Raw genomic sequence first — 72,089 nt, forward strand, 5'->3', positions numbered from 1 at the left:
TTGATGAAGAATGAGAACAATGTAAAAATTATGACAGAGTTCATCAGGGTACAAGTAAAACTGTACACATTGACCATCCAAGGTAGCAAACTCACCAAGGGGTGCCGAAAGTTGAACGTTGAACACAATCACGTCAATGATTATGAGCACTGTCTGGGGGGCTTACAAAGAGTTGACCCCTACCACAATGCCTAATACGCAAAAAAAAAAAACACCAGGTCAGTCACATTGTACTGAAAAATTAGTGCCGAGTTGGCAAGACGGTAATATGCAACTGATACCTTAACAAACAGACGCCATACTTCGGGAGGTTTGCCGCTACCCCCACAATAAACTAGTCGTATGATATAACTGAGGGCATATAACCGTTGTTCATGTTTGCGTTTGACACCTGGGACGATCCTTCATGGAGCAGAGACGTTTCGTCATCAATACGATATTGTGCGAATCGCAGTTTGAGAATGCGAATACAATGTAAATTGATATATTCAACAATCATTTATTTATTTATTATCAATATATTCAGCCATCGTTCATATTCATTTGTTTCCCATGAAAAAGTTTTCCAGAAAATAAAATGTCATAATATGATTTACACACACACGCACACGCACACGCACACGCGCGCGCGCTCGCGCACGCACACGCCCCAACACACGCACACACACACACACACGCACACGCGCACACACACACACACACACACACACACATTTTATTCTCTGAAAACGTTTTCCCATTTTCTGAAAACTTTTTCTCATTTTCTGGAAACTTTTTTTCACGTTTATTCTCCTCGCACATTTATTCTTCCCACACACTGACACACACACACACACACACACACTCGCGCATACAATCATTTTTTATAGTTACTTGTATGACACATTTTATTTTCTGGAAAAGTTTTTTCATATTGAACGAAAGTAGTATAGCTACGAGAGTTCTACACACAGATTCCTGTTACCGAAACTTAACGACGTTCTCCCCAGACTCGAAACCTCTTCCTCGAAGACGTCACAGTCTGTCGTACCGACTTGAGGTCGAAACCGTGCAACCTTACCGACAGTAGTATCGGTCGACGGTGAAAATCGCACTGCTTTACCAACAATTCTTATCGGTCAAAGGTCGAAATCGTGCTGTTTTACTGATAATTTTACCGACCGAAGGTCAAAGTCTTTATGTAGTGCTCGTCTGCCAACGGTAAAGGGTGCAGCGGGGGCTAGAACTTTTACACGGTCCCGCATTCTTTTTTCACGATAGGACTGCTGATGTGTAACATTAACCACTCCAAATTCCTTTCCCACGGTGGGACTGCTCATGTGTAACATCAACCACCCCCACATTCTTTTCCTACGTTGTCAACCACGTAACATTCCGGAATTAGTAGTTCCAAGAATTGCTTTTTATCCACTCGGATATCGCTGATGTGTGACATCGACCACTTCACATTCCTTTCCCACGTTATCAACCACACGACATTCCAAAATTATTGGTTCTGATGATTGTTTTTAACTTACTCAGATGCCGGTTTGATATCAACCACGTGACACTCTTTTTGGCTTGTGACTGTCATGTGAACTCAACAATGAATTTTGAACGGGTTCAGTCAAGACCAGAGTGCAAGGTCAACCGATAGTTGCGGTACATTCAGAGCCATGGATCTGCGGTGTTTAGTTACTATCGCTCTAGGAATGCAAAACATAACTCGGTTTGAGTACAGCTCGGTCAACGATGGAGAGCAAGGTTGAAACTTACATGAGATTTGTATTGAAAAAAATTCTCTCTCTCAAGAGCTAAGTTCAAGGTGTGGAATTGATTCATAAATATTCTTTGGAAAACAGTTTTATTGAGTACAATTTTTAGGGTACAGTTGACAATGACTTCACAACGATAGTACGATAATTCTATTCAACAGTATCATAACCAGGATGATATATTTGCCAGGAATGCGGGGCCGTTCTTGTAGACGCTTCTGCGCAGTAACACAAATCGTACACCCTCGCTATGCGAACAGTATGATGATTTTGTAGCCAATTTTAAAGTAACAAAACGTTTTGTGCTGCACAGATTGCGTTGGGTATCGTATGAACGTCGCATCTTAGAGACACAGCTGAAGTTTTTTGCAAGGTTTGAAGCGACGGACAGTCAGAGTCCAGCATATCAATGATTTGAACTTTCGGGACAATTTTGAGCAAACTATCTCGTTTTTCTTCTCCTTTCACGTACACGGTTTTAGCTTTGCACAGCCTGTCTTCAATGGTTCATTCAACTTCCTCAAACGGTATGGTTCCACCGCTCCAAGGTAAACCGTGAAAATCGCGTTCTAACCAAGAATTTTGGCTTTTGTATTTGACGTCCAGTAAATCCCATTCGTAAGGTGGCTTGAAGAACAACATTGATGGAGATGCTTCCCAGTAGATTGGAATTATAGCCGATTATTTCAATGTGAAGGTATTGTTGAAAGGTCTACGAAAGCCTTGTATGTCATCGATAAGCTTTATCTTTCAACGGTGCGAGATAGTAGGAACGGGTCAGCTTTTATACCAACTTTTTCACTCCAACACTGAGCGGGTTGTATCCGACGATACGATTGTGAATAATCAAACAGTACGCCGATGTTTCAGCGGGAAAGTTGGCTTCAGCTTCGAATTCAAGACGGATGTCGACAGGCCCGTACTTCAAAGATTCGTTTTGTTTTGGACGGTCGATAACGAATAAGGGGACGTCTCGAAGGAATTCACTCTCATTCAGCAACGGCTCGGGGTTCTTGTCGTAGTAGGTAGCTTGAAAGTTTGCGTACATCTCGTACACGAGGGCGTACAGATTACGACTCATGTTGAGGTTCAGGTTACCGTACGGATGAGATTGAGAGTTTCAAAATAGCTTGACGTCCGTGATATTGCAATGATCAAAATGACTTGCGTTCTTGCCGGTCTTGTTCTGTCTACTTGTTTGGGAACTCAAAATGACGGACCAAGGTTTTTCAAGCTTAGTGGGAGTTTTCACAGTCCAAACGTGTTTCGATGTTGTGGGAAGTAAGGGATAATCGTACAATCCCCAACTGCGGAAGCTCATCCAAATAGGCGGATCTCTCTGACTGAAATTTAGTGGGTCAACTTTTTTCTGATCCGCGAGTTTCAAATACGGTATTAGCCATTTCACTGCATTGATCGTGATTTTGATTTCCTCCTCTTGAGTCTGCATGATAGCGTTGACGTCAGTTTTTGATCTCGTCAAAATTAACTCATGTTTAGCGTTGACAACGATCTTGCGGTAGTCTTCAGTGAAACCCAGTATTATGCTGAGCGGTATCGGTACGTCAAAGTTACCCTCGGCATCGGTTAATTTTTTCTTGTCTTTTACATCAAGCCATCCAACGTTCTCCATCAGCCAAGTTCGACTTGGGTGCAGGGAAGCGTAACCCTTCATGAGACTTGTCAAGCCATTGTCCCTGCTCCTATCAATCTCAACTGCAATAATTTCGTAGCAAATTTCTTCAAACAGATGACAGATCGCGCTGTTCACGAGCTGTGTGTTCACAATAGCTGTATCATCAGGTTTAAGGAGTCGTCCATGGATACGTACCGAACTCTTCCTGGGTGATATGCATAGATCCTGATGCTGAACGGTGATTTGAAGTTCATTACTTGGAAGTTGGAAGTTGACGAGGCGTAAGGCTTGTAAGCGTGAATCTCGTCATGCCCAACGAATTCGTCAAAGACGACTGGTGTTTGAATGTTGAGGATTTCTTCCTTCATGGTACGTAGCAGATGATAAAACAGCAGAATCGGATTTTCAGTTGTCGGAAATTCCTCTCCCAGAAGTGGTCAGTTTTAGACCCAGAGCTATCACGAACTCCACGTTCGAGGTGTTAACGGTTCGAGAATCGATCGATGACTGACTTGATCGGGGCATGCCGACTTACTGATATACCTACTCTTTGGCGGTCTGTTATATACAATTCCCATCGTTTATTGCGATTTGACATGTAGTCTTACAGTAATAACTTCTGCACGAAAATTAACCAGGTCTCCGTATTGATCCACTACCCGGAGCTTGACGTGATCTATGGACCTGACGGTGGGCGGAAGGCGAATGACGTCTGACGATACTGTCAGGATCTTGTATCCTAGTGGAACAGTTGTGAAAAACTCGTGAATACTGTATACTTTGTGTCCATTGACTTAGGCGCCCGTTGTAATGCTGCACTCGACTCGCAACGCTTTGACCTTGAGTATAGTTACAGGCACGTCCGATTCGTTAGTTTTATCTACTTTCAATACACGTGGTGTGACTTCCGAAAGTTGAGCAATGGAATCATTCGGCTCGAAGTTGATCGTGTGGTTGCATGTGATTTCGCTGCGTAATGTATTATTGTTGGGTTTGATGGCGAGCCTGATATCTGTATTTCTTAGCACGTTTCGGAGGTACTTCTCTATGTCCTCGATCTCGTAGCTGCCGTTAGGTATGGTGATCACCTTATCAGCTACGTAAATTTTATTGTGACAAACATGAACCTTGGAAATCGAATTAAAGGTCAACAATTCTACCAAGCCAAGTCCATAACTTTTATCACGAGCAAGTTCGATCAGCGGGAAATATTGTGTCACGAAAATCGAAGAGATTCCCAAAACCGTTAACGTTAAGGAATTATCCATGACTGACTTTGATGAATCATGCACCATGATTAGATAGCTCACAACTTAGAAATTTCAGACACAAGTGTCCGCATCCAAATGTATCATAATCCTGGTACCTTTCATGATTGTATTTAATACTACAAACACCGAGGTATTTTATGAGGTCTGAGGGTGGTTGAAGGTTGCCGAAACTGTCAAAGTAATCGATATTATTTTCGCGTTTCTTGTATGCAACCCTGTGTGTTTCCGGACCGTCTTAGTCAACAAGGTTGATTACAGCTGACTTGTTTTTTCGTGAACCGATTTCGGGCATTTCGTTTCGCATGGAAACACCGCGGAAATGTGAAACCTCCAAGATTCTTGCATATTCCAACAAGTCCCAATCAGTAGACGCTTGACGTGGTAGCATCGCATATAGTTTTTTGGAAGATGGAGACCAAGACCTGTTTTGTACCGTTCCATATGAAGCCCTTTGCCCAATGCGATAGATTCCATAGTTTTGTTGTGTCGCTTGCTCTTTCCGAGTTCTCGTCTAGCAGCACTCGCATCGTTCATAGCTTCTTCTATATCTGCGACACTACCGGCTAACGCGCCTCTAGCACCAAGTAGAGCGAAAATAGGAGTCACAAACGGTAGAAATCCACCGATTTTCGAAGGTACTGGTAGGACGTAAGATGTTTGCACTTTACATTTACCACCCGCTTTTTTAACGGCGTTCTCAGCTCCCTTCAGCGCAGATTCGATAGCTACTTTTGCATCGTTCCTTGGAACCATATAACGTTTTGCAGTATTTATAATTATTCTCAGGTCACATTTTTTGACTTCCGAATTTCCATTCCGAGTTCTGATCTTACTTTCATTGTACTATCTATTTCCCAAGCGGCTGCCTTCTCACCCAAATTTGCGTTTCTTGCGAGAACCGGTTTCCAAGCTTTCTCAGCCAACACCCTATCAGCCTCGTTTCTAATTTCAAGATTTTCACGATTCTGCGAGTAAGCAATGTCGTGGTCCTTGCAAGCTGCGTCGAGAAGATTGATTCCCGGATCACCCCGCGCGAGTCTCTTTGCCTATTTTGTACGAGGCCTACAGTACTGATAACCAGGTACATGCAATTCGACTGGAAGGCTGTTCATGATTTTATACACCAGACCCTTGCCACGATGTTGCCGCCTGCTGCTTCGTTTACCTCCGTACATGATCATGTTCGTGCGTTGACTGAAGACAAGTGCTTTAAAACGGGGTATTTATAGCAAATCCGATTGGTCATGTCCGAGATGCGGTTTGAGAATTAACCTACTAAGCTTCCCGTGATGAATTTTGACAAACTTTCGGAGCAAAATGTTGGAAGGCACAAACGGCAGGTTGAATCACTCCCGAATAGTGTACGAGCAATATTCTGTGTACCGTCGTATTGTGGTAAAACTAATGCGTTGCTCACACTTATAACCCATTCCAACGGACTTAGATTTGAAAATATCAACTTCTACCTGAAATTGCTCAACCAACCTAGATACCAATTGTTGAAGCAATTGTTGGATCATGTTAAGAATACAGAGTATTTTGCGTTTACCGAGCGTGAGCAAGTGATTACACCAGATGAAACACGGCCGAACTCAATGATCTCATTTCACGATGTAGCGTGCGAGAAGCAGGACAATATTGGAGCCTAGTTTTGCATAGATGGACATCACGACGTTTACTGTTTCTGTCTCTTTCAGACGTACGCGCGTATTCCTAAACGTCTCGTGCGTGATAACGTAAACTTACTCGTGTTATTCAAACAAGACGATATGAACCTGAGACACGTATACAACGACAATGTGAACACCCATACGTCTCACACAGAGTTCAAAAGTGTACGCTCGGCATGCTGGAACGGTGAGAACTACGGGTATATGGTGATCGAAAAAGACAGTGAGCTCAACGAAGGACGATACAGGAGGGGATTCGATCCTTTTGTTAGCCTGGGAAAGAAATAAAATCAAGCGTCTTTCAGCGAGTGACGCAGTAGCGTTGCAGACTCAGTTGCGTCAACATGCAGAGCTCTGAAATTTCCAAGCAATAAGATGTCCTACATCAGATCGCTCAAGCAAGTACTGCGATCCGTCGAAAACACAGATTGCTCAAGTCGGGCAAGAAATCTACGACTCAGAAATTGTCTGACGTTTTCAAACCAGTAGTGACTCCGTTGCAAGAACTGGTAAATGTTACAAAAGATACTCAACCTGTACAAGAAGAGGTGAAAGAAATTAGAGAAGAAATAGAGCAGATGAAAAATGAAACGAAAAATGAAACTGTTTGTGAAATGGACGATTCCTTTGCTTCGGCAGGAGATGAAACAATCGTAGAAACACCGGTCGAGAAAATTGAGGATGAGTATTTTGCACTGATGAGAGATGCGAAGACAAGAGGTGAATTGGACAACGTGCACGGTGTATGCAACCTTTCAAACGAACTGATAATTGGTGACCCGTTGATATCTCACCCGGAAACGAAGGGTTTGCTGAAATTTTTGTGCAAAAAAAAAAAGCCCGACGGTTCTTTTGCGAGCGCCGGAGATCAGGAAAATTTTGAACACATAATCCTTGCAACGAACGCGCATGAAAAGTATTACACATTCGATGGGGCTGTTCGGAACGATACCAGTTACAAATTCAAAAATGTGATTGCCGAATTGATGGATTATTCCCCAACACCTCGCCGAAAGGGTGAAGGTCTACTTCCACAAGCTATGATCACTCGACAAGGTGTTGGAACGGAATACGTTTTCTGAGATGATCCAAACGAGTTAGTGGAGCATCTTTGTTTACGAGTAAGAATTTCTTCTCTGCATGCACGATGTAAGGAGACTGTAGTGCGTAGATGTTATGTTTACCCTTTCAATCCTTTGCTTCCGATGAGAAGCCCGTAAGACGGCAATGCCGTCTAATAAATGAGATGCGGTTGTGCAACAGAGTCAGGGCGGCTAGGTGGTCTAGTGGAGTAAGTCTCCGGTAAAGCATCTCTAGATACCAGGTTCGATTCCTGGCTCCGTCGTTAATTTTTCAAATTCACCAGTTGTTCAAATTTACATATTTTCAACAAAATTCTCTGGAAGATTAATGATTTGCACACCCGCATCTCATTTATTAGACGGCATTGCCGTCTTACGGGCTTCTCATCGGAAGCAAAGGATTGAAAGGGTAAACATAACATCTACACACTACAGTCTCCTTACATCGTGCATGCAGAGAAGAAATTCTCACTCACACAAGTCGGGCACATGAAAACAAATTCAAACTCGCTGGTTATGAGAGAAAATAACGACAACAGAATCAGGGCGGCTAGGTGGTCTAGTGAAGTAAGTCTCCGGTAAAGCATCTCTAGATACCAGGTTCGATTCCTGGCTCCGTCGTTAATTTTTCGAATTCACCAGTTGTTCAAATTTACATATTTTCAACATCTTTGTTTACTCCTGACACCTAAGGCAGCAGGAAATCCGAGTCGCAATAACAAAATAATCTCCATTATCGAAGAGCTACGCGAAGCAGGAATCATTTATTAAGCAGCTCCCATCGTTTTTGCATTCATTACCGCGATAAGCGTCGACGTGTTTGGACGGCATCTGGATAAAAATACGGCCGCATGCACTCGCGGTCCTCCGAGTGTCGGATTTCAAATAACAGCGGACGGGCATTACGATATACGGAACAAAAGACTGTGCAATGTGCAATCCCGCAAAGCCGAAAAATGCTGTAACGTTGAAAATCTTGAGACAAAAATTCAACGTGCTGCAAAAACAAATCGACAACCTCGATCAAATGATCAAAGATTCAGAGCTCACCACGGAGAAAGCCTTGGATACCTTTTACACAGACTTTAAAACAGGCGTCGATTCCTGCCGATTCGAAACCTGTCGATTCGAAACGCTGATAACATTTGTCGATTGGACAACTGACTAAGAGCGTTGGAATATGAACGAGGAAAAGCAAGCACTGGTGACGGTACTGCATGAGCCTGCACGCCGGAAACACCCGCGTCGACGTGAAGACGTGCGCGGCATCGACGAGACCTGGCAGGCGGATCTTGTTGATATGACGTCATACGCTGGACAAAACAATGGCTACAAGTACATGCTCACGGTCGTTTATATTTTTTCAAAGTATGCGTGGGTTGTACCAATGAAGACGAAGTCTGGAGATGATGTTACGAAGGCAATGGCATCTGTGCTTGCCCGAGGACGGGTTCCGAAAAATTCACACGTCGACAGAGGAACGGAATTTTACAACTCGGAATTCGAATCGCTTATTACACGTTACGGAATCAAACTTTATTACACGTACAGTAATTTGGAGGCTTCGATCTGTGAACGTTTCAAGCGCATGCTAAAAGGTGAAATGTGGATACGGTTCAGCATGTAAGGAAGCTACAAGTGGCTCGATATCTTATCTGATTAGGTTTCGGCTCACAACAAAGCCGAACACCGAAATATAAGAATGAAACCGTCGGATGTCACCGTTGCAAACGAGAGTCTGTTATTACGTCAGGCGTACGGCGGGTTCCGAGCGATACCTACCATATCGGCTAAATTCAAATCCGGCGACAAAGTTCGAATCAGCAAATTCAAAAATGTCTTCGTGAAGGGTTACACTCCCAATTGGACGACTGAAATATTCAGGATAAGTCGAGTCAAAAATACTCATCCTGTGACGTACAAGCTCAAAGACTACCGAGATCAACCCATCGCTGGTGGTTTCTACGAACAAGAGCTCCTCAAGGTTGAACATCCGGATATCTATCTGGTGAAGAAGGTGCTCAAGAAGCGAGGAAGAAAAATATATGTTGAAGGGTTAGGTTTCGACAATACATACAACAGTTTGATGAACGAATCAGATATGTAGCATTTGAATAAATGATTTTTTTTTGTAGAAAATGTATGTGTCTCTCTATTTTATATCCGACACATAACAAGTATGCATCTTGATTTTTCAGACAATCGACAGACATATGCATCGTTGTACAATTTTTTAAATCTAGGAGCGTTTTCATTCACCATCCTCCATAATAATATTTTATACAGCACGATACAGTTATATATTACAAAGCTACGGTGCAGGCTTGTAGCCCCACGGAAGCGTATCGGTTATGTTCTGAAACACGATCCGCTTGTCGTCATTTTAGCTCAGTGCCACTCTCTGCTGTTCTACGGTGTATACCTCGTGCTTTCGACTTAATATCGAATGCTGATTTGTAGACAAACTTTTACGGTTCAAAACACATTCCAAATAATCGTTGAAAGTTATTTTTCCCAATGCTGATCCTTTGACACGTTTGGCACGTTTATTCTCTTTCTCATTTCTCAAGACTCGGAATTTGTACAATTTAGCTCTCAATCCTATAAATTCCAGCATTATTTTTCCGTTATTCTCATCTTTCATCAAGCCGAGAACTTTTTTTTTTGCTAGAGGCATTCCATAAACATTATCGAGCGGATAATCAGACGTATCAAATTTCTGCTAGTTCTCCTTCATATGTTTGCATATGTCGGGGACGGTAAAATTGTAAATCAAACTGTCGGTATCCGTATACATCAATTTCGCTCGGTTCCCAAATTTCTGCCTAATATAATTATAATGAAAATCGTAAGTAAATGTTTTAGCCAGATGTATGATAGAGAAACCTGCATACAATGGATCATTTAACTTGACTTTCGTCTCACTCATTTCGACGATAATTATATCCTTGTCGAAAACGTTGCAGCTGTAAAAATTGGGTTTGGCTATAGTAGCTCTAGCACCGTATTTTCCATCCCATTTCGTGATCAGCCTGACATCTTCATACTTCCTAACATTTTCCATTGTTTCGCCAAAAACTGCGTTGTTCATGAGTTTGTGGAAATTTTTCTTAAATTTGTTGTGAGATTTTTTGCGCAAATCAGTATTCAAATCTAAGTGATTTTTGTGCCACAGGGTTTATCTGAATTTGAGAACTCTGCGAAATTTAGGTGATTTTAAGCCCAATTGTAAGCATTGTTTCAAAACGCTATAGTAAACAACGTAGTTTTTCTTGGAAAGTAGCGTGGGCCTCAATTTCAGTTGCTTACTATTCGAGATCGGAGGTATATAGTGCTCCGGACACAGTGGTGAATCCCTATGAATTTCATGCAGTTCCTCAGGATATTCCAAATCCACCTCCAGTATGTAACCAAACTCCGTATTGTTCGAGATGGTGAGAACGTCGCATTGTCCGTAGTCTGATACCCATCTGAAGGAACTGTATGGCAGAGCAAAGCTCATAGCAGCAACGTACAAATTATTAACGTCAAAGTACATCAGATAAGATTCTTCGCCCTCAGGGTCCAATGCCTCCCCTATGTACCTGTTGTTAGCCCTTGCGTATCTGTTCGAGCACTGTGACACACCACCACGAATACGTTTTTCGATAAACATAACCATATCTATGTCGATGAGAAGCTCGAGCTCGATGTCTGTACACTTCGACATCGCATCAAACGACAGACCGGGCGCGGTGTAATAATGTAACGGGTCCAGGTTGTACGTTGTCCAACAGCTCTGTCGAAAGTTTTGAAGAACGTCGGCTAGTGAAAACACGTCCATCTGTAAATACAAGTCCGAATACTCTTCCGAAGTTTGAACGTTAAAAGTATGGCAAACTTCACATGCATGTGCGTAGTCGTCGTCTGATGTATCCCGATCATTTAATTTTGAGTAAAATTGTTGTTTGGATGGTAGCCGTCTGTCCTCGAGCTTCTCCCAACTTTTCTGGTCAATAACTGAAATTTATGTGAGCTACGATAAAATTCTGGTTTGATTGATTTCTGATCATCACCGAGATACGTTGCTAATTTCTCAAGATTACTGTGCATGAAACTGTACGAATCTACGAATCTAAACTTTGTATCTGTCCCCTCGACATATTTTGTAACAGAAATGTACTTTTCTTTGTTCACGGGTAGAAGCTCAATTGTGCCCTCGAGCGATGTAGCCAGTGCTGTGATCATAAAATGTGAATCGTAACCCGACAGATTGTGGAATATCACTGGGATAGTGTGCGAATTTTGGTAATTTAGATTGCAACCTCGATGAGCAGCACCACGGTACTTTCCTGTGAAATGGCAGTGATCACGATGTTTGACGTCTGTGAGTGTGAACGGTTTTTCACAAACGTGACACACTGTTTTTAAATGAAATTCGTTGATTTGATTGAAATTGAGCGGTTCCGTCGGTACAACAGTTTTGAAATGAACTTCCAACGAATGTGCCAATTCCAATCACTCATTCACAAACCATTGAATGCAAGTCTCGCCACGATTATTTTAAATTTCGAAATTGAATCGTCAAACGCACAATGTAGATAGTAAGTTATACCATATGGAAGATGCTTCTGATAAATTGTTTTTGTACCCATCTTCTTGAGCGTAGGTTCCAGTAAACATTCGAGATTCGCGTGAATACAGAATGGAACGGTTTCTTTGTGCTTGAAATTTTCGAATTCCAGTATCTTCTCCTCATCTATAGGCAGAATAACTTTGGTTCTGTTTACACTCATATGATCTACATTGTGCATTGATGAACATCTTTCAGAATGAAAGTAGGTCAAACATCTATCGCACAACCAAGTACGACCATTACGTTTAGAAACTTGAGAACTCGTTGATCGAGACAAATTTCGAATACAAGTAAAATGAAAGATTCTATTTTTTTCGTGATTTTCCACATCAACATCATCATCGTCATCGTCAGTGATTCCAGTTTCTATCGCTAGAAGATGAATTACAAGTTTATCAGACTCATTCTGACTCCGGCGAATCGGTACTATTTTACTTTTTTTCCGATCACCTTGGTCTGTACCATAAACGTTAATTAAAAGGCCGTTAAGCTTCTCAAATTTTGAAATGGTGTTTTTGTATAGAGACATAGGAAACTTTATATCATCATACCGTAGCACTAAGCTGAAATGCGGGTACAAGCTGGTCGCGTTAGGATGGTTGTTGTCGGCTGGAAACAGAGCTGCGGTGACGGACCAAAGAAAGCAGTAAGAGTCGTTGTTTCTTATGTTTACCACAGCCTTGTTATCACTGATATGCTCAGGTGACGGGGTGTACGTGAGCACACTATCTCGTAGTGGCACGAACTTTATGATGTTCACAGTCAAATCGATTATTTCAGTCAGCGACCAGCCTGAATCCTTTTTCTAAAAATCTTCCACCTCTTTCAACAAACGCTCCGTCGCGTATTCGATGAACCATTCGTTGATATACGTTGTCTGGAGAATGATTTGATTTCTCGTGTTGAAAAATTTGATTTCTTCCACCGTGTGATCATCTTTTCTAACTTCAAATTTACAAGCCAGGATACCGTTGGCTTTCAAGCTCCTGTCTTTCTTCAGCGCGTTTTTTAGTCCTGTCACAGCTAGTACCTTTGCGTCTCCTAGAAAACTTTCCACATCTTTATGCTACAAATTGACGATGGATCCAGTTCGAATACTTCCCTCGATAGCTGATTCCAAATCTTCCCGGTGAACTCGATCGCTTCTTCTTACTTTCCGCGTACCTCCACCCGTTTTCTGGAGACGTTTAAATTTTTCCGACAGCACTCTCAAGAGTCCGATCGTTTTGATAATTCCCATATGTTCTCCAATCGATGAAGCCCTTCGCAAAATTTTGTTCAGTGGCCGAATATTTTGGCATCCAAATTTTATCCAGTTATGAATCTCTGCTGTTGATGATTATTTGTCCAAGACTTTGTACGCCGATTCCATAATATCGATCAATCTCAAACACTTTGCGGATTCCATCTTGAGCTTTTTCCTCACGTATACTTGACAAGTTGTGACTTAATGATCGTCCGCAATGATGAGCGTCCTTTTTATACGGCAGCTGTACGTCTGTTTGTGTATGGGCGCGCACCTTTTGGCATTCTTAGAGCGATATTAACCCAACACCGCAGATCCATGGTTCTGAATGTACCGCGGTTATCGGTCGACCTTGCACTCTGGTTTTGACTGAAACCGTTCAAAATTCATCATTGAGTTCACATGACAGTTACAAGCCAGAACAAAGGTGTCGTGGTTGATATCAAACTGGCATCCGAAAGTGTGAAAAACAATTCTCAGAACGATTCATTTTGGAATATAGCGTGGTTCATAACGTGAGAAAGGAATAAGACGTGGTTGATGTTACACATCAGCTATATCCGAGTGGATAAAAAACAATTCTCGGAACTATTGAATTTGGAATGTCACGTGGTTGGAAACGTAAAAAAAGAATGTGGGGGTGGTTGATGTTACAAATTAGCAGTCCTACCGTGGGAAAGGAATTTGGAGTGGTTAATGTTACACGTCAGCAGTCCTATCGTGGAACAAGAATGCGGGACGGTAAAGAAGTTCTCGCCTCCGCTGCACCTTCTACAGTTGGTAGACGAGCACTACATAAAGTTTTTGACGTTCGATCGGTAAGATTGTCGGTAAGACAGCACGATTTTGACCTTCGACCGACAAGAATTGTTCGTGAAGCACTGCGATTTTTACTTTCAACCGATACAACTGTCGGTGAGGTTGCACGATTTTGACCACAAGTCGGTACAGCAGACTGTGACGTCATCGCGGAAAAGGGTTTGAGTCTGGGGAGAATGTCAGTAAGTGTCGGTAACAGGAATCTGCGTGTGGAACTCTTATAGCAATACTACTCACAAATAAATATGAACGATGGCTGAATATATTGATAATAAATAAATAAATGATTGTTGAATATATCAATTTACATTGTATTCGCATTCTCAAACTGCGATTCGCACAATATCGTATTGATGACGAAACGTCTCTGCTCCATGAAGGATCGTCCCAGGTGTCAAACGCAAACATGAACAACGGTTATATGCCCTCAGTTATATCATACGACTAGTTTATTGTGGGGGTAGCGGCAAACCTCCCGAAGTATGGCGTCTGTTTGTTAAGGTATCAGTTGCATATTACCGTCTTGCCAACTCGGCACTAATTTTTCAGTACAATGTGACTGACCTGGTGTTTTTTTTTTTTGCGTATTAGGCATTGTGGTAGGGGTCAACTCTTTGTAAGCCCCCCAGACAGTGCTCATAATCATTGACGTGATTGTGTTCAACGTTCAACTTTCGGCACCCCTTGGTGAGTTTGCTACCTTGGATGGTCAATGTGTACAGTTTTACTTGTACCCTGATGAACTCTGTCATAATTTTTACATTGTTCTCATTCTTCATCAAACCCAGAGGTGTGAAATGCTCGAGACAAAAAGGTAAATCTTTATGATCCTTGTAAAGCTGTATATGATATTCGAATATCTACCGGTTCAGGATGTAACCGATCGGTGAATCGTCCGGGTGAGTTGATATGTCCATGGGATTATGCTCCCACACGAACGAACCCATTGGTAAAGGTGCACTCATAGCCGCACCGTATAGATAGCTTACGTCAAAATACATGAGATATGATTCCACGTTACTGGGATCAAATTATTTTCCTCATAAACCTGTTATTGGCCCGAGCGTGTCGATTAGACTTTGTGCTACACTGCCTCGAATGCTCTTTTCAATAAAAAACACCATTTCACGGTCATCTCAAAAGTCGTAAATTTACTCTAGTATGTTTGAGCAACGCGTCAAAAGGAAGTCCCGGTGCTGTGTAGTAATGCAACGGTTCTAAATCGTATGTTTTGACGCAGCTGGCTCGGAAATTTTGAAAAATATCGGCAAGCAGAAGAACATCAGTCTTTAAATATAAATCTGAATAGTTCCCCAATAACTCTAAATGGAATTCCACCTAAACATTCATAGCGTATTAATAATCGACGTCTGAAATATTTGCACCACAGAGATGTGTGTAAAAATGCTTCATTGCAGAAAATCGCGATTCATTGAGTATCCCACAACAATCGACGTATTCATAGGGAAGAACGCCTTTATGGGCCATCAAACTAAACTGTTTGGAATTATTATGAAACTTACGCGTTGTGTGTTTATCTGCATCATCCATATATGAGAAAAGTTTATCGATGCTGCTAGCCATAAAAATCGAAACGAATCGAGGAATCTCAAACGCTTCATTGTCCGATCAACACGTTTCGTGAATGACATATATTTTTCCTTATTTATGGGCAGCAGTGTAATTTGACCGGCAAAAGTCGACGCTAGGGATTTTATTAAAAAGTGTGAATCGTAACCGGACAAATTGTGGAAAACTTATGAAATTGTGAATCGTGTTAATGTTTATAACAGCAAGAAATATGGATCGTTTCACATACGTTGATTCTAAATCAATCTGTCTTGAAAGACGTGTCCGAAATCAAATTATCGCTTCATATAATGATTCCGTACTACAGCAATATGGATTAGAAAATGATGTGTTGCATACCGCACTCTCAACAGCTTCGTTAGCACCCCGCAGACTTTGTACTTCACACCACGAATAAGTCAGGTTACATTACCTAAATTGTAGGAAAAGTAATACGTATAGCAAAATGAGCACTAGTAGACGTCGGAACAATGAAAATGAACAGATATTAGCAAGAGCTTTCCGTCTATAGAGGAAACGAGGGTCTTTTCATGTTACCGAAAACTCACATCTTGGTAAAATCAGGAAATCAAATTGAGTGGAATATATGTACACATATATATATATATATATAGAATTCTTCATCTAAACTAATTCCGAGAGGTGCCAGACTATTGATCAGGTTGATCTGACATGAAATGCACCATATACGTGCATATTATACATATATATAAATTCTGATTCCATTTGGAGCAATTGCAGGGTATTAGATTCGATGAAGTAGTGTATCAAACGTTAATCATGTTGAACATTGGAGATAGAAATATGTATATAGCCCAACTTGTAGAAGTTTGTGAAGGTTTCCGGGGGTGAATAACTACTTTTTGCCATTCTGAGAATTGTTGCATCGTTATTTATCGGTAGTTGGTTGACGAGGTCATTGTTTATTTCATAAGCAGTGCTGAAGTAATTTGTTGTAAGCATGAGGCAAAAAGTGTCGAAACGTGGTATATCGGCTCCGTCGTATGTTGTTTCATTATTGATGCGTCTAGTGTAATCCGATTCTGCAGTGCGATATTGTCCAAGGCAGGCTTTCAAGCAGGATATCTCGAATTTTCGATATTTTTCCATAATTGATAGTCCTACGTTCCACCAGATCAGAGGAGCGTAAGCCATGATTGGTCATATCAGAAGTTGATAGCAGATTATTTTCGCTTTCGGTTCTAATTCTCTATTGAAGAAAATTCTGTGGTTGGCTTTCAGAGCGTTTCTTGCTTTTTTCAGTTGTGTACCGTGGTGTTTATTCAGTCTGAGAAGGTAGTCGAAGTGTACTTCGAGGTATTTTACTACATCTTTGTTGGGGATTGGTGTGTTTTCCCGAATACTTTGGTCTCCAATTGTCATTTGGAAATGTTTTATACGAGGAACAGTTAACGGAGAAATTTCGTTAAGTGTTTTTCGGAATAATATTGTTTCACTTTTCAGCGGATTTATTTTCAGATTCCAGTTTCTGTAATATTAGTAAATTTGGTTCACACGGTGTTTAATTTTTCCTGAATTGTTGGGATTTTTCTATCGGCTACGTAAATAACTATGTCGTCTGCGTACGCTCCGGAGTGTGTGTCATTACCTGTGTTAAGGTTGAAGCGATTTAGGATTTCGCTGTTGAATATATTGAAAAGAACCGGGGAAGTCACCGATCATTGTTGCAATCCTTCTTGAATTCGGAATGAAATTGTTGATTGACCGTAGCCATCCCAGGTGATGAACGTTTTGTTGTGTATCATGGCGCAGATGAGAAGGACCAGGTTATGCGGAAAGTTGAGGTGATGTAATTTGTATATTGATCCGTTAAGTCACACCGAGTCGAAGGCCTTTTCCAAGTTGGTTAAGGTTGCGTTCACCGTTCAGGAGGTGTTTATTGATGTCAGATGAGAAATTGTGGATTGCGTGGACTGTTGAATGTTTCGCGCTGAATCCATACTGATTATTAGGGATTATCCGGTTTGCATCTGTGTGAGACGTGAGTTGAAGTTTGTTGAGTTTTTCAAAAATTTTACTAATGTTGACCGTGAGACTTATAGGCCTGCAGCTCGCTGGATCTGCTCCGTTTTTGTCTTTTTTTTTATCGGAATTACTTTGGCTTTTTTCCATCTGTCCGCATAATACGAGTGGTTAAAGCAATTTTTGAATATAATTGTATAATCTTTTATTAACGAAGGGGGGAGATGTTTGAGCACGATCATCGGTATGTTGTCTTGGGCACTGGAGGTTTTGTTTATCGCCTTTTGGAGAATCAGAGCAATTTCAGCCTGACTATGAAGGAATTTTGTCCCGTCTCCCTCACGTATGGGGAGATGAGCTAGGTTATCATTATTGAAGTTGGTGTGTGTGATGTTGTGTTACCTCATATGTTGAACTATTATTTTTATTTCTAATGCAGCTGTGTCAGCAGTGTGTTTCATTTCAGTTCCCTCGTTAGAGTATCTCAGGGAGTTAATTGATTCGATGTATTTTCCAATGATGTTGAGCTTCGTTGATGGATTTGTGAAGATGTATTTGTTATTGTTTTCGATGAGAGGAGCGTCGATTAGTATCTCATGTGTTAAAAGAGCGTTATTGTTAGTATCGATGGCGAGTGGGTCGATTTTTGGTGGTTCCTTATATCAGAAGTTCCTAATTATTCTTGGAAAAAATTCAGTTGAGTCTCGGTAATCAATGCCCCTTGCTTTCGCCTTCCAGTATTCCGTTTCTGTTTTTCTGAACTGTGACTTTGGTTGTTTGTTAATTGTTTTGATAAGGGTTTTGATGTTCTGTTTAACCTGGGCATTTCTGAGATTGTTTCTGAATAGAAAGGAGATTAGTGATGATTTGTATGTTTGTAGTCTTTTAATTCTATTGTTGACGTATTTTAGACATCCTGCTGTATCGTCGGGTTTGGTTTTTGGTACCATTGAGTTGATGGCTGCTGTGATGTGATCTTCAATTTTAGTTATATGCTCATCGATTTCCGTAATTGTTAAGTTTCGGTTTTCAGGGAGACGATCAGTATAGTTATCTTGTAATGATTGCGAGAAATTTCTCCAGTTCGTATTTTTGTATTTGAGTCTCGGTTTCGGATGTAGGGGAGATGCGAAGCCCAAAAAAATATCGCGAGAGTCGAGAGAGAAGCAGATGGCGTTATGATCACTATCGTATAGGAGTGTATTGAGTTTTTTGTTAGCGTGGTTTTTAAATTCTATGCGTGAATCAGCGAGGCAATAGTCAGGAAACGATCCTGACCTCGGGAAAGTAGGTTTACCTGCGATGTCTCGGGAAAAACGAATTAGATCTGGCCAGATCTTTAAATTGTCTCTATCTGATGAGATCTGGCCAGATATAATCAGATCTGACCAGATATAGTTGATAATTATTTACATGAGATATAACTATATCTGATCATATCTGGTTGAGTTTCCAGCCCAGATATAGTTATATCTGATTAGATCTGATTATATCTGGTCAGATCCATTTATATCTGGTCTGATATGACATTTTAGACGTGATCGGATCTAATAATATCTGGTCAGATCTGATCAGATATAACTATATCTGGGCTGAAAACTCATATTAGATATTATTAGATCCGATCATGTCTAAAATGTCATATCAGACCAGATATAAATGGATCTGACCAGATATAATCAGATCTGATCAGATATAATTATATCTGGTCAGATCTAATTCGTTTTTCCCGGGGTATAATGTACTCCTATTGGTGACACCGTGTTCTTCGTCCCAGCTTTTAAGTAAGGGGCCTCTTTCGTTGATCTTGGAGTCGCCCCAGCACGTGTGCCTGGCATTTAGATCACCGGCGAGATTAAAATAAACATTGTCGTTTCCCAGATTATGGTCTCGGTAGATTTTGTTGAGCTCTTCGATAAAGGTTCTTTTATTATTGCAGACTGCATAGATGCTGAATAAGAGTAGAGTATTATTTGAACTCATATCGTTTTTTAACAGTGTGTATTCTATAACTTTGTTGTTCATCGAGTTTGATTGTAGGATTTGTGTGAAGCTGATTTTTTTTTTGATCATTATTGCCGTTCCTCCTCCGTTTCTGGCGTTTGGTCGGTCTGTTCTAATCAATACGTAGTTTTGGAAACTTAGTTTATGTCTGTAATTTAGTTTTGTTTCTGAAATCAGAGCTATATCGATTTGGTTGTTATTAATGAATTCTTAGAGGTCGTATCTTTTTTTATTCGCTCCCAGAGAATTTACGTTTATTGCGCAAATTTTGATTTTGTGGTCAAGGATGTTGTTATTCCTCTGATTATCAATTTGCTGTGTGTTTGCGTTCCCAATTATTTAGTAATCAAACTGATTCATTAAAAATTCGATATTTCGGGAATGATCAGTTAATTTCTTTCTAATATCGGTCAATTGTGATTCCAAGATCTCTAACATGCTGTTTTTAAACTGATCCAGCAGTCTCTCTAAGTTCGGGAAATTATTATTGTCGTAAGTTATTTTGTTGTTGTTGTTGAATGGGATTTTATTATTGTTGTTGTATGAAATGTTATTGTTGTTGTAGATGTGGTCCTCGTGTCCGTAAAAATCGTTTTCACGCTCCTTATATTGTGGAGGATAATGGGTTTCTTGTGATTGATGTTGATTGCGCATTTCTTCGCTTCTGGGGAGAACTGGGAAATTGCTGTTATAGTTACCTCCAATGACTGCGAAAGGGATGTTAGGGTGTGCGTACTGCTCGATTTTGTTTATTTTTTCAGCTCTCAAGGATTTTCTGAACCCTTGAGCCTGCCTTTTACGATCTTGTGCCGTGACTAAGTACGGGCATTCCATATACGAAGCGGGGTGTCTGGTGTTGCCGCAGTTTGCGCATTCAATTTTTTCCCTGTCGCAGGTCTCTGTTATTTCACAGACTCCTCCTTCCTTCTTAGGGCCGTGATTTTTTCCGCATTTAACGCAACGAAACTGAAGTTGGCAATTCTTGCTCGCATGGCCGATACGCTGGCTCTTTGGCATTGGATGATTGATTTCTTCCGGATTCTCTCCCATCTCAACGGTTGGTAAAGTAGGAATTCAGTTCTGGTTGGTGTGGCCGTTTTGCTGTCTGGAAAGAGTTGAATTATATGATGGAATTTATTTTCGTTTTGTGCACCGTAGTTGAGTCTGATTACTTCTTCGACTTTGAGGTCGGAAAGATTTTTCTTGGCAATGCACTTTTTGATTTCCTCTTCGGTATATTCAGCATTTATACTCTTAAGCACAAGCGAATTTTTTTTCTCACTCTGGGGGGTAAACGTAAAGTACTCAATTTTGTTGGTTTCCAGTATTTTTTTGATTGTATGGAACGTGTCTATTTTCTGGAGCATTACTCTAATGTAATCACCGTCGGCTTGTTTTATCCAGAAATCTGCCTCTGTGATTTTGGATGCCTTTGTTACGTGGGGTTGGGCGTGTGCTGAGCGGTGGTGGTTAATGATTAATGAATAATCGAAGATTCTCCTACGTAACGATAATGAATGAAAATTAAAACTAAGAAAGACTTACCTCTCGATAAGCCGGTAATGTGGGCACGTTGTTGCCTAGTCCTATACAGGTCTGTGAGAGTTGTTTGAATGGTTAAGGCTAATTTATTAATGAAATGGGATAGGTTATCGTTCAAAATAAATGGTTGAATATGATTTTGATCGGTAGAAGATAACGTATATTCTTCAAATGATTATTTATGAAATGAATGAATGATATAAAAGAAAAACCTAATAATCATATCTGGATTTAAAGATATACAACGTCGACGGACGAATTCATATTCAAATACAGAGAAGCTGTAGAACTAGTTGAATTCGATCGTTTACGCTTCTTTCAAAACGTAGGGTTATTTTAATGATATATGAATAACATACAGGGTGGGGCATTTAAAGTGTGACAGAGCAATAGCACTCAAACTGTTGATGATACTGAAGAAAGTTTCATATGAAAGTTATATTGTTTGAAAAAACCGACATACTGAATCCTCCTATTATTTTTTCGGTGGAGGTGCTGAAGCTACGTCAAGGTCAACTCCACTTTTTTAAATAGAACCATGTATTTTTTTCCACAATATTATTACAGTACCCGTCAAACTTCTTGGCCATCGCGCGAGGTGGTGGGGGAAAGTTTGCGCATTGTACACTTACGTGCAAAAATAATATGTCAATGAAAAACACAATTTTTCATGATTGCGTTAGCTAATATAATCACTGAACGCGAGTGTACACAAGAGACCAGCGGGACGTTAACGATGCGCTGGAGGCAAGCGTCAACTGACCAACCAATCAGAGCGCGCCCCGCCTCCGCGTCCCGCACCACACCACCAAAGAGACCTATTTTTCGTTTTTGCACATTCAAGGTCGTTTGTCCAAGAAGTTTGACGGATACTGTACTGACTTTAAGACAAATTCAGCGACCTACAACACAAGGTCATTGTAGACACACGAAGTATAAAAATAGTCGAAAAATCAAATTGAATCGAAATAATTAGTTTCAAGGTAGGAGTCTCGTGAATACTTTTGAGATAGATTTTCAAGCGAATTTTCAATTTTAATAATTCAGCACATACTACGCCTGACGACATAAACGAAAGAATACGCCAAGCATGTGCCGAAATTACACCACAAATGTTGGCTACAGTTCGACGGTCTTTTCTTCAGCGAATTGACAAATGTTTACAAGTCGAGGGTCATCACTTCGAGCATCTTCTGTAGGTACCGCAACCCAAGGTTAGTAAATCCTTTGAAAGTGATTATTCCGATATGTTCCGATTTTTCGACTTTTTTCATACTTCGCGTGCCTACAATGTTCTTGTGTTGTACGTCGCTGAATTCGTCTTAATAATAATATCGTGGAAAAAAAATACATGGTTCTATTTCAAAAAGTGGAGTTGACCTTGACGTAGCTTCAGCGCCTCCACCGAAAAAATAATAGGATGGTCCAGTATGTCGGCCGTTTCAAACAATATAACTTTTACATGAAACTTTTTTCAGTATCATCGACAGTTTGAGTGCTATTGCTCCGTCACACTCTAAATGCCCCACCCTGTATAACTAAACATAATGCTCCTCCAAAACATCTATCCTGAACGACTATTATTTCTACTTCTGATCGGTTATTATTATACGATATCTCTTTTTTTAGATTGAATGTTAATAATCCAATCCTACGCTACGGATCAGTTGATCCGTAGAATTATATGCGTTACTTAGCTCTGATTTGAACCTGCAAAAATATGGTTTTGGGGCCGAGCTGAAGACAGGAGAGTGTCTCTCTAAATACCCAAGGTTAGTATCTGCAGCTAGGCGCCAATTCTACCTCTATGAGAAAATTTATATTGATATTCTTAGAAAACAATAATGAATGTTCGACAATGGATAGTGAAGCTTGCCATTTGTTTTTGTTTAATAAGATGTTATGCAAAATTTGGAATGATGTTGAAGAAGACTACTCGAATTAACTTATCTTTAGATGCGAAGTTCGGCGAGATTGAGAGCCGTCAGTCGTGTAGGTCGGTGTCCGTAGCATTCTGGGGCAGAGCCTCACCTCGAGATCGGAAGGGTTGATGGATGATATTGGTAACGATGAATCCGGTCCCTCAGTTTTGATTGATTTCGATAGGTTGATTATCAAAAAGATACTGTTCACCATAAATTTCCGAATGTTTCACTCGCGGTTTTGATATAAGATGGTTTGTATTATTATTATTTAACTAATTGTTTTACGAAAGCAATGAAGTTCTTGATTATTAAAGTAAATGCTCAATATTACCAGATCCGGATTGAAGTCGGGCCGAGCTTGGTTTCATTTGAGGAAAACGGAATATCATGAAAACGTCTATTCTCGAAGATATAAGAAATAATAAAGAACACGAAAGAATTTGGAAGGTAGGAGATAGTGAGTCTTTTCCAATCACAAGATAATATGAATTCTCAAGTTGACGGATTAGCAAGAGATTTTAGGCCGGTCACAACTAAGATATTCCGAACGCTACTAGTACTCAAGAAGGGCTAATACGGGTTGACGTTCTCGCGCTTCGCGACTTGACAGACGAAAGACGTGGCTGCTTGGGCCTGAGGGTCCAAGAGCCTACAATTGCAACTAAGTTGTAATGGTAATTAGGCAACGAAGTGCGAGACCTATCCGAGGTGTTTCTGGGTCAGCTCTTTTCGTTGGAGCGCAACCTTCCGGTCTCCGCTCCCACGTGGACAACGTTACCTCGAGTGCGACTCGAGTCTTCCTTCGGTTGTCAATCTCGTCGGTGACATATTAAAAATATGACCAAGAGATATTTACATACAATGTTCACACATTCATCCATACATCTTAATAAGTAATCTATTTTAATTTAGTTTACAATGGATGAATAGTTTATGCTAATTATTAATGATAATTTTGCCTTTAATAGAGAGGTATTATTAGGCTGAGCTCCGCTGTTACTAGCTCAGCAATTCTATAGCGCAGTTCTCGGTATGAGCAAATAAGACACAATGTTAACGGATGCCGAGGAATGTACGTGACTTCTTCTAGGACGGGTAGAACTGTCTGTTATTAGAATATGAGATTTTGATGAAATAATATCTGTGCATTGAAGAAATTGAAGAAATGAAATGAAATAGAATTTTGAAAAAGGTACTCCAAGGCGGTACGTCGGGGCGTAACACTGTTAACATTTGGATAGTTACTCTCGGGCTGATCTACGTATATACCTGTATGGCTGGCGGTTTTTGTTTCAATTTCGGGGTGTCGTTGTCTCTTTCTGTTCTGGTGTTGGAAGTGTGTGCGTTAAGATTATGTGTGTTCGGTACCTGCCTGGATGGATCTCGTTCAGTGCCTGTGACACTCATGGAATCTGAGAGAGCGTCGTACTGGTTAGTGCACCTAAATCCTGCATTATCTTTCACTCTTCTTGGTCTGGTAGCTTTCTTTGGGATTATGAACCCAGATGTCGCTGCTGCCTCATCACGGGCGGGCTCGGCGTCTGTCTTTCTTTCGATAAATATCGATCGTGATCTTGCCTTTGTGAGGTTAGGAGCGATTTTTGGTCTTGCGTTAACCAGTCTTTCGATGTGAGTCGTACCTGTAAGCCTGTCGATTTCTCTTGCTTTTTTCCTCAATTCCGCTTGGGAGAAATTATCTGAGACAAGCACCTCCCTTGGTCGTTTCTGCATTCTCGAGTTGAGGTTAGGATGCCGGGGAGCTGGTCCCCCGCACCACCCGCCGCTTGGCTGGTCTCTTTTCAATTCCCAGTCTCCTTTATTAATGTTAAAAATGATGGTGACCCACGACGGTGGGCCTAAGCTACAGATAATTGCACTTAGCTAACTAAATTCGCACTCTACCCTGATTTTTTCTTCACTTTTATGTTCACTGAAACTGCGCGCGATGTTCGCTCGTTCAAGTCTCAACGGTAAATGAACGACAACAAAGTCAGGGCGGCTGGGTGGTCTAGTGGAGCAAGGCTCCGGCTAAGCATCTCCAGACGCCAGGTTCGATTCCTGGCTCCGTCGTTAACTTTTCGAAATCACCAATTTTTCGAATTTATATCTTTCAACAATGAACTTCTCGTAATTAATGATATGCACATCCGCATATCATTTATTAGACGGTTTTGCCCGTCTTGCGTCGCTTCCCATCGGAAGCAAGAATCCAAAATGTAAACATTCATCATCTACATACATTCTTACATATAGTGCTTAAACAGACGAAAATTCTTATTCAGTACAATCTAACACGTGGAGTTTATATACTTTTATCATAATGGTAATTAAATCGTGCAGTTTATGTCATTATACTTTGCCATTTTGAAATTGAATTTTGCCATATAATGCCGTTCGGTGAAAGGTAAAAGTGTTATTTAGGTGTCACTTTAACATTGTGTACCATTGGTTTGGGTGATGTTACCATGAGAGTTTTACTGAAAAGTCAATGGTAACCAATGTAACTTTTCCCTACGGGTATTTCAAGTTCTATTTTCAGCATGAAATTTTGTGAGCTGATGAAGAGACATTTAGCATTTCAGCACCCAGCGATCACCAGATTACCATCTTATAAAGAGAGGAGCAGATTACAGTGTCCGAAATGTCAAGATAATGACTGCTCTAAGCAATGGACCTCCCACCGGCCAGGGAAAGGCAAGAAAAGGAGGTTGAGAGGGCGAGTAGAATAGCAGGCCCCTTTCCACCCGCCACCCCTCTACTGCCAGACAATTCCAATGATCAATTGACAGTTTGTCAGATCCCTCTTTATTCAGGTACAATTGCTAGTAAGATACTTCAGTGTGAGAGCACGAATAAAATCAAGTTTTGATTAAAAATCTACTCCGTTATACTTGGTAAATTTTACGTTCTCCGTACGTATTTTGTCGATTCAAAAATTTTCTGATAGAACATAGTTATTAATAATCTTGTAAACGTTTACCGATATATTTCAATACTAGAATTTTCAGATATCTCTGCATCTGCAAGAACAGCATATTTCACGTCCGTTGGTCCATCATCAGGATGATAATTAGCCAATAAACACTCTATTAGTTCATGGCAGTATTCTTCGGCTCTGTTTTTCGCCAACATCTGAAACAAATTCTTTTGATGTACTATGTGAATGAACAGAACTATGACTTCAAAGGAATAATGAGATGAGGGAATCGAAAGATTTCTAAATAAATATCTACCATAGTAAAGTCTTTGCAATCGTATTCACAGTTTTGTCAGTTATGGGATTGAATTATATCAGTATCGAAATGAATGTAAAGATCTGAACATATCCCGATGTCAATGATTCGGGTTACATGGATCTAAGTTCGAGCAAACTTTTTTACTTTATCCGTAATCGTCAACGATCATTACACAGAATAAAAGGAGCTTAGATTTGATCACTGGACTGTTATGATTATTTGTAACAACTTATGCCCTTGTTTGGGGTCTGTGAATCTTACATTGTCACGAGCGCCGCATATTTACACCGAATAATCATAATCGTGTCAATTATTTATATCGCTTTAGAGACGAGGAAACATAGCTTAAATATATTAGTGAATCCATATAAAATATTTTCTACAAAACAGTTCGTGGCATAACCAAAGCGCAACGGCGTAGTTCACGGTCAGCAACGTCAGCGTCTCCGCGGCCGCCAGATCCCGTATGTAATCAACACCGGGATGAGGCGATCGCGAGATCACGTGCTTCGAGGATGACCGTCGCGAGGCGAGCCTTTGTTCTAAAATTGTGAATTTAGCGAAAACCTCGAATTGTGAACTCAGCGAAAACCTCGCTCGCCGCCCGACGCTCCAAGGGGTGTCGGACGAGCGAGTAAAGTCAGTCCCGTTAGAAACCGCCTTAAAAACCACATCAACGGAACCCGGCTCCTTCAAAGCTACCGCGTGTAAAGTTTATAAGTCCTTTTTCCGACACCGACGATTAGAGTGTAATACTCTAATTCTATACGCGGCCGGAAAGGCTTCTCGCGTCGCGATCTGAGTCTTGTGAAGCTAGATTAAGTGCAGAACTTCAAGCCACGAACTCCTTAGAGAAGTGTAGCGATAAGCGTATGTGAGTGTTGCTATTGAGTATAATCGTGTGAGAGCGTGAGCCATTCGGACTGTTACCACCGAAAAGTGAGTAGTTGAATGAGTGGGAACAACTAGATTAAGAACATTTTGTAAGCTTCCTTGTCTCGAATTTTCTCTTGCTTTTCCTTCAGTTTGATTTCATTAAACATTTTGGTTCCATAGAAAACATTCCTGAATTTAATATTGGAATCCTCCAACCCTATTCCCGGGATCGCCCTGTAGAGGACGATCACCTCCTGACCCAGGTTAAAAATAAATATAAACCTCTACAGATACCTAGAGGGTTGAGTCGTCGCGTGCGAGACCGCTCCGCACGTGACAACATCACCGATTCTATTTATTTTTATCACATGTACAGGCCTTGAGTAAGAGTGCAACACGTGTGATGTATAAGGCTAGCTTGTCGGACAATTTCGAGCAAATTGACTTCAAAAAATTCAGGCATGTTCGTATTGTACCGGGTTCGACCGCCCAACCGGGGCCAAACATCGTTTATATGATCGCTAGCACACCAACGCGACGTACTAAAACCAACGGGGCAACACGATAGTGACGCCGACACACCGACGGACGCTCGTGATGACTCAGACGTACCGCCAGTTGGAGGGACATCGCTGACGCGCCCGGTAAGACAGTACCGCGGGAATCAACTTAAGGGGCTATTAAAGAAGCGCTGTAAACCTCGAAAACGCAAAGAGCCAAAACTCCTACACCGCTGAAGCGTTCACAACGAGACTTGGGCCACTGATAGCTTATTTTGGCAAAAAGTGGAGCGATTTTTCATTTTTGCGAAAATTCGAAAAAAAATTACAGATCGGTTACCACTCACATAAATTGAGGAAATATCACAGTTGCACCAGATGGATCGAACCATCTGGTATGATGCCACTCGACGCTGATGTAACACACATTATGAGCCCAGTCCCGTAGGATTTGATGGTGAAATGAAAAAGTGGCAGCTCATCTGGTTTGCTATCATGAAAAACACCGACGTCTAATTTTGGCGACATTTTTACCAACGTTACACGCCGGAATCATGCTTTTACATCGTCCATCACAGACACAGAGTGGCGGCGCTGGTGATATCTTCCGTTACTGGCGGGTATTGCTCGTGCTGCCACAAACAAATCACGTGGCTACTCTGTGAACTACACCCGTGACTAAAAATTTTCGAGCGATGATTGTTGCTGTAGCGAGTTCTGTAGCTCATACCGATTGCCTGTAGTTTTTTAAAACTTGGCAAAGACCGGAACTAAACGAGAATCGTAATTGATATGAAAAGAAGTCATTTACCTTGCGTTGCTCTTGTTCATTCCATAAAAACGGGAAAAGAAATAATTCGAATAATTACTCGCAGGTCTCAAGACGGCATAACCTCGCCACACTGACAACCTGAAATACAAATGTTCACAGGAGCGACCGATTTTTGGGATATAAATTCCGACTAGCTTATATTTTGACTCGTTTCATTTGTGAATTTAAACTTTTCTGAAATTGGTTCGAATGATCGACAAGGAATCGTAGTTCATCCAGCCCCCTTCGACTGACAGCTAGCACAGAGTGCACATAACCTGACTGAGCTGACAATGTGGCAGATTTTAATGTAACTAGGATGAATAAAATTGTCGTTGGGATCGAAATCCCGACAAGCTTGTAATTTCTACTTCTTTTTGTTCAATAATCTCCACTTTTTCAAAAACGATAATATATTTGAACAATCGACAAAAAATCGTAGTCCATCCAGCCCCCTTCGACTGACAGCTAGCACAGACTACACATAACCTGACCGAGCTGACAATGCGGCAGATTTGAATGTCACTAGGATAAATAAAATTGTCATTGGGATCGAAATCCCGACAAGCATGTAATTCTTACTTCTTTTTATTTCATAATTTCCACTTTTTGAAAAACGATGATTGACTCGAACAATCGACGGTAAATCCCAGTCCATCCAGCCTGTCTCGGCTGACAGCTAGCAGAAGGAACGTATAACCTGACCCAGCTGACAGCTAGCAAAACGCAAATATCACGTCGCGAGCGGCATAACCTGACCTCTCCGACTCAACAACATATTTTAATACGAGTGGGACGAATAAAATCGTCTTCAACATTAAAATAACGCCAAGCTCGTTAATAATACTCGTTTCATACATTGCTTCTGATTTTTCAAGAAAAGTAGAAATTGATTTGAATAATGGGTGATAGATAAAGAAAGTAAGAGCTGGTTTGGGGCACGCAAGACATAAGAAATGGAGTTTGTCGGCCAACGAGAGAGGGAAACTCAACGAGTCCCAGTTGCCTTTGTTTAACATGCGTTATTAAACAAGGGTAACATTGACACACTAGTTCTTCTCTCTTCTTCCAGTTCGATATTACACTTTCGGCTAATTCTTACCATAGATATATTAAGATAAAGGTGATGTGGCATCGCTCAAAGCGTCCAGGAGACAGAAAAAGATGACAAGTCCCACAGCCGTGTCTGTCCCTGTCGCGCTATTGTCGTTCAAGAGAGACAGGAATGGCGGTCAGATCTTTCTTCCTTCTCTATTCAGCGGACGTTTCCACTTACAGAAGGGCCTAACTATTCTTCGCTGCCAATATCTTCGTATCGTTATGATTCTTACATCTCTACGAGGGCACCACTCACGGCACTCCATCTAGTCCTGATTGGTCAGATAAATTTTGTGCCAATCTGAACACTATTGGGACTCTGAAATTTTCGCAAAGGATCATTTCCAGTACTGTATATGCTCTAAGCTTTCAGTACAGAATTCACCTGTTAAGTCTTCCTTACATTATGAGTCATTCGGAAATTAACGTAAATTATACGATATCAATTTTGAAATCTGCATGAAATGTTGCCAATGCTATACGTATGTACAAACATACTATAAGACTGTTTTGAAAATTGAAAATTATGCGTAATCAATATTAAGTATATTTCATAAGGTACGAATAGCAGAGTGATATATTTATTTATAAATATATTAAAACACGAGCCGTCATTAGGTTTAAAATTCATTCATTCATCCATTCCACAATTCATTCATTCCATTATTATATTGTTTAATATAGTGTATATTGTTAAAACTGGTGGATATTGTTAAAATTATAAATAATTGTAAATAACTGTCTGTCGTCGAGGCACTTTATTCTTGGATTTCACTTTTGTTATTTCTTCGTTTTACATCGTCTCTCTTTAAATAATTAATTTGAAATGTTCTTCCTCGTGGTTTAAATTTACTTCATTATTATTAGTTCGTCGATTTTCGATGTGTTATGACTTAATTTCAGAGAGGGGGACCTCCGCACCTCCTTCCGCCTGGAGAGACGTAGACCAAGCAACCCCTTCTTCTTCAATTTTAAATTTGTGACCAGATACTCCACTCCCTGGGTCTAACATCATCCGCTCCTATCGTGTTCATTGCGCGGTTATATTTGAATCATTACAATACGTGTGATTCTTATTTTCAATTTAGTGATACATTTTTATACTTTGAGTATTTTATATCAATTTGACCTCCCTGTTATGATACAAACCGCTCAGCTCTTATCTCGTAATTATTTTTATACTATACATATATGTCCAGATATTTTTAATACAGAATCTGATGTTCTTTCAGATTCTGCAAGAAAAACAATACCATTCCGATTATAAAAAAACAAGTCGACCTTCAGCACAGCTCAGCGCGCTTGTTTACAAAAAATATACCTGCACCGTATTATTTCTCCCTCGACATCGAAAAAGGTTTCTTTTAAGGTGTTTTTTCATATTTTGCTTATTGTTAGGTCTAGAGATATTAGTCTGGGGCGATTTAAAATCACCCTGTTTACCCACCCGAAAATTTTCGCGACTGCTACCACACCTCACCTGTGATGCTTGGTCAAATATGAAATGTTATAGCTAATCATATTTTATTACGATCGTCTCATTTCACGTCAATAAATTTTTTATTTTTTCATCCCGAACCAAATATATTTTTTACTTGTCATGAGAAGCCAATTGGTTCGACTGTTGTCATGTTTAGCTTCACGACCATGTCAGCACTGCAACTCAGAAGTTCCAGCGGCAATCAGTTCGCGGCTCGCGGCGTACGTTTTTATTAAACTCTGCTGCGTTGAGTGTCTTGTGTAGTGTGTAGCGCGAGTGTTGTTCAAGTGTTTCGAAATTGTCGTTGTTTATTTCAACTTTTCAAATTCACTCTTTTATTTTTAGTACATGTAGTTGTAAATTGCATGCCTAGAATGAGTGTACATACATATACACTATTACAAGTCACTCTGGGTTTAACGACTGAAAAAACAAAATGTAAAATAGTGTGAGCGTGCACATTCAATAAACTAACTACATGACTTTTTTTTTTTTTTTGTTGCCAAACCCACAGTATTGGCATTTTTTTACGCGTGGTTTTATGTTACATTGTCTCAGCTTTAGAGAAAAGAATCAAAAAAAATTATTTCGGAATTCTGTTATTTTTCACTTGACTCATGATTCATAGTGAGAATACGAATTTTAAATTTTGGAAATAAATCTGTATGGAATGTTCAGAAAGTTTTGGAAAAAAATAGTATTGCCGATGTATTTGTTTTATTATTCAGTCGGCTAAAAACTTTAAAAAACGAAAAAAATTAGAAAAACGCAAGAATGGGTGTTTCTCTATTACGTATGTAGCAAAAACTCTGAAATTTTCGCAGTTTATTCATTTTAATGTGTTTAACAAGATATAAACAAAAACTTGAAATCGAAATTTTCAGCCCCAAAACCTGTGCCACTGTTTGTGGATTGTCTTAGGTATGGGTGAAAGCTACTGTTGGCTAAGTACATGTTGATTCGCTGAGACTATAGACCATTTAAGGATATCTTATTCTTCATCGAAATCTAAGTGATACGTATTTTTTTTATCGGCCAAAAAACGGTTTAAAGGGGTAAAATCAGCCCCCAAAGTTGGGTATCCTCAGTGGTTATTTCATAGTTTCGCATACTTCCAGTTAAGATATTTGAATGAAACCAATTCGAGAATGATTCCTGTGACGAATAATGAAAAATTCATTTAGGCTGGTTACGACGGGGTTAAATAGTCTAAAACTATAGGGGTTGAGGTTAAAAAAAATTTCATAACTAAAAAACTATTGTTCGGATTTCAATGAAAGTAATTGCATTTTAAACAGCACAAAAAAGTAGGGGATACGTGTTTTCGCGTTTTCCGAAATAACGTCACTCAGGTGGTGAACTACCCTTATACACGTGCAGCAAATTCCCATTAGAATCGCACTATTTTGCTTCAATTCGTCTAATTTAACAGCACAAAGCTCTTTCTGAGGAAAAATTTAGGAGCTTCTTCGTTTCAATAAATTTCGGTTTGTAACAGTTGAATTTAGCCGCCAGAGAGACTACGGAACTCAGTGATAGGTAGGTCCGTAGGGTGGGGGGCTTTCACCTAAGCGGTGATACGACGAAGGAGAATCGATCGAGAAGTGGAAGAGAGAGGACGAAAGAGAATCGATCGAGAAGTGGAGGAGAGAGGACGGTTGAGAATCGATCGAGCGGGAAGCGGGAGACGACGGATGAGGGGATCGTCAGCAGAGTGCGCTCGCAATAAAGAATCATCACGAAAGAAGAAAGACAACCGACGAAACAGTAAACGCATTCGGATTCCCGATCGAGGAAAGCCCACCAAGAATGACGGACGAGGGAATTCGAATTGGCCGGGCACGGAATTAGGGATCTGAAGAATATCCTCAATAACGCTGATGATAAGTTTTATCTACGTTCTGACCTGTCCTATTTTATTTGTAATTTTATGAGTATGACTTTTATGAAATTGTTGTCGTCCTAGATGTCCGCCGTCCCCATTTTATTTATACATTTATTTATTCTTTTCGTTGATATTTATACGCTCCTCTTATTCGGTTCTAATTTTATCCATATATGTCATTGTGTCATACCAACGTCCGAAATTTCGTTTAAAATAAAAACAATAAAAAGCAATAAAAGAAATTTGATAACGGGAGATTTTCGTTAATTGCGAGGTGCTCCGCAATTGGAGTGAATCCTAGTCTACAAAAACCGCGAAAACGAAAAGACCGTTACAGGTTGCATTTATAACAAAAATCACTTCCAGAAATTACCGAACGGCTTCTGGTGTAGTTTCTTCTACGATCGTGAAATCTTCCGGAGCCCGGTATTTTAGTAGTTCGTGAGGTTACTGGAATCGATTGCGAGCTTAAAATTTTGGAATCAACATGGCTAATGCTATAAATACTAAGGACTTTGGTTATTATTTATTTCCAAAACATTGAAAGAAATCGGAAAGTTAACATGCAATGGCTTCTATGCCGTTGAAGAAATTCAAGGTATCTTGTGACGCAGAAGCACCAAGAGAATTACATTTTGTTTCGGCAGAGTTCTAATTTTATCTGCCTGTTGCAACATATCATGCGAGACACAAGATAAAAATAAATTAGTTTCTCTGATTGACTGGCGCGAAAACCATTCAAAGTAATAAGATTAAAATAGCTTATACGCACCGCTCTCACGGCTGTTTAAATTTGGATCTGAATTTCAGGTGACCTGTCCAATAGATGTAGTCATTATGTGCAGCCGAGCATCATCTGATATTATTGATTTTGACCTTGCAATTTTGGAATCATCACATGGTAAATGGCTAAAAATTATGTAAATATGATATTGATAGATTTATGAAACGAATCCGACGAATGAGGGAAATCGGGATGTATTTTATTTTATTAATCAGAGCACGTCAGTTTAGCTCCAAGTCTATAGTCTAATTCTCTTTCTCTTCTTTTGGTCTGATTTTTTCGCTATCCGTCGACCGTCAAGTGCACATTATTGTATAACGATGAATACAGATCTCGACTTACTACGAACCCTACAATATATTATAATAATATAATAATTACCTACTTACTGTCACATTATTTCCGTATTCGAAGGAATATAAATCACATTACTCTTTATAAGTACTTCAATAATGTAAATCGTCGAAAAAATGATAAAAACATAAGGACTTCTTGCACCAGGAACAACGAATAAGCGCAATATTATCGCATCCTGGCATTTCACAATGTGAGGAACAAGTTTCTCCGAAACCGAAGTCCACAGGATTTTCGTATCTTTCTGGCTTCACTTCTGTACAACTACTTTTAAACCAAGAATACTTGAAAAGGTTAACATACCGTGGAGATGATAATTAATCATGAGTCAGGGATTGCAATTTAACAATGTTATTTCTTAGATCATAATTCAAATTTAGATCATAATTCATCAATAAAACACTGTCAGAGAAATATCTGAAAAAATTTTTCCACACCCTACAACCTTAAACGTCAAGGGATTGCATCTTTCCGGTTGTTTCTTTAGGGATAATTTTCAATGTTACGTCTCTATTCGGAGGTGTTTTCTCACGTACAGATGCAGGGCAGTGGCCATTCCATGAATCAATCAATAGTACACTTTTTGAACCAACGTTGGGGAAAAAAACGTTGCAACCAAGTTTTAAAATGTTCTCAAAATATCATAATATGATACTACTGTACACACAACTTTTTCATTTCCATAAGTTAATAATCAGGGAATTCATAACCCGTTCATACCTGAAGTAAGTTTACCGGACTTCGATCCTTCTATGTACATTGTACACATTATCTCGTCCAAACAATGTCTGTTACACAATTGGACCGAACATACCACTTGGTTCTTTTGGGACGAAAAAAAGTGGGGAAAGAAGTATTCCTTCAGCTGATATAGTTGGATGAATTGTGTAACTGTGTGTAGTAGAAGCAACGGACTGCACTAGACATTCCACCTTCCTTTCTCCTTCGGCTGCTAAAGTTCGAGAATGCATGTCCAATTCGAAACCACTTTGATCTCAATTATAGACATTCGATAAACCGTGTATTTTTATATTTTGCTTTACACCTTGTACAAATTGTTCAGCTTGTTCTGTCAAAGTTTCGGCATTTTCAATCGTTTCAATCGACGGATCGATTATTGCGTATTCTTGTGGGTATTACGTCACGTATGGGATGGCGTATTGAAATCCGTGTTGCGGCAGATCGTAGATTTTTGAAACCACTCTGGTTCTGGCGGTCGTGACAAGTAGTCACGTTTTGGGGAGTTTCACGAAGTAATGGAGTTGCCCAAAAATCGTGAGGGGAATGAAAAGGGGGTTGCGAGGATGTAGAGGGTAAGCGCTACTTCTATCCCCGCGATTGAATTTCGAGCATAATTACGAAAAGGCTTGCGGAGTAACGGATGGCCTTTTTGGATTTTCGTTGTAGAAAAGTACTCGAAATTCTTTTGCCGATTCTTTTGCTTGATGACCGTAGCCTGAGTACGCGTGTTAGAGTAGAGTAAATTTTGAGTTCTTGAGAAAGTTGAGTAGAGTCACAGGTTTTAGTTGAGTCTCTCTCATTTTTGAAATCAAGTATCGCCGAATTTCGCTGTACCGGGTCGAGCCGCGTTATCGGGTTTTTCAGTGTCACCTCTCGAGTAGGTCAGGAAGTGCCGAATTGGAATGCTCGGATTAGCGAAGAACGTTTTCGAGGATTTTTAGACGGTTTGATTTCGGATGCGTTGCGATAGCGAATGGTTGAGGTCACGTTTAGTTGCGCCTGCGTTTAGTTCCGTGCCCGTTCAGTTAGGATGATGTGAATTGAGTTGTGTTACCTTGAGATTGTGTTTAGTTGAAGTTACATTTAGTGGTGCTTGCGCTTAGTTGAGTTGCCGTTTATTTAAGATAGTGTTTAGTCAAGTTAAGGTGATATACAGTCGAAATTTCCGTTGTGTTGAGCTGCGGTTGAGACGAGAAGTTCGAGTAGTGAGTTTTGGTTGCGTCTGAAATATATTGGCGTTGCGGATTTGTTTAGTTGAAATAAGGTTTAGGTTAAGTTATGTTGTCACGTTTAGATTTAAGACAGCTCGCGGTAGCGTCGAAGCTCCGAGTCGGGTGAGATCTTGGGTGAGATTGAGGACGCCGTCTATTCGGTAGCCCGACGACGCACCGTCGAGAAAGTAGTTTTAGTTTTGGTTTTGAGCAATTATCGCTGTGGAGAAGAAACGGCGAATTTGCAAATTCAGAAAAGCACATGGCAATTTTGTGATGGTTGAGTGATATTTCAGTTAGGGAGCCGCGAGCTCGGTAGAGTAAGAAAAAGAGTAGGTTACGTGTGATTTTCTGTTTATTTTTAGAATCGCAATGAGCGACTTTTGAATTATTTTTTTTTGTTTTTGTATCACCGCTGTTACGTGGGGGTTAGAGTGTACTGAGCGGTGGTAGTTAATAATCAATTGAATAATCAAGCTCCCACGTAACGACAATGAATAAAAATTAAAACTAAGAAAAGATCTACCTTTCGATAAGCTGGTAATTTGTAGAATCGTGTTGCTACAGTCCTGTACAGGTCTGTGAGGTTTGTTTTAATTGTTGAGGCAATTTTATAATAATGAAAATGGGAAAAAAGTCGTTCAAAATAAATGGTTCAATATGATTTAACTCGTAAAAGATGAAGTATATTTTGTATGATTTGGTGATTGAAATGTCTGATAACAATGAATGGTGATAATGACATAAAAGCCGAAAGTAACAATTTATAAAGCGTTTGAGTTCGTACAACGATCCACGCCGATGAACGAATTTATATTCAAATGCAAAGAACCTGCAGAATAACTAAATTTGACCGTTTGCCGATTTTGGCAAATTATGTGTTATTCTATTTTGAAGGATATTAGTATTTGGTACCAGGAACATCTACTCTGAACGATGGTTATTACTAGCTGGTCGTGAATATTCGATATTTTATCTCTCTTTTTAGATTATCTTATATCAATTATATATCCTGTTGTTAATTCTTGTTGGTTTAATCTTGGAAACAATAAGTGTGATTTGATTGGGGGTATTGAAGCTAGCGACCAATTCTAGACTTGCTTTTAAATGAATATTACTGAAGTAAATTTTCATTATAAAAGTGAAACACGAATTCGTTCAATTTCGAAGATTAACACTCGGATTGACTTATCTTTAGGTGAATCGGTCGACGAGATTGAGAGCCGTCGGATCGTGTCGGTCTGCGTCAGTAGAATTCTGGACCAGGGCCTCACCTCAAGTTCGGAAGAGTTGATGAATCGAACGATGTTGAACGTCAGGCACTTAGTCCTTGTGGATTTAGAATGATATCTTACTATCGAAAGCTATAGTTGAAAGTGTCAATTTTCTGATTTTGATATATGTTAAAGATGATTCCAAAGATCATTTATCAAAGACGCTAGTGTAGTTATTATTATTAGCACTTAAAATTACCTGATTCGGTTGAATCAGGGCCGAACTCAATTCAATTACGGAAAATGGAATGGCATAAAAATGTCTATTCTCGAAAAGATGAGATTTAGTAAAGCACAGAAAAGATGGAAACGTAGAAGATAGTGAGTTTATTGCAGCTAACAGAATAACTGAATGCTCGAATTTGACGAATTAGCGCAAGACTTTAGGCCGGTCACAACTAAGATTTTACGAACGCTACTATTGCTCAAGAAGGGCTAATACGGGTTGACGTCCACGCACCTCGCAACTTGACACACGAAAGACGCGGTTTCTTGGGTTCGAGCATCCAAGGAGCTGCATTTGTAATAAGTTACAACGGTAATTAGCCAATGAGGTGCGAGGGCGACCTCGTGGCGCCCAAATCCACATGGTCAGCGTTACTTCTCGCTCTTCGACGTCGTTCCGACGATTCTCAATCTCGTCGGTGACACATTGAAGATACGAAGAAAAGATATTTACATGCAATGTTCACACATTCATTCATACATCCTAATAAGTAATCTATTTTAATTTGGTGGTTCCAAAGATAGTGGTTTATCCTAGTTATTGGTTATAGTTTTAACCTAAGAAGAGGTATATTTTCAGACTGAGCGCTACTGATGCTAATTCAGCAGTCCCTTATCTCCGTTCTTGGTACCAGTTAAATAGAAGAAAGTCGAACCTTATACTAGGGATCATTGTTGGTCTCTACGTGACTTTTGCCAGGAGGGGTGGAACTCGCCGTTATTAGAATATGAGATTTTGATGAAATAATATCTGTGCATTGAAGAAATTAAAGAAATGAAACGAAATGGAATTTTCAAAAAGGTACGCCAAGGCGGTACGTCGGGGCGTAACACCGCTATTGGGAAATATAAGATTTTATTTTACTTCTTTTGTTCAGTAGCGTGTGGTTTTTGACGTGACAACGTCTTAAATTAGGTTGCGGCTGGGAGTCACTTATGAAAAAGTGTAACGCCCGGTAACGTTACGATGAGTCACCGAACGAGAGAGAGGCCCGCCGAATGCCTTGCGTCTCTCTCCCACTCCAGCCAGTACGTGCCACCGTTCGTGCAAGTTGATTCTAGTATACCGATTCTTCTGTGTGGTGATTTTAACAAAAACGTAAAGCCTGACAACTCGTTTCTTAATTTCATGAAAAATACGTATAATCTTGATTGCGTATCAAACGTTTCTAAGTCAACTACGTTAAAAGGAACAACTATCGACTTGACTTTCGCAAGACACATTACAGCAGAAATACTTCCTTTCATTTCATATTTCTCCTATCATCGTCCTATCCTCAACAAAATCACTCAAATAGGAATTAGTTAAGTTTAAGTTTACATGTACAATGTTTTAGTAAACAAAATATATTTCTATAGTTAAAATTTGTGCAATTCTTATTTTCATTCAATTCCTTGTTCCTATTGTGCAATTTAATTATATTCATATCAATAAATATTCTACCGAGAAAAAGACGTTGTCACGTAAAATCTTCGCCCGTAAAACCGACTTTACAGGCAACCATTTTTTGAGTGTCTTTCTCTCTGCAAAAATTACTCCTCCCCTCTCCACGGTACTCAGCTACCGAGCATATTGCCAAGGTATAGCGCATTAACGATTTCGAGGCGTGTTAATCACGTTAGGCGCTCAACAAAACTTCGCGATATCGTTTTTAGATCCAGGGTACATCGTGAACGCTAAATTATTGTGCATGCGGTAAGTTCTCGGTTATTCGCTCCGAGTGACCGAGGTGCAGGAAAAATCCACGTCACAGTATATTCGAAGAAATACGTTTCGACGTAAAATGTGTGTTAAGTATCTTCAATTTAGTATCTTGGTTGACAGGTGGATGCAAGTATACTATCGCCTTTCTCATGTGGGTTCACTAACAAAGCGTAGATCTGGCATCTACAGAAATAAACTGATATTCACAAAACGCGAAGGACAAGGGTTGAAATATGCAGGAAACCAAGCTCTCATTGAACAACACAATTCGAAAACGATCCGTCAGCTGTGTGGCACATGATGCAGAATATGTTGGCCATTCTGTACAACAAACAAGTTGCTGTACAAGCATTTGCTTGCCTTGGTATTTCCTTTCTGAGCTTTTTTACCTCCGAAAGTTGATTATATTGTATTCCGTGATAGCTAGTCCCAGGTCTATGCTAGTTCGGTTTCGATTCATTCTTTTATCATCAGAGGTTGGATATTTTTGTGCTACATAATGCAATCTATAAGGTCCACAGATAATAATCACTTGAAAACTATTTATGGTTGATATATTCTTCGAGACATAACTTTGAGTGAAAGCATGTATGAAATATATAGTACTCTGTTTTACGTAATCTATTTTTCTATCTATCCTGAATATTAACAAAATCTTTCTATATTCTAGACACTGAAAGCTTTCACTGAAGCAAAATTGGTGTGATATGTGCATGGGCAGCTAGTTTTTCAGATATAAACGAACCAAACGCAGGATCGTACATCAGCAGCAAGGGACAATTCACTTGAGAAATTAGTTTTTAATCACTGAACATCACTGAAATTCGATTTGTACTTTGATATTGAACATCTCGTGGGAATAGGTAATATGCTGAACATCTTTAAACGTTTATGTAAAGTCCATGCTACATTTCAATTTCTGTATTGATTTATAGATTCTGTGCCTTGTCATAAGTAATAGAGTGTGAAATAAGTTTTTCACCAGTAAGCACTGCTCCGCCCAAGAGCGAGAGACGAAAGTTACGAGTCGATTGTGCGGGAGATCTATATTCCTTCTATTGAACCTGGTCGATGCGCGTCTTCAAAAGCACCTTAAGGACGTTGCCTACTTCCGGCGGAACTGCCGCTTGCAGAAGTTCACGCAATGCAAGTTTTTTCCGTCATTTATAAATATATCGAACTTCCATGAGAAGCATTTTGAAGGCAAAGGAGCAATCTGTGTCGTGTATTTTTCCGAATTGCAAGTTTTTTTTTTCAGAGTCGTAAAAAACAGCAGTGAAAGTGAGCAAAGTTCCCGTTGTGATAAAACAAGAACGAATTTTTTTTTCACAATTCTACGAAATACACGACACAGATACATCCTTCACCTTTAATTTAGGAGTAAGAGCAATGAAATCGAACTTAAAGTTGCCAGAAAACTTTCACGAGCTGAAGCATGAAACAGCGGATTTTCTCCGCGAAAAGTGATTGCTTGCTAGCGCCATCTCTGGCTTAGGCCGCCCGTCATACGAACTAACGGCCTTAGCAGCAGTCTTCGTTGAACACGTGCAAACCCGTAATTCAAACCGCGAGCCATGAGCGGTATTCAGTGTGTACTTTGTGAATAAATATTAGTGAAGTATCTAGAACTCCTTGATAAGTGTTCATCAGCCATTCGTTATGACCAGGATAAGGAAAGTGTTACGGAAAAGAAAGAAATGGGGCCAGGGTTGAAAAACTTTGGCGGCTTATCAGAGGGAGAGGTTGAGGTAAATAGAATGGCATCAAGTTTGCTTACATAGACTTGATAGTAGTATAGCTATGAAAGTTCTACACGCAGATTCCTGTTACCGACACTTACCGACAATCACCCCAGACTCGAACTCTTTACCGCGATGACGTCACAGTCTGCCGTACCGACATGAGGTTCAAACCATGCAACCTTATCGATAGTTATATCGGTCAACGGTGAAAATCGCACTGCTTTACCAACAATTCTTATCGGTCGAAGGTCAAAATCGTGCTGTTCTACCGACAATCTTACCGACCGAAGGTCAAAGGCTTTATGTAGTGCTCGTCTGCCAACGGTAGAGGGTGCAGCGAGGGTGACAACTTTTTTACCATCCCGCATTCTTTACCCACGATAGGACTGCTGATGGGTAACATTAACCACTTCAAATTCCTTTCCCACGGTAGGACTGCTGATTTGTAACATCAACCACCCCCACAATCTTTTCCCACGTTATCAACCACGTGACATTCCAAAATTAATAGTTCCGAGAATTGATTTCCACTTACTCGGATGCTGGTTTGATATGAACCCCGTAACATTTTTTTGGCTTGTAACTGTCATGTGAACTCAACGATGAATTTTGAACGGGTTTAGTCAAGACCAGAGTGGAAGGCAGACCCACAGCCGCGGTACATTCAGAGACAATGATCTGCGGTGTTGGGTTCCTATCGCTCTGGGAATCCTGAAAGATGCGTGCGCATACACAAACATACGTATTTGATATCATACACGTGACATTCCTTACCCCTCACCAAATTTCGAATCATGTGATGGGGTAACGTTATATAAGTCAAAAGTGAAAACTTCATCGCCAGTCTGAAGCTGTTCTTCTTGCAAATGAGAAGTGTTTTGGAACAACAACGTGAATTGAAGAAACGACTAGAACTGCTCATCAAGAATAATGGAGAAGTAAAACATCTGTTGAAAATCAGATCTGGCCTCAATCAACTCACAAGAGATTTTGAGCACATACAACTCTACAGTAACGATCATGGGCTTTTCAAAATTGAACGAAGTCGCTCGCCTGGAGACACTTCTGCCCTTGAAAAAGCTTTCGGACCTTCAAGTATACTTCGAATACCGAATCAGTGACCTTTGTCTGCTTAAAACGAAATTTGGTGATAAAATCGTTCTGGAATTGAAGGACTTTTTCACGATTTTTCTACCGAACCTACTGACCAAGGCCCTCCAAGAATATGAAGATTTGTTCCAGAAGGTGACGACAGCCAGTGAGAAGATGTGGTTGCATCTACGCTATCTTGGCGGACCGTACGGTCAACTTAAATTCGTTTACGTATAATCTGAGAATCACATTCAAATATTCAGCGTCCTGTGGAAGTATTACGTTCAATAAACAGGGAAAAAAAAGATTGAAATTATGAATATTTTTTCATTTATCACCTAACCATCTTGTATACCTTTAATCCTAGGCTTTCCAGCTCAAATAGAACCGGCGTTATGAATTTTTGAAAGTGAGTCTTCCAAGCCAAAAAACACGAAATTATCAAATTTTCGATCCCCTCTATTTTACGAAATATTTGAAATAAAAAATCGTCGAATACGTATCCCTATTTTTTCGGTATAGAACCCGTCACAAAAATTTCAGCTGAATCAAAAATATGTCGGTCACAAAGGTGTTTGGTTGTAAAAGAATGTCCCATATACATTAAAACATATCGCGCAATATTAGTTTTACACAGCACGAAGTATTTTCAAAATGATTTTATAAATATCACCATTCACCATTTGTAGATATTTAGAAATATGTTCGAAAAATACGATTGAAACAAAACCGGTACGAATCGTTGTGGTCTCGTTTTATGAAGTTACGCCATCGGTCGCCCCCCCCAATACCGCTTCTCCTTGTCGCAAACTTGAATGGTCATGATTATTTTCCGTCTATGCATTACATTGTATTCGATTATTCGCTCAGTCTACGGATAGTGACTGTGCGCGAGAAAAAAAAAACTTTGTGTCGTCAGACGACTGTGCTCGAACATTTTGTACTTCGAAAATAAAGAGTATTTCTCATTCTTCTTCAGAGGTTTTCTATGAGGTACATACATAATTATCTCTGTTGAGTATTTATACATATATATATATATATATATATATATATATATATATATATATATATATATATATTGTGACGTGGATTTTTCTGCACCTCGGTTACTCGGAGCAAATAACCGGGAACTTACCGCGTGCACAATAATTTGGCGTCCACGATGTACCCTGGATCTAAAACAATATCGCAAAGTTTTTGTTGGGCGCCTGGCGTGATTAACACGCCTCGAAATCATTCATACGCTATTCCTCGGGCATATGCTCGATAGCTCAGTACCGCGGAGAGGGGAGGGGTAATTTTTGGAGAGAGAGAGAGACACTCGAAATACACACGCTATTTAACAAAAGTAAAAGAAAATCTTATATTTCATAATAGCGGTGATACAAAACAAAAGAAAAATATAATTCAAAAATCGCTCATCGCGAGTCTAAAACTAAATAGAAAATTACACGTAACCTACTCTATTTCTTACTCTAATGAGCTCGCGGCTCCCTAACTAAAACGTCACTCGACGATCGCAGCATCCTCATGCGCAATTCTCAAAACGCAAATTCGCCATTTGTTCTCCATGGCGATGATTGCTCGAAACGAAACTAAAACTAATTATTCAACGGTGCGCCGTCAGGTCTCGCAAACTAAAACACCATGCTCAAACTTCTCGTCTCAACTGCTGCGCAACGCAACGGCAATTTCGACTATGCATCGCCTAACCTCGACTAAACTCTATCTTAACTAAACGTAAACTTAACTAGGTGCAAGCACCACTATATTTAACTTCAACTAAACACAAGCTCAAATTAACTCAACTAAACCTACATTATCTTAACTAACGGGTACGGAACTCAATGCAGGCGCAACTAAACGTAACCTAAACTCTACGCAATCGCAACGCATCCGAACTTAATTTTTTTCAAAATCCTTCAAAACGTTACCCGCTAATCCGAGCACTCCAATTCGGTGCTTCTCGACCTACTCGAGAGGTGACACAAAAAGAAAACGATAACGCGGCTCGACCCGATGCAGCGAAATTCGGCTATACTTGATTTCACTAACGAGAAAGATTCAACTAAAACCCGTGACGCTACTCAACTTTTTCAGAAACTCAAAATTTACTTTACTCTAACTCGCGGACTCAGGCTACGGTCATCAAGCAAGAGAATCGGCAAAAGAATTTCGAGTACTTTTCTACAACGCAAATCCAAAACGGCTATCCGTTACTCGGCAAGCCTTTTCACAATTATGCTCGAAATTCAATCGCGGGGATAGAAGCAGCGCTTACCTTCTACATCCTTGCAACCCCCTTTCCATTCCCTTCGCGATTTGTGGGCGACTCCATTGCTTCGCGAAACTCCCCCAAAACGCGACTACTAATCACGACCGCCAGAACTAGAGTGATTTCAAAAACCTACCACCTGCCGCAACACGGATCTCGATACGCCATCCCACACGTGACGTCATACCCCCAAGAATACGCAATAATCGATCCGTCATCGATTTCGTCGATCGCGCAACTCGACGCGCACCTTCGATCGCATCGCTGCGCAGAACTTAAAGCTAGCTCGCAATCTCGTCCTCCGCGCAGCTCCATGACGTCTTGGCGGTGAGCGTGGTGCTCCCTCGTCGCTAGTCGGTCCGTCGCAAGTTCGCTGGTCAATTGTTGGCGGGGTGAAGGGGAAGAGGCTGCGGCGCGCCGGCCGCCAGCGGGAATCGCGTCCACCTTGGATTCCCTCGATGCGGGGATCTGCGTCGGCTCCCCCTCCGCAGCCTCGAGATCCTTCCTTCGCAATTGTTGCTAGTCCGCCATTTTGCACTTTCCTCGAATTCGGTGTCGACTTCTTGCCTGATGCCGTTGTAGCTCGAAAAATAAAAAAAACAAAAAAAACTGAAATATCTTACGCTGGTCGCTAAAGTGTCCCCTCTCGTAGTTTCGGATGCGTGACTCTAGTCCTGGCGCTCTTTTCCAAAAACTTCGCGACTCAATTTCGGAAATTTCTAAATTTTTGGTTCCGCCCAGGGTTCAAGGAGCACCTTGTAACGGGCATCAAAAATGCCACGTTACAATATATACATTATACAGTTGTATAAAACGTGCACCCCGACTTACGTTTTTTTCGACTTACGCCGTCAATGCCGGAACGACCCATAGCGTAACTTCGGGGTATTACTATATCGGAATCATTCTGAAATTGTACATCGCTTGTTACACACAACTCTACTGACAATAATGAAATAATTTTATGTCCGAAGCTATTTTAGTAGTGAAAAGGGTTTGAAAAAATGATTATATATAATATTGGAACACTTTATTCATGTTACTATGGACATATGAAACAATTATTGACATTGACGTTGAGGATTATTTTTATACCCTCTGAAATATTAAATGCAAGGAAATAGTATCCGAGATTCGAGGTAACTATGAAGCTGCGGGTTGTGCGAAACAGTTGATGAGAGTTTCTAACATCCTTTGCGAAGTAATGTAATTTGAACATAGTTCACAACTCCATCAAGATATCCTCGCGGCATGTGACATTGCGACCGTCCAACGGTTACGACGGATTATCCTGTAAAATATAAGCGTGTTCATTTGGTTGTTTCGCTTTTTCAATGCAGAATCTATAACATGATTAGTACTTGTCGATAAAAATATACTTTTGCAGAGAATTCGTGCTCTCCCCTCCTTATTATATGAAGACACATACAAATACATGGGTCCTCTTCTGTTCTCTTATAACCACGTGTCGGCGCCATCTCACTATACACAAAAATGTTAAAAGTGAATGGTCGAATCTGATGAAATGGAATAGTGTGACAAAAAATTTTGATCATCTTGAATAATCCGAAAAGTTGAGATAATTCTTTTGAAATTAAGATATTCATTTTTTACGAATCACTCTCAATTTCACCGTGTTCAATATTTTACTACCGATAGCAGATATCTAACGTATGGTCATTCAGAATGAATATCAATGGGAAATTCCTCGTCAAACCCGACGGATTATTTGTAATCGGAAAGATTTTTTACAGAATGTATAAAATGGTAGAAGCCTCGCCAAAAAATGGTACCATTAAACAATTCGTTCGTTAATAACAATCACAATGTTCAATGTTTCCGGATAAACCAAAGTTTTCTACGAAAGCTTATCCTCTCTGCTCGCGAATGTGCTGTGAATCATTTTTCTACGTCAAATAGAACCGAAGATGAGATATTGATTCTTCAAGTTTACTGCGCGCTCATTTTGCAATAAAATTGAATGACTCGGCGCTTCCGGAAAAAAAAAATCGTAGAAATAGGTTTCGACTTTTTATGCTCACATATCACTTCGAAAAAGCTTTCATTGTTTTGGAAAATACGCGGTCATTTTTTGTCAGAATGATATTTCTGACTCAAGAACCTAAATTTTGTCCCAACTGACTTTTTATGGTTTATATGATGAAATAATAACAGTCGTAATATTTATTTTCCTTAAGATTTGAAATTTCTCGCATATTTGCATCGTACTTAGGGTATATGTCAACACGTGTAAATTTCTCCAATTATCGGAAAACAAAATTACCGTACGATTATAATAATTGAACCCTCCGAGCATTCGAATCTAGGCTCCGATAAAATTGTGGTATTCGCAACGAAGCATTCAGCCATTCTTATGTTCTGCACACTCCTGGCGAAAAATCAAAATGATTATATATGAAGAGAACAGAGAAAAGAAAATTTTAAACACGTATACAATTTGGTTACTCAATATTTTGAAAAATGTACAACAGAACGACGATCGAAACAAATGTCAAAAAAACGACGATCTTTCGGACGCCACTCTTTCGAAGCAAACGTAAACAAGACGATTTGTTTTCTACATTTTTTTTCTATACTATGAAAATGCTGAAAGTCCCTCCCCACTCCTCAGCGGTGTACATTTTCGTAGAAATACAATGAGCATCATGGGTACAGTGAGAACAATCTGGGGTGAGTGTTTCCATACTTATGAACTCTAGTGTATATTCATTTGAGAGAAAAAACGGCAATTTCTTAAATAATGAATTGAGGAATCTGAAAAAATTCACGCAGAGTATCTTTTAGTAGTACTTTGATGTAACCAATTATGGGGCAGATCTGAGATGGTCGAAAAAAAAGTGGCCGAGTTGACGGAGAATCCTTCCTTTTCGGGTTAAATTCCGAGAATATCGATTTTTGGAAAAAAAGGTAGAAACCGAAGTTGTTTAGAATTTGATTATCAACAAGTTTGTTACTATTCATTTATGCCATTAAGTTGAAAATAAACGAAATAATGGAAATATTTCGAATTTGTCGCTTTTTTCAGGTTTAATTCCAAAAATCTTGATCCTAGAAGAAAAACTGTAGGAACTAAACTTGTAGAGAATCAAAATTGATACAACTTTTGTTCTGACGGTTTTTCTGTAAAATCAAAACCGGCCGAGTTATTCAAGAAAAACCATTTTAACCAAAAAAAAACCATTTTTCGAATATACGCATTAGCATGATTTGGTCGCCATTTTGAATTTACACTCCGAGTGACCCCCCCAAGACAGCTGTGAAAAAAAAATTTTCGTACAAATTATTTACAAATTAACCGGGGAATTTCGATATCAATTCTGACGATGACCCAAGAAATTAAAGGTTGATCGAAACAGAAATCCGAAAAAATTAAATTTCCATTTCTTTGAATGAAAAAAGGCGTTTTCCCGAAAAATTTCTCAGGAACTTTCGACTCCAATATTGACAAGGATTCGCCCTGTCAAATATTTGCTGTGAATTACGAATCACCCTGCATAGCAAGTGCAGATTTGGCAGGATTCTTGTAAATGATATCTATAATTGCATAACAGAAATTTGCAGTATAAAACACTTATCATTGCAACGAACGATTCGTTCATCGGCGCGTCAAATTTAACCTTTTTTCGGTTCAGCCGTGCGACGTAACTTATCCATTGTTGCACTCACAAGATTATTGTTGTTTGTAACAAATATATGTATACACACTGGCGGCATGAAAATTTGCACGTGATCAAAACTTGTGACACGGCAAATTACCAAAACACTCGCGTTTGCTTCGTTTGCCGCGAAAAGTGGATGTGGACGGAACGCGAGGAAACGCAGAAGTGACGGCCGCGCGGATAGTGGGGACAGTGGGGTGTGAGGGATAGTACTCGGAATCCGAAGAAGTTGATTCCTTCGAGAGTTCCAAAATTCTGTGAAATCTTATAGGATTGTGCCGGATTTGATGTACAACAGTATCACATACCTTGACTTTTCGTAGGTCGTATACGATACAGAAACCAATCCAAAACTCGCTCGCGTATCCGTAGCGTATACCATCCACGAGAAGTCACGGTATGTAGATTTATAACGATTTCCACCTAATGAATAACTTTCAGGTAGTTCGTCAAATGTAAAAAAAAATTTTGCTAGCATCATTCAGAACTAAGCGTAATTGACAAATGAAACGAAGCAAATAAAGTATGAAATCCTTATTTGTTGAGAATTAAAAACAGAAAAAATTGGCAAACAAATTCTTGATCAGAATTTTAATAAGGATCGGCCCTGTAAAATATTCGCCACGAATCTTGAACCGTTGTATGCAGTAATTGTATGTATGTACAATGACATAGATTTTTTGCGGGATGTATTTCTAGTATTGTTAAACACATCCGGTTCAGAGACAATTTCGCGTATGTATTAGGGTAATCTTTAAAACAGGCTCGGACGATTATCAACCGGCCCACCCCCCCCCCCCCCCCAAATTTGCTATAAATAAATAAATAATGGTCTGTTCAAGAGCACAATTTTTCATCTCAACCCTAAACCCTCACGCCTATACTTGCGTGTTTCCTGCAATTTCGGTATTTATTTTACTGCCGCATCTAATCTTTCGGTCAATAATCTGTAAGTATGACAATTTTGCGGACATTGATGCTAATATTAGATGAGGATATCCGGAGCGTATATGGGGCATTCTATGTCAATTATTCGCCATTTATATCTGCCTTTTCGACGAACAGGAATTAAAGGATAGGTATTTTCGTTTTTGTTAATGATTTTATATCAAATCGATGAAAAAAGGCAGATTTAAGTGGTGCGTACTCGATGTAGAATGCCCCAAAACCCTTCAATAAAATAAAAAAGAATAATTTTCTTTGCGGAACTACGACTCAAAACGAGAAAACAAACAGTTTGTTATTTTAATATCGGGTTTTGGAAAAGCTATGAGCATTTAAAAAAAAATTGTGCGATATTTTGATAAATTTATGGTGTTTGGATGGGTTGAGACAAACATCTAAAATATTTCAGAAAGACTGCTTTTGGCAGGTACAAGAAAGTGTAAAATTTTTAATAGAATAAAAATTGGCCGAGGGCACGGGTTGGTCGGTTTCGCATGGAATGCCCCGTTTACGTATAGTCGGGCTACGTGCGATTACGAATAATTACCACGATTGTGAACTGATGTTACCATTTCCCAACGATGCCTTATAATATGCACGAATTTCAAAATCTAACGCTTATTCTGAGTGAGTTGTACATTTTTTCGTATCCACCTAAAAGCCTATGCTCTCGTCGGCACTGCAGATTGTTGCTTTAGCAAAAACATAGGACGTGTGCGTATTACCATGTCATTTTACCATCTGGTACCGCTTCGGTCGACTACAGCGCTTCTGGAGGTTCAACGTTGAACTAAATTACAGACTTCTCGTGCATCAGAACGGGCTCCTGTCACCTGAAAATCGCCCGCACAAATCGTGCCATATTTACAGAAAACTGACTGGTGCTATAGGTTTTCCCGGATTACGTGTGTGTTTTTGTACGTCGGTGTCTCCCTGGCAAAAGTGAAAGAAATTCTGATATCGTACAAGCGGTGAATATTCAACAAGTCGCTAGCCCGATCGGCCATGTTTGACGCGACCTGATTTTATTGAGTTCATCGTTATTTTTATTAGACGTTATCAGTGAACTGCGATAGTAGTGACTGAGATACAGACGTACAATCTTATTCAAGCTATGTTTTGAAAATTTTCCCAGTCAGATTCGCACCCCCGTTCTATCAGGATTTGTGCGGGCGATTTCCCCGCTTCTGACGTCACGAAATATATATAGGACATGCTAGGTCAGCGGTACCTTAACTATCTAAATATATAATTTCGATACAATTTATTTGATTTGTTGCCATTTATTTCATTAATTTTGTCTTATACTAAATTCACATCACATTCATAGAAGAAATGTGAATGTACGATACTAAATCAAAATGTCTCAAAAACATAAGTATGGCACTTGTACCTGTTATGCATCACACTTGTCAAAATGTGACACCTTTACAGGTTTGTTCCTCGCCTTACAGATATGATATCGGTATGGCACTTACCGACTCATCTTCTAGACATCAAAATCAAATAAAAAATGTTTTTTTCAAGTGCGTACTTATAATACGTGGGCAAGCCAAATTTGACATCTTTGAATCAGTATGGCGGGTATTCAGAGACACCGGAACGGTATGGCATGGCCACGATCGGTGATGAAACATCTCTTTCTATCACTGTGCAAAAAATTAGCTCTGTACTCGTAATTCAATAGAGCATAAAAAAAATGACACGTTTAACGAGGTATGGCGGACAGTTTGAGACGCCGCGCGCCGCATCGGTATGGCGTACAACTCTTTCATATTTTGGCTATTTAATAAACAATATAAAATAAGAATTAACTTTGTACTTATTCGCCAAGGGCTTTTTGTAACACATTCAAAAAATTGCGCAGTTCAACGCCGACGCCTACAGGCCGCCATACTTGCGTTTTCCTGTTATTTATAAAACTGGTATAACTTCTCAAAAAGTTTTAACGATGTATTTATCATACGTGCTTTTCGCTGTTGTCTCCAGGTCTAACATTCGATCTTATGGGACCTTCCACTCTATCCCATACTCTTTTATCACGACCAGCTGTCCATTACATACAATACATGAACGTCATGTCTTACCTTACCCAATCTGAATTACCTCTTGTACTTTTTACCATACTTTTTAAAATAAGGACACACAGTGACTGAATGCAATTACTGAAATAAAATATTAAATGCACATAATTATCAGACATAGCATTTTTGTCTTCCATTGTGACATGCATTTCCGATGGGTCCAGAAAAAATGTTTTACAGCTCGGACTGGCTCGGAATTCGGATCCGGGTACCTTCTCTTTCCGGGCAGCAGCTCTGACCACTGAGCTACCCAGATCGCTTCTAAAATACCTTTCCAGATCACGAGCTGATTAGGTTGAGAAATTCCACGTTACACTACATATTCCCAAACATCGTCACGCCTTCGGTTAATTTCATTCAAGCTGTCTACAGCGAATCAGGGTTGTAAACACTGTAGGACAAATTCGATTTTCAAATACTTAACGGTTGATTTAATTAGCATTAAGAAGAAGGTGTGAAGAAAAATCAACATTGTTTTACCTACACCTTAATTCATATCGAGAGATATTAAGAACAAGATGGAATTACCTCATTGCAATATGAGGAGCAGTTCTGACAAGACAACATTTTCAAGTGGGGAAAGCCCATGTATTTAAGCTGCATTATTGTGAAGATGATTTATATTACTTGCAGCTTACCTGTAACAATCTTGTAATTGAAATTTTTTTCAATGGCACCACCATGCTGGGACAGTCGTTACAAAAGATATTGGTAGGAAAGTCCCTCACATCCGTATTTGACTGGAGCATATGCTCGTGAATGTTTGTGAACCTGAAATATGGAAATTTTCATTCAAACTTGTTTATAGCATAGATGAAACTAAATAAAACGAAAATATCTTTGCTATCGCTGATTAACTTGTAGTCGCTTATCACTGTCTTGATGTTATTGTGCGAAACGTTAGCAACCAATATAACTTTCAGATCAAGTCATTTATCTCATCGAAAAAAATTATTACAGTAGATGCAAAACCGTATCATAAAGACAGAGTTTTATTTTAGTCGTAACAAGACTGCTCTGAGAAAGCTTTTTTTTAATATTACATATTTCTGTAGATGATATAACTTGTTGACATTGGCAATACGTTCAAGAGTTATTGAGGGCGTAAAAATATTATCAAAATGTATTACATTAATGAGTTATTCATCAAGGTATTCCATATAAAAGGAGGAGAAGGTTGCTTAATTTAAACAAGAATATTTCGTAACACATAGAAAAATAAGAGTGGTATCGCACATAATTGACATGGGTTGGCTGCTTCATTAAATGAACGAATTTAATACGATGTTGCGTGAAATACGCCTGATATATTGTAATGCGTATCGTTTAGAAATAAATTGAAATGATTGAAAAGCTCTTTTCCAGAATCGTTGACGATGACGTTATCCTTACTACTATTAACGGAATATGCATCATTGTCAAGCAAATCTTTCTGAAAGGGGGAAGAGAATCGAACTCTCTCCGTTGAACTAGGTTCTGATGAACGCACGGGTTTAAACACTGTACTGTTTATTGAATCGAAAATACAATGGTGAGTTTGCTCGACAACAAAAGATGTGTTACACAATAAAGAGTTGTCGAGATTTGGGCTACCTGACTACCCATCAGGCGCCTCTCGATAAAAATTACAATATTCCTTTATTCATCACAATTATGTTTTCAAATACATTTTCACTAGCGTAGAGTAGAGCAGGGGTTTGGTAGTGGTAGATAGAAACACCCGCATTTGCACCAGGGACAAGGGAAACTGCCGGAAACCTTGTCCAGGTGTAGCCGGACCCGAGCCCACAGCACCGACCAGCAGCTCGGCGGCTTTAGGAGATGAGCGTTGTTTATAGAAATAGTAGCTCAAAACGTGTCTATTTGTAGGTAGGGGTCTCGGGAGTTTCTTCAATTCGTCACCAATCAAATATTTATCCACCGTGAAATCGGTCGACATTTTCGACTCTCCTCGAGACGTGTGCGTTGCATAACAAATATCCCAGTGTTTGAACCTCCTCGTGCCGTACCGTTCTCGAGAAAGGTCGAGGGATGCGTAGCGTAGCGGTCGACGGGCGAACTAAATCTTTGCGCGAGCTATTCCCGACCGCGAGAATATGGATGTTCTATTTTTTTCTGACCGCAGAATTTATCAAATATTGTATTCAATTTTTGAGGTGATACCCATAACGCAAACGGTTTTTTTTTTCACTTATTGCGAATGATAGTTTTGGAAAATAGTGAAATAATCAAGTTAAAATCCGTTTGGGACCCAATTTCAACATAAATTAAAATGATAAGATTTGAAAAGTACCTTTTTCAAGAAAAAATCGGACATTCTGACAGCTTAAAGGGATTAACAAATTTTGTTTTCCAATAATGATCCGTCCTAAACTCGATGAAATGGAAAAAAAAAATTAAAAATCGAATTTGCCCGATCTTCCACTTAACCGACAATACTCATCTTTCGCCAGAATTTTTGTTTCTACTCAAACTATTTCAGGTGTGGCCCGTTAAAAAATCGAAAATTTGTTCAGTTCGAAACACCCTAATATATTTAAGTTATAAGCGTGGTTCTTATGACTTAAAAAAGGGGTGCTGAAATAATAATTCCGAAGTCCCAACGACTTGTGTTGATGTACAAACGATACTATAACATTATATTACCACCGATCACAAATAATTACATAAATAATAAAATAAATAATTACAACACTAACAGTCACCTAAATCAACAACACTGTCGGTTTTCATGATCGAAAATACAGGCTTGATTTGATTTTACAACAATGAACAACAATTTACAATACACAATATACACTGCGGAGCATTCACTATAATACTAGTGAATGTCCCGAGGGCCTGTAGCCCACTCCTTTCTCTCCAAAGGCGAGGCCTCCGCGGTGTCCACTATAAGCTCCCCTTTCCGTAACCCCTTCGGCGTGTTTATTGGTTCCGCGGATAAGTTTGGATGACCAAGCCATAAACTCACATATATATATTGTAACGTGGCATTTTCAATGCGCGTTCCACACGGCTCCCCGAACCCTAGACGGAACCTAAAATTAGGGAGCCCGCGGATCAGACCGCGGCTCATGTCGAAAAAGAACGCCAGGACAACGGTCACGCATCCGAGACTCTGAGAGGGGACCATTGTCGGCCTAGCGAATACGACCTTTCAGGATTTTTTTTGTTTTTTTGGGGTAGAGAGTAAATGCGGCATCATGCAGGTGATCGGCCGTAAATTCGAACGATATTACCGGATGGCAGTCGCGGCGGATCGCGATGAAAGGAGGACCTCAATCAAGGCTACGGAGAGAGCGTCAACGGAGAGTTCTGCCGCGAGGAAACCCAAGACGGACGAGATTCCCGTTGGTGGCCGGCGAGCCGTAGCCCCCTCCCCGTCACCCAACTGACGACAGGCAACCTCGCGAAGTCGTCACTACGCCACTGTCGAACTACGGGGTACCAGAGACCGGACAGCCAATCAACACCCCGCGACAGCGGGATTCAACGATAACGATAAGCTAGGCTGTAAGAATTTCGTAACGAGAACCCCAATTAGATCGGGAGAATTTTGACTAAGGATAGCTCCTATATTCGAGGCATGTTCGAATTGCGGTTCCGATTTGCAGAGCTCGTCACTTGAGTCCTGGCGACATTTCGCGGTGATCACATGATAAAACGAACAAGTAAAGGCTTAGTGCGACATGGCAGAGACCGCTGTTGGCTAATTCCTGGTGTGGATGCGAAGCGGTAAGCGCTTTTAATTCTTTGCGGACATATTTCGAGTGCAAGTTAGATTGGCGCACTGGAAAACGGTCGGCCCACTTGCTGATTGAGTTAGAGTAGCACTCGAAATTTGTTGCCCGATCTCCTTGATGATGACCGTAGCCTGAGTTTTTGCGATAACGCGTAGAGTCAATTTGATCCTTGTAAAGTCTCTCGTAGAGTCACAGTTTCGAGTGGGGGACAATTTCGGTTCGAAATTGAGTGCAGCCAAATTCCGCTGCACAGCGTCTCGTCGAGTCCGCGTATGTGAAAAGGGTCACCTCTCGTGTAGGTCGCGTATCATTGTGCATAGACGCTCGGCTTAGAGGGACGGGTTGCGAACTTTTTGGAAATAGCGACTACGACTGGAGCTCGGATGCGTCATAATACGCTACACACAAGCAGGAAAAGAAAAGCTTCCTAGATTTATTAATTTGGTCGCGATTAGCGCGTCGAGTCACGTTCTTTTGGTTTAGTTTATGAATTATTGTGTATCAGTAAGGTAGCGACTAGCGCACGTAGGAATAAGACATCACCAAGATTTATTAACGATCGCGCTTAGCTCGTCGAACACGATCTCGATTAAGTTTTTGTCTAGCGGATTATGGTTAAGTGTCGATTAGCGTCGTAGTTAGCAGAGGACGATCGCGCGCAGCAAATCGAGTCAGAATTTTGTTTGTGGTTTTTGTGAGTTAGGGTATTATTAAGACAGCAAATAACGCCCGTAGGCAACAGAGGTCTTCTAGATCTATTATTTTTTTTGTTCTCTTTTTTTTTTTGTTAAACCTAAGTTTGTAATTTTGAATCGCGCCTAGTGACTTACGGGTTATCATTTCGCTGTATTTGTAATTGGAATCGCGAAGAACTACTTTCGCACTATTATTATTTTTATTTTTGTATTATTGCTGGCTAGAAATATATTATGGGAATTATATTGTTACAACGGGGGGAAATTAAGAAAGATCTAAGAGAATCAAAGAGTTCTCTGTGCGATTTAAGCGAACGCCGAGCCAAAGAAGTCTCACGAACAAGGAATATTTTAGAAAGAAAATAGATGTATTTGGACACAAGCTCTCTTTTTAAAGTCTAGAGACTGACTGTTTTTACAATAATATCGGTTGACGCAGCAACCTTATTCTTTTTAAAGACATAAGAGGTTTATAAACGTCTTTTATCTATGATGACTACTAGATCATTTAAAAGGGGACAAAACGGGTGATTTCACCCTTTGTAACACTACTCCCCCTCGAGGAAAAGAATCGACCCGACTCGGAAAAGATAAACAATTACAAAAAAATGTGATCTAGCAGTCAGTGCTCGAAGGTGAGTTGGAGCTGTGGCTCTAAAAATTTAAGAACTCCCTTTTTTACTATCTGGCATTTGCCCACAGTCTCAAGGTAAACCACAGAAAACCTTGAGCAGATAGTTGAGCGTTAAATAATTTCAAAAATTTATGTGCCATGTTTTATAAAGGTTAGTGTTATTGAGTGTTATGTGGCTTCGTGAATTCAAAGTTATCAGCAATGGCCCAGATTGATGTCGGAAAGAAATTCAATCTTCTTCATGAACGATCCCTCCGAAACAGGTTCGGATGAAAACATGTGGAACCCGACAATTCCAGGACCAAATAAGATAAAAACAAACTTCTCTTCATAGGAAATAAGGAAATAGTGGGATGACTGATCCTAATCTTCTTTAGAAATAGTTCACCCTAGAGTTTGGAGGACAAATGTGAGTGATGGTAAAACAATTCAAATTCACCAAGTGAATTTGGGAGAATACACGAATAAAATAAATTAAATATGTATTCAAAAGAAAAGAAACGATCTTATCTGAATATCCGGAGAACCCAGGCTAAGACCTCACAAACAGCACAGCTGGAGGTAACATCGGGAACAGCCAAAGACGGCAGATTCGTCGGGAAAAATCTATAAAAACTCGAAGAAACTGACATATGGGTTAGAAAAATAAGAGAGGATCGACCAAACGCTCACTACTTCATTCAGGCGCAGAACCGAAACACTCTTCAAGCCAAAGAAATCGATGTATCAAAATTTCTCGAATCGAACAACATCGAACTAACCTTAACCTGTCAACGAACTTTTTAACCTTCAGAGAGCTACTGAAACGATGCTCTTGACAGATAAGGAGCTAAACGATCCAGATGAACGACTTTAGATTTCGAACGAGGGGAACGTCTAATTCTGAAAACAACGTCGTTAATCCGGTCAACAATAAAATAAGGACCTTCCCAATTACTTTGGAGTTTGGGACAACGCCCTTGTTGCCGACGAGGTTGAAATAACCAAACGGAATCTCCCTTCTCAAATTTTAAATTTCTAGCTCTAATATCATAACGATCCTAAGTCTTATCAGAGACCATACGAATTCTTTCCCTAGCGAATTCATGAACCTCGTCCAATTTTTGACGGAAAACGGAATTAAAATACACTTGGGACGAAGTCACGGAAGGATTGACGCCCTTTTCTAAATCTGACGGAAGTCGAAGATCCCGACCAGTCAACATCATAGCTGGAGAAAAACCGGTAGTATCGTGAATTGCAGAGCGATACGATAAAAGAAATAAGGGAATCCACTAATCCCAATCTTTCTGATCCTGATCAACGAAAGAAGAAAGATAACGAAGAAGCGTCCTATTCAATCTTTCTACCATTCCATTAGACTGCGGATGCAAAGCGGTGGTACGAGTTTTTCTAATCCCTGAAATTTGAAGGAACTCCTTCATCAAATTCGACTCAAAATTTCGACCCTGATCTGTGTGTAATTCAAGAGGAGCTCCGTAACGACAGACGAATTCTCGAATGAAAGCTCGAGCAACGGTGCTAGCTTCTTGATTCGGAATTGGGACTACTTCTAACCACTTTGTAAAATAATCTGCTATCACCAGGGCATACCGATTTCCTAACCTAGAAAGAGGAAGAGGGCCTAGGATATCCATTGCGACTCTTTCAAATGGAGCTCCCACGTTATATATTTGAAGAGAGCTCTTCCCTTTTTCACGAGGTCCCTTCTTGGCTAAACAAACCGTGCAAGTTCTGCACCAATTTTCAACGTCAGCTCGGCAGTGAGCCCATAAATACCTTTCTCTGATCCTACCTAAAGTCTTATTAAAAGCGAAATGACCACCGACAGGTGAATCATGAAAGCTTGACAAAATCTCGGTTATCTTTTCTCTAGGAACCAGAAGCTGCCAACGTACCGACCTGGAGTCAGGTGATTCCCATTTCCTATAAAGCAACTGATCGAGGAGAAACAAGGAGTCCCACTGCGCCCAGTAAATTTTCAAAGACTGACTCATAGAAGATATTTCTTCCCACTGAGGCCTGACTCCTGTGGATTTCCAATTCCGAACTAGGAGGAGATCTGAATCTTTTCCCTGGGCGATGATCCAGTCTTCTTTATTTTCAACGAGAGAAATTTGACGAACGTTAAGCGAGGGATCTAGCTGTTTATTTAAACGAGAGCACTGTTTGCAATCGTCCCCGCACGGACGACGAGAAAGTGCATCAGCATTACCATGCAGAACTCCGGGACGGTGTTTAATTTCGAAGTCATATTGACCTAACCTCTCCAACCATCGAGCTACTTGGCCTTCAGGTAATTTAAACGAAAGAAGCCAAGTTAAGGAAGCATTGTCTGTCCGAATCAAAAATTTCCTTCCATAAAGATAATGATGGAAATGGCAAATAGATTTTACCATCGCCAATAATTCCCTACGGGTAATACAATAATTGCGTTCCGGTTTAGACAAGACCCGACTGAAATAACTAATAACGCGCGCTTGGTTATCCTGAATTTGAGACAAAACCCCACCTCTACCACAGAGAGAAGCGTCAGAATCTACGATGAATTGAGAATCGGTGATGGGATAAGCTAATATCGGTGACGAAGTTAATAATTTTTTAAGGAGAACAAAGGCTCCTTCGCATTCGGGAGTCCAATCGAAAACAACTTTAATTCCTGTAAGAGCATGGAGAGGTCTCGCTATAGAAGCAAAGCCCTTAACGAAACGTCTGTAATAAGTACAAAGTCCTAAGAAACTTTGAACCTTTGCTTTTGAATCGGGACGAGGCCAATTCAAGACCTTTTCTATTTGAGAAGGATCTGTCTTAACACCTTCCGCTGAAACGACGTGTCCGAGATAAGATACTTCCTTTTTGAAAAAATGACATTTTTTGGGACTCATTTTTAGACCAGCTTGGGATAAACGACTAAAAACCTGCTTAAGATTTTCCAATTCCTCATCAAAAGTCTTACCAAACACAATGATGTCATCGAGATAAACTAAACAAATCTTGCCAGTCAGACCTTGAAGGGCGAATTCCATCGCTCTTTCGAAGGTAGCTGGTGCATTACAAAGGCCAAAAGGCATAACCTTAAATTGCCAAAGTCCACCCAACCCTGTGACAAAAGCTGTTTTCGCTTTGTCTAACGGATTCATTTCGACTTGCCAATAACCACTCTGTAAATCAATTGTAGAGAACCAACGGGCACCAGAAATTGAATCAAGGGTATCTCCTATCTGAGGAAGCGGATATGCATCTTTCTTGGTGATCTCGTTCAACTTCCTATAATCTATACAAAACCTCTTGGAACCATCTTTTTTATTGACCAAGACGATGGGAGAAGCCCACGGACTAGAAGACGGCTCAATAACATCTGCTGTTCTCATAACCTCTACTAATTTTTCAACTTCCCTGTGACCGTTTAAAGGAAGCCGTCTAGCTGCCTGTTTAATCGGAGCGTTATTCCCTACATCTATCGAATGCTTAGCTATGGTACATCTCCCGATGTCGGCAGAGTCTTTAGCAAAAGTCTCTTTAAAATCGTTCAAAAGGCAAACGAGACTGTTAGTCTGAGCGATATCTAAATCTTCAGAAGACCTAGTAAAGAGTTCCGTGAGATAAGAAGGAACGACTAAAGAGTCTAAAACATGTTCTAAAACGCGCAAAGACGAGAGGGTTTCTTTCTGTTCAGAAGAGTTAATAAACCTAGACGTTTCGAGGTTGATTTTACGGTAACCAGAACAGAGAGTCGAATCTCCGGTAGAAATGACGCAGTTGTGAGCGGAAAGAAAATCTACGCCTAAAATGCCTTCATCTTCTATATCAGCTACTAGAACTTCATGTGGGGATTGAACACAATCCGCTACTGTTACCTGCACGACCATCTTACCTACTACAGGGGTAGTTGCTCCGGTAGCAGTGCGAATAGACACAGAAGGAATAATTGAAGCAAGAGACGAAATCATATCGGGACGAACAACGGAAATTTCGGCTCCAGTATCTATCACCCACAAACAACTTAGTCCGTTAACGGCACCTTTAGCATATAGGCCGGTACGACGCAGGCCTCTAACCACGAACTGTGAAGCAATAGGGCTGAGGACTTGGAAGAAACCGATGATATCCGCCCTTTCGAAACATCGGTAGCTAGTTTCCTGAATTCTGAGGAACAGAAGGTTGTGCTGCCCAAACCGGATTAGAGGGAGCCCTCTTGGAGGCATTTTTGCGCCACGAATCTTCCGCAGTCTTCAACTGACGGTCGAGTTTAAAACAATTCTTCGCGATATGTCCTCTTACGCCGCAAAACTGGCACTCTGAGACAGGCCGATTGGAGTTTGATCTATTGTAACGAGAGAAACCACTATTTTTCCTTCCTGGAAGAGAATCTGAGCTAGCCTGATTGACTGAAGGACGGGACGAAAAATTTTCTGAAGGTTCAGCTTGGCTCAATCGATGAAGTTGACGCGAACCTAAATCCGCCTCGTTTATAGCTTCTAATTCTAAGCCTTTAATAATTGCTTCATGTAGAGAAGTTGGAGCTGCGAGCCTCACATGATACCGAAGCTCCGGATTCCGAATCGCATCAATGAATTTCGCCCGAGCTATCTGATCTCTAGCCTTTTCTGTACAATCAGTAAGGGAATGTCGAGCGAGACGTTCGATGTCATTTCCGAGAGAGGCTAAATCTTCCTTGGGCCCTTGACGTCTATTTTCAAACTGAGTAAAATAAAGTTTGGAAAGATGTTCTTCGCCAAACCGGAGTTTAAGAGCCGCACAAATGTTGTCGAAATTTTCAGAATCCGAATCTGAAAGCGATCCAAGAACTACCGAAGCCGGACCGGACAAAGAAGCTGTCAAATTAGCTGCTTTCTGGACGGATTCCAACCATTAACCTTACTAATCATGTTAAACTGACGTTCGTATAGACTCCAAGCAGACGAACCGTCATACGAACCTGGCTTCAAATTCGATTGTTTCGAGGGCAACTCTACAATACTCGCGGAAGGTACAGAGACCTGATTGAGTCCGAACGAGCTCTGAGTTTGCGGAGGGAGAACATTGACAGTTCCGCGTGATTTTAAAAAGGCCAAGAACTCTGACTGAATATCTACGCTAGGATGAGACGACGCGACAGGAGGCTCAACTACTTCCGAAATATCACGTGACGGAACATCGTGGCATCGGGGAAAAGAGCTAACCTGAGCTTGTCGCGAGACATGAACAGGTGGAAAATTTTTAGCAACAGGGGGAATTTTGCCTCCCCCATAAATAGCGTCAGACCTTGATTGATCCGGAATTGAATGAATGGAGGTCCTCCTTGCTGGGACCGGGACTGAAGGAAGAGAAGTCCTTCTACCTGGAGATGGGACTGGGCGTATCGGGAATTCCTGCGGCCGCTCCTGAAGCTTCTGCACACCTTGCAGGATCCCGATCAGCGCCTGAGACACGATTTCTTGTTGTTGACGCTGTTGCGAGAGGAGTTCGAGCAGAAGATTCTGCTGTTCTTGTTGCTGCTGTTGTAGCAGTTGTTGATGTTGTTGTTGCTGCTGAATCTGACGCATCAGCAAATCCTGGTTTCCTTGGATGAGCTCTGCCAAGAGAGCTAGTTGGGGCTGGGGCTGAACCTCAGCTTCCGAACGACGAGAAATGGAAGGAAACGCTGGTTCAGGAGAACGCTGGCACGACGAAACGCGTCCGGCAGCTCGTCGCTCCGCGCGTGATGCTCTCGACGTAGGAGTTCGTTGCATTATTGTTTTGTATACTTCTTTACACTCAAAATCCAGTCAAATGGCACAGAAGAGATCCCGCTTCTGACACCAATGTTACAACGGGGGGAAATTAAGAAAGATCTAAGAGAATCAAAGAGTTCTCTGTGCGATTTAAGCGAACGCCGAGCCAAAGAAGTCTCACGAACAAGGAATATTTCAGAAAGAAAATAGATGTATTTGGACACAAGCTCTCTTTTTAAAGTCTAGAGACTGACTGTTCTTACAATAATATTGGTTGACGCAGCAACCTTATTCTTTTTAAAGACATAAGAGGTTTATAAACGTCTTTTATCTATGATGACTACTAGATCATTTAAAAGGGGAAAAACGGGTGATTTCACCCTTTGTAACAATATATTAACTTGGCCAAACCACGTGTTGGCGTACCTGTGATGTATCTCTCTCTACCCAAAAATTACCCCTTCCCTCTCCGCGGTACTGAGCTATCGAGTATATGGTCGCGGTATATCGCATTACCGATTTCGAGACGTGTTGATCACGCCAGGCGCCCAACAAATTTCGCTATATTGTTTCAGGTCCAGGGTACATCGTGGACGCCGATTTATTGCGCACGCGATAAGTTCTCGGTCATTTTCTCCGAGTGACCGAGGAGCGGGAAAATTCCACGTCATAATATACATACATATACAGGGTGTCCCTAAATTGAGGGACACGGACCAGCCAGCGTGATACCTGACCGAAATGCAACCGAGAATTTCTTTACCGGAAGGTCGTCCGACGCATAGTTTTTGAATTATAAGCGATAGCGTTAGGCCAATCAGAGTGCACCATTTCATCTGGATTTGCCGCCACGGAAATTGCTGTTTTGTTCGCTGGATGAATTATTATTATTCGGTTACAAAGTAAATATCGGCACCACCCCTCTCTCGCTGTTGTACCCCTTCTCGAGCGCTGACCTCGGTATTGTTGCCGCGGCACACGCTGCCGGCCGCACACCCACGGACGCACACTTGTGTGTGTGAAAATAAGCGAATGCCCAGCTACACAATACTACCAAACACACATCTACGCGTGAAAATAAAAGTAAATCTCGAAATAAATCAGCGGATTTAAGATTCAACGTTATAAAACACTTCCAATCATCGATGTATGCATAAAACTAGAGATTTTAGATGATTGATATGCCGTTAGGGTTCATAATTAGTCATTCAATCAATCTGAATTATGCTTTCCGAACATTTTCTGTGTCTTTGCAACACAACTTTTCCACTAGTTTCAAATTCATCATTGACATCCGATTCTTCAATAATGCGAGGAAACAACAACTCGCTGAATTGACGTGTCAATAGGTTTGTAAATCAATTACAATTCACCTGAGTTACCACAAAATAACTGAATAAATGAGAATTCACGGAATCACTAAAAATGATAACTGAAATCATGAGAATTATTTGAGATATAACTGAATTAGGAAGAGTTGTGATAAGTCAAGTCACTTTGAATAACTTTAGATTCGTGCCAAAATTTTATGTTTAGAGAGAAAAATAATTAAATTCAAATAAAAAAGTAATTTTAAATCAAGAAGAAGAAAATTTCCAAATACCTGAATTCAAATGAAGCAATTTGAATTTAATAAATCTATCCGAATTTAAGGAAAAATATCAATCATTATTTGGATCAGAAAAATGAAGTCGAATTACATGAATAAATTCAATTAATTCAACTCAAAAAAATATGGTGTCATGCAAATTCCCAGTTATTTCCTCGTCGATTCAATGTGTGTCTGGAGTGGCAAGTAACGTTCAAATTGTTGAGATCAATGCTAGTGATGGCCACTTATCTGAGAATAATCGATATATCGATTAATCGATTTCAACAAAATAATCGGACACGGCTCGATTGAATTGGTAAAAATTAATCGATTTGGTAAATTTCTGCGTGGAGCCTTAAGATCAGAAGAGATATTTTGATAATTCATAGTCTTATTCAAAATATTTTTAAGTTTGATAAATTTTGAGTAATTAATACTTAAGTAACTTAACTTATTACAACTCTTCCTAATTCAGTTATATCTCAAATTATTCTCATGATTTCAGTTACCATTTTCACTGATTCAGTGAATTCTCATTTATTTAGTTATTTTGTGTTAACTCAGGTGAATTGTAATTGATTTACAAACCTATTGACACGTCAATTCAGCGAGTTATTTTTCCCTCGCATTATTGAAAAATCGGATGTCAATGATGAATTTGAAACTAGTGGAAAAGTTGTGTTGCAAAGACACAGAAAATGTTCGGAAAGCATAATTCAGATTGATTGAATGACTAATTATGAACCCTAACGGCATATCAATCATCTAAAATCTCTAGTTTTATGCATACATCGATGATTGGAAGTGTTTTATAACGTTGAATCTTAAATCCGCTGATTTATTTCGAGATTTACTTTTATTTTCACGCGTAGATGTGTGTTTGGTAGTATTGTGTAGCTGGGCATTCGCTTATTTTCACACACACAAGTGTGCGTCCGTGGGTGTGCGGCCGGCAGCGTGTGCCGCGGCAACAATACCGAGGTCAGCGCTCGAGAAGGGGTACAACAGCGAGAGAGGGGTGGTGCCGATATTTACTTTGTAACCGAATAATAATAATTCATCCAGCGAACAAAACAGCAATTTCCGTGGCGGCAAATCCAGATGAAATGGTGCACTCTGATTGGCCTAACGCTATCGCTTATAATTCAAAAACTGTGCGTCGGACGAGCTTCCGGTAAAGAAATTCTCGGTTGCATTTCGGTCAGGTATCACGCTGGCTGGTCCGTGTCCCTCAATTTAGGGACACCCTGTATATATATATATATATATTTCCGCTTCTCGGTCACTCGGGAAAATTCTTTGTCATAATACATATATATATATATATATATATATATATATATATATATGTATATATATATATTGTGAAGCGATTTTTTCGAGGGATAATAAAATAATATGCTCGGTTACCCTACGGCGCAGTCACTAACCTGAATAATTAAATATAGGGAGATAAGAAAGGAGAAAGATATGAAGTTGGGCGCCAGACGCACATGCGTCAGAAAATAGATAATTAGAGAAAAAGATATAGGTAAAGGTAAAGGTAATAGATAAAGGTAAGGTCAGGTTCTACGACAGTTTTGCACAGCTTGCTCAGTACAGACAAGATAATGGTAGAGGGGAAGGGTTGAATCCAATCGATAAAATAAGAAACAGGTTAAGCAGAAATAGTATCGAATATATTGGTTAAGAAGCGATAAATTTTAATAACAAGCAAATAACTGAAGAGATTGAGATACAATTAAGATAGGTGCGATAATTAACAATATTAACAGCCAGAGAAAAGTTAAGCGAGAGATTCAGCAAATAACGGAACGTTTTCCGAATAAGTGCGAGATATGCGTAGGCTCGCGGTACTATGATTCAAGGTAATGATTAATACGTTTTTATAATGAACTAGCAACCCATCCCGGCTTCGCACGGGCATACACTAAGCTTATATGACACGTTCGTAGATTTACCATAGCAGCGCCATCTATTGATTACTCACTCAACCCAGTCGAAAGGTATCGACATCTGTTAGAATCATTTGGAGTTAACAGATAATTGTGACTGTCAAATAATAACAGACAAATAATTAGCAATAAATTAAAATTGCGACTATGATTTGAGATTTAAACTATCCTATCTCTCAAGTTGGATCGAACTGCACATGGTGTGCGTATTTTATTATAATCGGTTAAGTGGTTTAGGAGTCCATTGAGGACAAACATCGTGACACGAGATTTATATATATTAAGATAAGATATATGGAGCAGAAGAAGATATACGGTACTTAAATTAAGCATTGATCAAGTAAACCATAAAATATGAAAAGCGATTATAAGACACATGCGAGATATAAAAATTGTAATCGTTATCACATTTCCAGAATTATCAGCGATATAACAGAGACAGGGAATTATTGATTACAAGGTAAATTCAAGGAGACGGGTCAAGTAGAGAATTATTATAAGATATGGAAAATAACAGGTAATACGTAGTCTTTAGTTTTCGGTAAGTGCGAGAAGAAAGAGCGATAAGGTTCGGTACGGTAAAAGAAAATTTAAGGTAAGACAAATAATATTCAAGATAATTGATAGGCAACATACGACAAACCAAAGAGACTACGGACAACTACGATCAGCGATATTAGGGAAGAAAATAATGAAAAAGGTGTTAGGCGATACGGCGCAATACTCCAATGTCAAATGAACGACGAGCGGGACCACGCGGCGATGTAAGATCGCTGCCGCGGTACACTCACTAAGGTAAATTAATCAAAGGTAATAGGTACAGAAACAGATATGAATTACTCAGAGAAAGTATAGCGAAATAGTGATCCTCAATAACGAAGATAAGAATTGATCATTCAAGAGAACGCGCTGCTATACAGCGATATTAGACATTTAGATATTCTTGAAGAAAAAGATAATGAAATAAAACGATAGTCACTAACAATGCGTAAGTAATAGTCAACCTGTCGCGAGGTTACTTGCAATAAGAGGTAGAAAGGGACAAGATAAGAAATAATAAAGAATAAGATACGAGCCCAGGTGGCTCACGCAGACCAACTGCAAGATAAAGAGAAAGAGAGAGATAGAGATACGATATACAGGGTGTCCCTAAATTGAGGGACACGGACCAGCCAGCGTGATACCTGACTGAAATGCAACCGAGAATTTCTTTACCGGAAGGTCGTCCGACGCATAGTTTTTGAATTATAAGCGATAGCGTTAAGCCAATCAGAGTGCACCATTTCATCTGGATTTGCCGCCACGGAAATTGCTGTTTTGTTCGTCTGGGTGAATTATTATCATTCGGTTACAAAGTAAATATCGGCACCTCCCCTCACTCGCTGTTGTACCCCTTCTCGAGCGCTGACCTCGGTATTGTTGCCGCGGCATACGCTGCCGGCCGCACACCAACGGACGCACACTCGTGTGTGTGAAAATAAGCGAATGCCCAGCTACACAATACTACGAAACACACATACACGAGTGAAAATAAAAATAAATCTCGAAATAAATCAGCGGATTTAAGATTTAATGTTATAAAACACTTCCAATCATCGATGTATGCATAAAACTAGAGATTTTAGAAGATTGATATGCCGTTAGGGTTCATTTTCTGTGTCTTTGCAGCATAACTTTTCCACTAGTTTGAAATTCATCATTGACATACGATTCTTCAATAATGCGAGGAAACAACAACTCGCTGAATTGACGTGTCAATAGGTTTGTAAATCAATTACAATTCACCTGAGTTAACACAAAATAACTGAACAAATGAGAATTCACTGAATCACTAAAAATGATAACTGAAATCATGAGAATTATTTGAGATATAACTGAATTAGGAAGAGTTGTGATAAGTCAAGTTACTTTGAATAACTTTAGATTCGTGCCAAAATTTTATGTTTAGAGAGAAAAATAATTAAATTCAAATAACAAAGTAATTTTAAATCAAGAAGAAGAAAATTTCCAAATACCCGAATTCAAATGAAGCAATTTGAATTTAATAAATCTATCCGAATTTGAGGAAAAATAATAATTATTATTTGGACCAAAATATTTTGAATAAGACTATGAATTATCAAAATATCTCTTCTGATATCAAGACTACACGCAGAAATTTACCAAATCGATTAATTTTTACCAATTCAATCGAGCCGTGTCCGATTATTTTGTTGAAATCGATTAATCGATACATCGATTATTCTCAGATAAGTGGCCATCACTAGCATTGATCTCAACAATTTGAACGTTACTTGCCACTCCAGACCCACATTGAATCGACGAGGAAATAACTGGGAATTTGAATGACACCATATTTTTTTGAGTTGAATTAATTGAATTTATTCATGTAATTCGACTTCATTTTTCTGGTCCAAATAATAATTATTATTTTTTCTCAAATTCGGATAGATTTATTAAATTCAAATTGCTTCATTTGAATTCAGGTATTTGGAAATTTTCTTCTTCTTGATTTAAAATTAGTTTTTTATTTGAATTTAATTATTTTTCTCTCTAAACATAAAATTTTGGCACGAATCTAAAGTTATTCAAAGTAACTTGACTTATTACAACTCTTCCTAATTCAGTTATATCTCAAATAATTCTCATGATTTCAGTTATCATTTTTAGTGATTCAGTGAATTCTCATTTGTTCAGTTATTTTGTGTTAACTCAGGTGAATTGTAATTGATTTACAAACCTATTGACACGTCAATTCAGCGAGTTGTTGTTTCCTCGCATTATTGAAGAATCGTATGTCAATGATGAATTTCAAACTAGTGGAAAAGTTATGCTGCAAAGACACAGAAAATGTTCGGAAAGCATAATTCGGATTGATTGAATGACTAATTATGAACCCTAACGGCATATCAATCTTCTAAAATCTCTAGTTTTATGCATACATCGATGATTGGAAGTGTTTTATAACATTAAATCTTAAACCCGCTGATTTATTTCGAGATTTATTTTTATTTTCACTCGTGTATGTGTGTTTCGTAGTATTGTGTAGCTGGGCATTCGCTTATTTTCACACACACGAGTGTGCGTCCGTTGGTGTGCGGCCGGCAGCGTATGCCGCGGCAACAATACCGAGGTCAGCGCTCGAGAAGGGGTACAACAGCGAGTGAGGGGAGGTGCCGATATTTACTTTGTAACCGAATGATAATAATTCACCCAGACGAACAAAACAGCAATTTCCGTGGCGGCAAATCCAGATGAAATGGTGCACTCTGATTGGCTTAACGCTATCGCTTATAATTCAAAAACTATGCGTCGGACGACCTTCCGGTAAAGAAATTCTCGGTTGCATTTCAGTCAGGTATCACGCTGGCTGGTCCGTGTCCCTCAATTTAGGGACACCCTGTATAAAGCGTACGTCTATCGTGATCGTCACTCTGTTCTCATCGTATTCTCATTGTGAACTGTTCTCGCTCGTGAAATAACCTCGAAACGCGATGGATCTAGCAAAAGTTAACCACGTCAGCCGCCTGGAGAATCTGCCAACCAAGAAGATGTCGGAACTCGGAATTGGGGGAGTGTATGACGTCATCGGGTTACGACTGGTCAAAACAAAATTCGGGGTACGTGTTCTGGCGACAATCGATCGAGAATACAACGTCTTCTTACCACCGAGAATCGCAAGAGTTCTACAAAAAGATTCCAGTCAGCTGACTGAAATGTGTAGCATGGCCGGAGAAAATCGTCTGCAAATGAAATACCTTGGTGGAGAATTCAACAAGTTCGAATTTTCATGCAGTTATGCGCCTTAAATGAACTATGCGATCCCCCTCTACTTCCACAGAATTCATCTACGAGGGGGTAAAAGCGGGTGTGCTGGAGATGGAATAGTCAGTCTTCCACATACAATCCGTCAGTATATAATCGAGCGCAACATTCCCACTCCTCAACATGGCGATGATCCTAGACGTGCAATGTTTTATCGGTCATAACATGAAGTTTGTACCCAAGGAAGTCGCAGTCGTGAATGTAAACGGGTCGGGTCTGGATTACATCATTTTCAAGCCGCCCTATGATTTGGCAAGCCTACCACTTGAATGTAGAGCTACCAATGTATGGTTGACGCACAATCACCACGGAATATCATGGAACGCGGGCAACAAATCTCACGAGGATGTGACGAAGATTATGAGAAAAATGGTTGAAAATGCGTGTTACGTATTCGTCAAAGGGGCGGAGAAGAAAGCATGGCTGACGGAGATCGTCGATGGTACAACGAGGGTTATTAATATGGAAGATTTGCATATCATACCCCCTGCACTGAAAAAATTGAGGTATATGGAAGCAGCATCGTGGCACGACGCGAAACATGGATACTCTCCAGCGAATAACCTCTAGCAAGCAGCAGCGCCAGGCTCAATTTGGTATGATGACAACTCTGAATACATACCGGCATACAATTGCGCCTTTGAAAATGTGCAGCGACTAAGGAGTTGGTATTCGAAGGAGTGTACCAGCTCCCTCGAGAAATCCTTCCGTCTGTACAAAGAATTGGACGGTTTAAGGGCAATGATGTCCGAGGATATAGCTTTTTTACCAAAAGAATTTATCTGCACGTTCGCATCAAACTCCATCAATGATGCGTGGGATAAACTACCAGAGAATATGAAAATGGACCACGCCGTCGCAAGGTTCCGCAGATGTAGCATACATTATACACCAGGACCCGATGGCGATATCGTGGATGGACCGAATCCTCTAATTAGAGACTGTTTAGCTTGCAATCGCGTGTATAGATAATATTGTTACAAAGGGTGAAATCACCCGTTTTGTCCCCTTTTAAATGATCTAGTAGTCATCATAGATAAAAGACGTTTATAAACCTCTTATGTCTTTAAAAAGAATAAGGTTGCTGCGTCAACCGATATTATTGTAAAAACAGTCAGTCTCTAGACTTTAAAAAGAGAGCTTGTGTCCAAATACATCTATTTTCTTTCTAAAATATTCCTTGTTCGTGAGACTTCTTTGACTCGGCGTTCGTTTAAATCGCACAGAGAACTCTTCGAATCTCTTGGACCTTTCGTAATTTCCCCCCGTTGTAACATTGGTGTCAGAAGTGGGATCTCTTCTGTGCCATTTGAGTGGATTTTGAGTGTGAAGAAGTATACAAAAAAAAATGCAAAGATCTCCTCTGACGAGAGCATCACGCGCGGAGCGACAAGCTGCCGGACACGTTTCATCGTGCCAGCGTTCTCCTGAACCGGCGTTTCCTCCCGTTTCTCGTCGTTCGGAAGCTGAGGTTCAGTACCAGCCCCAACTAGCTCTCTTGGCAGAGCTCATCCAGGGAAACCAAGATTTGCTGATGCGTCAGATTCAGCAGCAAGAACAACATCAACAACAGCAACAACAACTTCAACAACAGCAACAACAACATCAACAACAGCAACAACAACATCAACAACTTATATAAATTTTGAACTACTGGTAAATTCGAAAAATTAACGACGGAGCCAGGAATCGAACCTGGTATCTAGAGATGCTTTGCCGGAGCCTTACTCCACTAGACCACCTAGCCGCCCTGACTCTGATGTCGTTAATTCCTCTCATTACCAGTAAGTTCAAATTTGTTTTCTTGTGCTGTGATAGTATATGTGAATATAGAAAGTGTTCTTCCTCTTCAAGACACAGATTTGTAAGAATGTCTGTAAGTGTTTACATTATGGTATCTTACGCTTCTTGGTGCGAAGCTCGTATGACGGTCAATGACCGTCTAATATTGAAATGCGGATATGCATCTTCAATATTAATATAAATAACGAGGCAATTTTCATTTTGTGAAACGTATATAAATTTTGAACTACTGGTAAATTCGAAAAATTAACGACGGAGCCAGGAATCGAACCTGGTATCTAGAGATGCTTTGCCGGAGCCTTACTCCACTAGACCACCTAGCCGCCCTGACTCTGATGTCGTTAATTCCTCTCATTACCAGTAAGTTCAAATTTGTTTTCTTGTGCTGTGATAGTATATGTGAATATAGAAAGTGTTCTTCCTCTTCAAGACACAGATTTGTAAGAATGTCTGTAAGTGTTTACATTATGGTATCTTACGCTTCTTGGTGCGAAGCTCGTATGACGGTCAATGACCGTCTAATATTGAAATGCGGATATGCATCTTCAATATTAATATAAATAACGAGGCAATTTTCATTTTGTGAAACGTATATAAATTTTGAACTACTGGTAAATTCGAAAAATTAACGACGGAGCCAGGAATCGAACCTGGTATCTAGAGATGCTTTGCCGGAGCCTTACTCCACTAGACCACCTAGCCGCCCTGACTCTGATGTCGTTAATTCCTCTCATTACCAGTAAGTTCAAATTTGTTTTCTTGTGCTGTGATAGTATATGTGAATATAGAAAGTGTTCTTCCTCTTCAAGACACAGATTTGTAAGAATGTCTGTAAGTGTTTACATTATGGTATCTTACGCTTCTTGGTGCGAAGCTCGTATGAATAATTTTTCGAATTTACCAGTAGTTCAAAATTTATATACGTTTCACAAAATGAAAATTGCCTCGTTATTTATATTAATATTGAAGATGCATATCCGCATTTCAATAT

General features: G+C 40.0%; 1 long non-coding RNA gene across 1 annotated transcript; it reads left to right on the top strand.

Moving 5' to 3' along the window:
• Positions 1-18,212: 18,212 nt before the first annotated feature.
• On the top strand, positions 18,213-32,905 carry LOC124309625 (uncharacterized). The gene is made up of 3 exons (XR_006909270.1): positions 18,213-18,223; positions 31,065-31,070; positions 32,600-32,905. It is a non-coding gene; the product is annotated as an uncharacterized LOC124309625 (long non-coding RNA).
• The last annotated feature ends 39,184 nt before the right edge of the window (positions 32,906-72,089 follow it).

Source organism: Neodiprion virginianus, chromosome 7 (assembly GCF_021901495.1).
Source record: "Neodiprion virginianus isolate iyNeoVirg1 chromosome 7, iyNeoVirg1.1, whole genome shotgun sequence".
Taxonomy (NCBI): domain Eukaryota; kingdom Metazoa; phylum Arthropoda; class Insecta; order Hymenoptera; family Diprionidae; genus Neodiprion; species Neodiprion virginianus.